The sequence below is a fragment of the Hyposmocoma kahamanoa genome, unplaced genomic scaffold, assembly GCF_003589595.1.
Source record: "Hyposmocoma kahamanoa isolate Upper Pololo Valley unplaced genomic scaffold, ASM358959v1 122, whole genome shotgun sequence".
NCBI lineage: Eukaryota > Metazoa > Arthropoda > Insecta > Lepidoptera > Cosmopterigidae > Hyposmocoma > Hyposmocoma kahamanoa.
The window spans coordinates 604,887-676,975 of record NW_020653424.1 but is presented as its reverse complement, the minus strand read 5'-3'; the positions used below and the strand labels follow the sequence as shown (position 1 = coordinate 676,975).

General features: G+C 36.3%; 2 protein-coding genes across 6 annotated transcripts; both read left to right on the top strand.

Moving 5' to 3' along the window:
* The first annotated feature begins 13,793 nt into the window (after positions 1–13,793).
* On the top strand, positions 13,794–39,478 carry LOC113240188 (peroxiredoxin 1). Of its 2 annotated transcripts, none has more exons than XM_026477431.1 (5): positions 13,794–13,910; positions 25,107–25,247; positions 33,300–33,439; positions 34,558–34,726; positions 38,437–39,478. In XM_026477431.1, the coding sequence occupies exons 2-5, from the start codon at positions 25,117–25,119 to the stop codon at positions 38,582–38,584; spliced, it is 588 nt and encodes a 195-aa protein (XP_026333216.1). In that variant the 5' UTR covers positions 13,794–13,910; positions 25,107–25,116; the 3' UTR covers positions 38,585–39,478. The 2 variants fall into 2 exon arrangements, with proteins under 2 accessions (XP_026333216.1, XP_026333215.1); XM_026477430.1 differs by lacking the exon at positions 13,794–13,910 and adding an exon at positions 21,866–21,977.
* Positions 39,479–41,262: 1,784 nt separating this feature from the next.
* LOC113240201 (protein nanos-like) lies at positions 41,263–51,158 on the top strand. Of its 4 annotated transcripts, none has more exons than XM_026477449.1 (7): positions 41,263–41,417; positions 42,178–42,262; positions 45,784–45,888; positions 46,901–47,107; positions 48,121–48,275; positions 49,873–50,050; positions 50,755–51,157. In XM_026477449.1, the coding sequence occupies exons 1-7, from the start codon at positions 41,367–41,369 to the stop codon at positions 50,886–50,888; spliced, it is 915 nt and encodes a 304-aa protein (XP_026333234.1). In that variant the 5' UTR covers positions 41,263–41,366; the 3' UTR covers positions 50,889–51,157. The 4 variants fall into 4 exon arrangements, with proteins under 4 accessions (XP_026333234.1, XP_026333236.1, XP_026333237.1 ...); XM_026477451.1 differs by lacking the exon at positions 50,755–51,157 and adding an exon at positions 50,643–50,680; XM_026477450.1 differs by having other exon boundaries at positions 41,265–41,417; positions 42,187–42,262; positions 50,755–51,158.
* Positions 51,159–72,089: the final 20,931 nt, after the last annotated feature.

The window sequence follows — 72,089 nt, the reverse complement described above, 5'->3', positions numbered from 1 at the left end:
CCCTTAAACTAAGAATAGGTACCAAGGTAAGTACATTTTGAAAGTAATAGTAAATTTTATCATACATATAAATAAGTACCTGACGAAAAGAACGTTGTTATACCAACGCTTATTCTCAACACCAGCACCAGAAACTACACTTTTGTTAACTAAGTACTTAGCTTATTAACGAAAACAACAATAATAATAAGGAAACGCAACAAAGATGCTTGCCAAGCGCGAAACGTGACGTGAGCCGGCATTTATCTTAATTATCATAACATAGTTAATTTGTGATTTCTGTGTGAGAAGGAATCTTTATTATTTTACTCTGTCTACTGGAAATAATAATAGATCCCTTTCGTTTATGCATTTCGTTAGTGCCGTCGTTATCATCTCGAGCAATTATGTTTAGTACCAAACATAGTCATAATAGAATGAGACCAACTTGCGTACAGTTCTACTCAACAACTCGCCTTGTACGGATGCGGGTTTGCACCGGCAGGAAACTATCGATTAATATGCATCATAATGTATGTTTATAGGGATTATTCCATTGAATCCACGCGTACTTTTACGTAATGAATTATATTAGAACTGTTAAGATACATAGGCTTTTGAAAAATATATACGGAAACAATGAATGCACTCGAAAGTGTTCGGATGACAAGTGAAGTAGCTGTTTTGAGAGGTCCATCGCCGCCTGGAGCCGGTTTCACTTCGCACCACATACGTTTCGTGTTTGCTCGAATCTTACGAGTAGGCGCTCACACAATGTATAATATAAGCCAAGAGACAAATCTAAGACTTACTTAAAGAAACGGTAATTAACGGTGTATTATATACAATCCTAATTAATTTCATAGTAAGATATCAAACTGTTTTGGACAGGCGTATCGCTTACCACCAGGCACAATACTTTTTCGTCCCGTTCCTGGGTAACAAAAAAAACATTTTGATGATACAGTGACAAATCTATTTCTTCACTCAGCCATGTACCTTTGTCACAGATGCCACTACGGCAAAAAAGTAGCTAAAAATCCAAAACAAAGATCTACAACAAGCACATAGAACAATTCGTAAGGTCCGCTAGTTCGTTCCATGGCTTAGTTAGCACAGCGTCTGCCACGATTTGCTAGAAAACGTTTGTTCGAATCCAGCTAGATCGAAGGAATTATTTCTAAGTTTTCGATCTTTATATTCATAATTTGATTATATTATAATATATTTAGTATTTGTTAGAGCATTGATGGCTCATTGGGAGAACGGTTCTCCTTTCTATAGCGCACGTGAGAGAACTCAGTGTTGTTTTCTATAATGGCCATTATTACATTCAGTGCGTGTAATTAGCCGCTAAGAGTATAATAAATTTTGCCGCCATAACTTGAAAATGTAAATGGCATGATTTGTAATACAGTTTATTATCTTTAATTAAAAGTCTGTGGTATCCTAATGGTTTGATCTACCGCCTCTCAAGCAGAGGGTCGTAGGTTCGAAACCGGACTATTAGCACCTTTGAGTTTTTCGGAATTTCTGTGCGAAATTCAATTGAAATTTGCCGTGAGCTATTCGGTAAAGGAAAACATGGTAAGGAAACCGGTAGACATCTGCAAAACGATTTTATGATGTGTGGGAAGTCTCCAATCGACATTGGACTCGCGTGAGAACTACAACACAAAAGCCTATTGTGAGAGAAGGCCTGTGCCTAGCGGTGGGACCATATTTGGCTAATTATTATTATTAGCCGTAAATCAGATTTAGCGTAGGTTTTCCACAGAATACAATAAGAATGCCTATACAATTTCTAACAAAGGTAAAGTATATTCCATGTATAGCTGATGAAATAACAGACACATGGGACTTGTCAACTTAGTTTGTCTCAGAGTGACGGGCGCAGTGGGAGTGCCCCTCAGTTCTTTGCAATTTAAAGCTCTTGAGTGGCACGGCAACTGATATGGATGCGTGTAACTTACCGTCAGGCGTACGACTTGTTCGTCCCGTAACATGATATTATAAAAAAACGTGCGCTCAAAAAAACGCTATAGACATTTTGAACAACCAGAATACAAGATGCGCACTACAGTGTAGTCTAGGGAATCTGCCATGCCATAACCTAGCTAAAACACCGTAACGTAGCTAAAACAAACAACGCCTCTAGATGTCAAGCATGTGACGGCCTTTGTCGCAACATCGTCATGCAAGCATGCCTTGCATGCGACGCTAGTCTTGTTAACACGCATACCTTTTAGCTTATAAGATGCTACGTTAAGGTAGTTGGATAAGGATTACATGCCTCAAACTACGCCTTACTTACAGTGGGGTACGATATTGTCAGAAATTTGGTCGCCACTTAGGAAGATCAATCATTTGGAGAAGGTCTTCAATCGTATACAGACGGCACAGGATTGATTGGTGGTGCAGTGCTTCAAAGAGGCCTACGCAACAGTGGATGTCATATAATAATAAAAATTAAGTTTGAGATTTATGAAAAGAACGCTGACTTCGACTTTTTCTTATCGTATCGATGGTGTCAATACAATGCTTGCCATCGTGATGGAAGGATTTGTCAATTGGCGTAAGGTACTCATCACTCAAAGAAATGGTACGTTCGTACAGAGACGCTCCTTTCATGCACTCTATTAACTTCAACTACGCAAAAATGGCGTCCTAAGCAAGTTTTTTGCGTTTGCAACACAACCTTTGCCTAAGTTTGAGCAAGAATTTAAAATAAATTTCGAGTTCACTTCATAATTCCGTAATTCGTAATTTAATTTCAAAAATTTGCTTAAGTCTTTCGCTAAAATCTTTGCTTCGATTTAGTGACTTAACTTTGTGATTAAAATTTGTACAAGCACCCTTGTCTATTTCTTTAGCTATTTTTTTATTATTGCTTATAATTCAATATAGTACAACTATGTACGCATAAAAATATGACTCAAAAATCTAAGACATAACTTATCCAAGTCTCGGTTTCACTAAGCGTGTCCGTTACACGGAAAATCCATTTGCCAAGCCGTTAGTGCTCACACTTGTTATGGTAACCGCCGTATTACCTATTATAACGCATGTCTGGAGTTGATGGACCTATGTACATATCTAATCTTGATGCATAATTGGTAGGAGTGCTTATGTAAATAGCTAAGCACTTTCTATGTGTATTAGTCTGAGTGCTCGTTGAAATATCTATATATTTCATTACACTAGCAATGGATGGTCGTTATAAATAAACAGAAACCAGAAAACAGTATCATATCCATCTGCACCGTTCCTAAATCCGAATGGATCCACTATGGTACCACTTTTTTCACTAGGTGTAACAGAAATAGGAACGTGCTCATCTACGCTGAAACAATGGCTCAATGAATTTGATTCTTTGCAATAAATTAAACGATAACGTACTGGAAAGCTCATTGATCACGCTGTTGAAGTTTTCCCGCAATCACTTTGCAAACAACAAGCTTTTAACGAATTAACCATGAAACGAACGGTCACCTGTCACCCACCATCATCTATCATGGCGGCGCACGCTTTGTCTGCAAAATGGCGGCTAAACATGTGAGCGCTCGAAATACGTGTACTTGTTCAGATAAGCGGCGTATTTAGTCTTGTTATGTAGTGAAGTTATGACAAAAAAATCTGCGCGCTTTCAGAGAATTAACAATGAAACGTTCTCCTGTCATTACGTCGTCATTTATCACGCCAACGAATGCATTGTGCTGGGAAAAATGAAGAGGATATGAAACACCTTTCGCATTGTCGACTTGATTGTTTAATAAACGTGAAAGTATAGGGTGTCTATACATGCAGTATTTCAGTTATGTCACCTTATGCTTTAGACTGTTAATGGCGTTATTGTAAATATTTCTTTATTTAGTACTACGTGAAACATACCTAAACATTCGTAGATAGACTCAGTTATCTCTTACCTTTTGCATATATGACACTTGCCCACTCAAACTCAACAAAAAGGTATACTAATGAGGAGCAGTATGTGTGCCGTATGTTCTATCTGCGAAAAGCATTAAAATGCAAGCTGACGAAATTGTTGATATCTGATTCAATTTAAGAAAATGCTGACATAGTTTTGTTTGCAAAGTGTCGCCGCCAAACAGCGAAAGGACCGTCCTTTATTTGTAGACAGATAGTCCGCAAACTGATCTAGCGAATGTCAAATAAGCACAAATTATTGTCAGGCATGGTCGGCACAAAAGAACCACATACTTGACCTTTGGGACAAGTGACAGACTTTAAGGCAGATTTTATTTAGAGATAATTTAATTAAGCACAATATTTGAATACTTCAATATTAATATAATAAATAAATATATTAGACAACATCACATATGTTGCTTTGATCCCAAAGTAAGTAGCTAAAGCATTTGTGTTATGGAAATCGGAAACAACGACGGTACCACAAGCACTCAGACCTGAGATATTATAGACAAGCTAGTTTATACACTGACCCGGCCGGGGATCGAACCCGGGACCTCAGAGATGGCGACACCATCAAAACCGGTGCGCAAGCTACTCGACCACAGACGCCGTCATATTTTTAGCTAACACGGTGAAATTTCAATTTTGTCTAACATTTGTTCGGTTTTTCGAACACAAATCACTTCTTAAGATGTTCAGGGTCGAGAAATGTCGAGCTCGTCACTTAAGATTTAAATTCAACTCTACGCCACTTACAACTTACTACGTTACTACAATGAAAATTTCCAAAATTACTGCCTTGTAAACAATATCATACACTCCATGAAGATACCTACAGGTATTACTAGGATAAAGAAGTTAGTTTCATAGGACCATCACAACCATCTTATACTTAGGTACTCTTAGCATTAAATGCCCATTATCTGAAAATTATCCATATCCATATTTGACCTCACCTCATTACCTGTAGCCTGCTGCTCATAACTAAGCCCAATAGTCAGAAGAGGCAGCTGCAGGCGGCATATGAAGAAAGTTTCTGAACTTCCAAAGTTGGCCCCTAGCGAGTAGGTACGTCGGATGTTTGTAGGAGATTCTTTGCATTTCTTAACTGCGTTGGCTAGGTCTTGTACGTTAGTTTCAACTTACTCTGTAATATGTTAGAATGCTATGTTACTACGTTGAACATGTGGAAGTTTTCCACAAAGGAGTCATTGAGTTACTGTAGAAAACGTCTGTTTGATATGTTGCACTTTTTTTCATTTATTTAGGTATAAAAAGGTTAGCACAGAAAACATTTATACGGTCTATACGTCATAAGGTATATACCATTCTTATACAGCATTCTTGTTACTTGTACTTAGTTAGTGGTTGAGTAAACATTTTCTGATTTTTCTATTATATGACAGATATTAATTATTAAAAGAAATTATTATTATTAAAATTATTATTAACTCATTCACAGACAAGCACGCAGAAGTAAGTTAATTTTCAATTATTTTAGAAGTAATGTTAATTAGATTTTAGGAATATTCTGGTCTTTATCAACTTTTCGCGTAATTGTTAACTCTTCCTTGAATTGGTTACCAACGAGACAGGCTATGCCTAGTGTAGGAGCCAGTGTAACCGGTTTTGAACATTGCTTCAATATAAGTCTTAAACTTACATGTTCCATAACGTGTAAAATAATATATTTCCCTTCCATGTCTCTTAACTGAAATTGAAATGTATTTGATTTTTGGTACAAATAAAATTACTTATATTCTTACTCATTAAAATCGCCTTAAACTTCGGACAAATTTTAAATGATTTTTGTCAAAGAACCCAAAAACTGTCTACAAAAAGGTTTTTGCCACAATTTATAAAGTAAAAAGACCAGACGTTGACTTTTGTGTTTTCAAGAGGGCTCGTAGCCAGCGCACGCAGCGTACGTGATATAAGCAAATTGGACTTATTGCTACCGCGGTTCCACGTAATTCCGAAGATCCCGCATTAAAAATGGAACAATATACTTTTTAAATCCGTTTCAAGCAGCTTTTTAGGCTGTGATCGAAAAGACGGCTAAAAAGTAATCAGAGCTTTGAATTATACAGCTATTTATTTTGTATATAGTCTATATTTTACGAGCATTCTAAGAGTCGTATTCCAGAACTCTACTCAATACTCAAGTCAGGACTTGAGTATTGCAGTGAACACTGAAAATCATACTCAAGGCCTTGCCCTTAGGGTCGTATTTCCAGTGCTTGATATCATACTCAAGTCTGCTCAAATCCTGACTTTTTCTACTCAATGCTCAAGTCAGGATTTGAGTATGGTTTAAAGCACTCGAAATCATACTCAAGTCCCTGCCATTAGGGTCGTATTTCCAGTGCTTGTGTTTCCAGTGCAATCCTGACTTGAGCATTGAGTAGAGTTTTATTATTGAGTAGAGGTTTATTAAATTATTCTACTATAGTTCGTAATAATTATTAATACAAAAATCAAACACTAAGAAAAAATCCTACAATCCGTCTGAATTCGAACCAACAGCATCTTCCAGCAAACCGTAGGAGACGCGATGCCAACTAACCCACGGAACGCACTAGCGGACCTTACGAAATTTTTTATGTTTTTATTTACTTTTTATTCAAATGTAAGTGTATAAGTTTTTGTGTAAGTTTTTATTCAAGTGCAATTTAATCTCCATCTCACCTGATGGAAAGTGCGATGAGGTCGACGATGGAGCATACATATAACTTATTTTTATTTTTTATTTTTTTTTTAATTTGATAGATATATTGTCCTGTGTGTGCACACACAATATATAGTTCGTGGTCACCCTCCCAGATGAACAAGAACTGTCTGCATCCGGGGAAAATTATTTTAAATATTTATTTATTAACTAAATGAAAACACTCTTGAGATTTCTCTTTAATGAAATATACATTTATAAAATGATTTTTGTCTTGCCTTCAAATACAAAATACAAACACTTAGCTTCACATGAAATTGTGTAAGTACCTATTTTTATACCTATTAATTTGTGAAGCATGTTTCAATAAAAAGATGTATCAAGATTGTTAACATTTAGTTAAGTACTGCAGACTAGGCTGTACTCTATGAGTAGAATCACTGGCTGAGTGAATAGATTCATAATTAGAATGCTTTGAAAAAGAACTAAGAGAAAAGAATGGAAGATCTTGACATTAAGATTATTGATTTGTAACCCAAAACATATAAAAAAGTGAAATAAAGTATATTTTTAAGGATTATTCCAGTTTATATTCATAAAGGTACCTCTCGCAATGCATTAGAGCTATACCCCTCGTGACAGTACCTAAACAAATGGACTATAGCCTGCTAATTTTTTTTTAAACCGCTGGTCATAGTGATTCCATGAGACTCCACTGAGGTTATATCCCAATTATAATCATATTTGTTATTCTGCTAAAATCTAGTTGCAAAATATCAGTTGAGACTCAATAGAGTGTCAGTGGAATGACAATGATGGCATTCATTCATTCAATCACTAACGATCGATGGAAATTAAAATGCTCATATCTTATTTTTTGTCTCCTTTAATCAGTAATTTAGTCGAGTTCTTAAGTTTTCGCGATTGTTACACATAACAAACAAACCAAATTTCTTACAGTAATTTAGTCTTCAAATATATATATATATATAAATATATATATATATATACAAATTTGGTCAGCTAAAAAAAAGCTCATCAGTCATCAAAAAACAGGTCAACCATTTGTATTTTTGTCAGTACACTGAGGTGGCACTTTCGATTCTCTACTACTCCATATAGAACCTTTTGTGATTCTCGAAAGCCTGGCCCACGGCACCCCATTCTTGCGTCGTAAGTAAATAGGTACATAATTGTGTGCCATAATAATAAATTTACCATACCATCCCTGAAACTATCTACTACCCATTTTAAAAGTAGGTGAGCGCAATATCCAGGAATTTTAATGTTAACGGCCTGCCGAACTGGCAATAACATTTTTAATGGTCGCCGACTGAAGTTCATTTCTGTGTTCAAGTTACGATAAGTCGTTTAGTATAAAGGTCTGAAAATAAAAAAAAATAGATGGAATTTTCACGTTAAAGTGATTGCTACAAATTGGAAATTAAAGAATTGTAGTGTTTATAGTCTACAATTCCATTCAGTTGTACAGTGTTGTACAACTGAGTGGAACAACGTTGGTTTGTTTGACAAAAAACAAATATACTCGATTGTATATCAGAAAATAAAATTGTTGCATTTTCAGTGACATGTTCAGTTAACAAATCTTTTTAAGGCTTTACGGGCTAAGCAACAGACTGTACTAACAACGAAGTCTATATACTAGCTTTCAAGTAAGTCTTTGGTAAAATTATGCATTTAGTATTGGTAAAATTATGCATGTAGTTTAAACAGCCAGTGCCACGATAAACAAGATCTATGTATAAACAAGATTAGTTGGAAGTTACTACAATTGGTAAGTTACCCAGTTACATTACTGCAGACGGTAATATACGACGTCATCCATCATAAAGGACAAATGGCACGATCCGCAGCGTGCACTTCACTCGTCAACGCAGTCTGTTACACAGCTTATTACACTCATGGATTAAAAAAAACTATTAACATTTTTTAATCCACTATAAATAAAAGACAATTTTAGAAATTAGAAATGCCTTATAGGCATTGCAACAACACATTATACAACTGTAATAAATTTAGTTTTACTTTACACAGGCGAATTGCCGAATGCAGTTAAGCTGCAAGCAAAACAGGTAGATTTTGTTTTAAATATTTACTCTTTGGTCGATTTTACCTTGATAAGTTGCAGGTTTACGAATAAATTGAACTCGCTATTTTTCCCGCTTAAAATGTCCTATTTCTTTCCAAAGAGATAGTTCCGAAGAGTTAGTTTCCAAAGAGTACATATTATTTTTTTTATATCAAGTGACTGGAAGAACAAGCCGTGCACCTGGTAGTGAATAACACGTCTGTCTCTATAGACAGTTGCAGAGCCACTCAAAGCTTGAAATCGCAAAGATCTAAGGGGCAAAGTTTCAAAGTCGTATAAGGTACGTTTCCCCCGTATGTACATACCACGCGAAAATGATAATAGAAATAGTTGAAAATAATCAGTATGTGCTTTTTTTAGTATTCAATTATTTATGTTTTATAAATACATTAACCACCCGACCGGCAGCTCAATGTACACCGAACTGTTCATGTATAATGTAGAGTAGGTTCACCATTTATTGTGTGACATTTAGTTCACAGTTCTACTCCCAAGGTTTGTATTTCGGTAGCATGAATCATCGCTTAAATCGGCGATGTTCGTAGTAATAGCCAAAGCGTACCTAATAGTGCAAACTGCAGTTTACTTAATACATCTGTGCTTCTCCAAAGCAATAGTTCCGACTATCGAATTTCTCATAGTGCAAAGTCGGCCCGTTTGTGCATGTATTCAACCGATTAAGTGTGAATATTTAACCATTATAAGTTTCCGGAACTGGCCACTTATACATTATTATTTATAGTATTTTATTCTTATTCATTCCGGAACGTTGAGTGTGCGCGTCATTAATAAAATAAATGCCTATTAGAACTTTTCACGTCTTCAAGAACTGTAACATTTTTTATTTGCGCCTGGTTGTAGTGTGAAACTACGGACCCCTATCTCTCTCATTATATGTTTTCTAGCAAACGCCCTTACTTTTCCTGTTTTCTGAAAGAGTTCCAACTAATAGTTACTATAACATTAGTGTCTAAATTACTTAAACTTGCTATTATAAGCTATTTCTCGCACTTTGAAAGTTTACTCACTTTTCATGTCTGATCTCGAGGTCTTGGTATATTCTATCGTACTGATACTATCTCCGAATTTTGCTATTCGTTTTTCCAACGCTAATTACGTACTATTTCATCAATTTCATTGCAGGCATCTGGTCTTCACCAGATCTAGTACCAAATATACGAAGTCTCACCTTTAGCTCTCACCGAAGCTCTACACCTGGCCTTACTCCTACCGCGCTTACGCGCCTATCTGATGACCAGTTCCTCGATTGCCTCACGCTAAACTTGGTCTTCACGTTTACGCTCCTACCTGGACTGTGTGCCTCACCTTCACCAAGCGAGTTTGGAGCGGCAGGAGTACGAAGCCGATGCTCAAGATGAAGTAGAACTCCACCTCAAGTACAAAGTGATATAATCCACTGCGGCTCTACCACTGCCGTCTTGTCGTCATTCCTCGCTGCCCTCTGGTTCCACTCTACAGCCGCTTACCTCCTGCTTACAACCTCGCTGCTCTTTGGTTCTGCACCTCTATCCTCAGTCACCAAGTGTCGAGGGCAGAGGCCTCCAACTCCGTGTCTCCATCGTCTTATATCTTCACCTTCACACTACACTTACATTGCTCACTCTACCACGTCCTAACACTCTAAGTTTCTTTCCATCCCGACCTTCTAGCTCCCCACATGGTGTTAAGCGATACACCGTGTCCATAGCATTTCCACTCAAAGCTTTAGTTCGCAAGACGCTGAGTGGCACTGCCACTGTGCTTGTCGCCCTGAGACATAAGTTGACAAGTCCAGCAGGCTATTTCACCAAAATTTATTTTATTAATATATTTTCCTTATTATTGAAATAAATAACGAACCATTTCCTGATCTGTAAAGAGCCGGAAAAGTTTGGTTAGTTAGAAAAAACGAGTATATACGCGATTTTATGTCCGAAAACAATGTTCCATTTCCCAATGCGTAGCAAACTCGAAAATCTAAGAACTCACGAACTACCAAAGAAGTAACAAAATAATAAGATATTCGATCTTTGTGTTAATAAATTAATTATAACAAATTCACAAAAAATAACCGAATATCATAACATTACATAGCTGTAAAGATACCTGGCTGAATGAAGAAAAACGTTCATAAGTTTTTCACAGATGGCACTATGGCAAAAGTCATACCTCTCATACCTCCAACTTTTGGGATCAGAGTGTGGAATTTCCTCACTAGATGTGTTCGACGATCCCCTTCTCTTGATTCTTTCAAAACAATGTGTCAAGTATCACTTCTACTCCTAAGTTTCGTTTTCTTTTCAGTCGCCTGTTGCACATTACCTTACAATTATTGTAATTAACTTACTGTTCTTCATATCAACGAACTGTAAAAATAAAAATTTCAAATTAAAACCTAACTACGACAACAAAGCACGTACGTACAAGCAAGTATATTCTAAAAAAATTAAAACAAAAGCTAAACAGTATTTTAAATTTTCAGTTATATAAGTACACGGGCTTTGAAACAAGATTTAAAACAAGACAATCTCTGAGCAAGTCGAATACAGATTATTTCGCTCTTGATTTAAACTTTTTAATTTCAGTACAGAGTCAAGCTTGTCATGAACTTAAGGTTTGAATTCAACTCAAAGTCACTTGTTGTAAGAACTGTCCAAAGTGTCATGCTTCACGGATTAATATACATAAGTAGTTTGTCTCAATTGGGTTTAAGTTTTACCGTATTTTTCAAAGTCAAAGTCAATAAATCATTTGTTCCAGTTAAATAAAGTTACACTTGAAAACGTCATTTTTAAACAACTGCTCATTCACTGTGCTGACTTCCCTAAGAAGGACGAGCATAATAATAAACTAGGGGTTGCTCTTTTCAAATAAAGTTAAATGCTATGGAATACACTTTGAATATTTGTGTGGAATCTAGAGCCATGTCGTCTTTCCACACATCTATAAATAACACGTAGTCTTCAATTTTGTAATATGACTTTTCAATTAAAATACCTACTTTTAATAAATAAAATAACAAAATAAAATAAAAAGACTTTATTCTTCAACACTACAACGATACATAAAAAACTTAAAATAAATGGCTGTGTTGAAGAAAATGTAACAACCTCAGCAATTTGCTGGTTTTCAGGCTTCACTTTGTGTTACAATGTACAACTACAAGTGAAGTATATTCGGCGCTGTAGACACTGCAGTACGCAGTTTCTAATTAAATATATAATTAAGAAAGCGCCTCACTCGCTGTTATATAGTATAGAAACCAAACTACAAATGTAGTCGCAAAAAAGCACCATGCAGCAAAAAGTGTAAAAAACGTTTTAATTTTATTAAGTATAATTATATCTATATATTTTATTTATTATATTAACCTAGCAGAACCCACTACCCTTTAACTAACAGGACGAAGTCTTCCGTTGTTTCAGCAGCCGTACTTTATACATATATTTGAATGTATATAATGATTTGCATGTTTTAATTGGCGGTAGAAAATCGTTCCGACATTTAGAATAGTGAGTTTTAAACCTAAGAAATGATAATCTCAATGTAATATGCTCCGCAATCTTATGGAAAAAACGTAAGTAGGTACATGTACACTTCCCCTTAAAAGAATCATTTAATAATCATCTTTACATTAGATAAATGAAATCGTAGAAGGTGCCGTGAGTTGGGATTTTTTCTTTCTAGTTTGGATTTTGTTTTCGTCAAGTAACCTGCCATCGTAATATAGCCACTAAATAGGTAGGTACTTTACGGTAAGTAGTACCATCGTCTACGTAAAGTATAGCAGGCCTAAGAAACGCTAGCATAACGCGTCCGTAAACCGTTCTGCTCCAAATCAGTTAGCGGTCAAGCGGTCACATTAGTCTGAGATTTACGGCCACCCTACTAAGGCATTGTGGTACTATCAACTCAAATCAGAGAACTATAGCTTTCGAATGAGTCTAATCATCATCACAAAATCTATACTGTTCTATCCTTTGAACATGGGCATAATACCATCTCACCCTGATCTCGCAACTGAGAGTCATCCCACCAATTTAATGAGTTTATTATTCATTAGGGTTTTATTTTTCCGCATTATATTTCAATTCAAAGAAAGTAAGTATTTTTCAGTGAATTTTAATAAATAATAATAAATAACACATACCCTCATAACCCACACACACATAGACAACCACAAATTACACCCAAAGTCACGAGAAAAATAAATGAAGGACCTTGCGTGGCAAACCAGTATGGTGGACGAACGACCACGGAAGCAGTTAAAAAATAAACACTATAGAAAAGTTATATAGTGGTGCACTAATGTACCGAGTACCTTACACTTGCAATTGATATTATTTCCTAATTAGGTAAGTATGTCTCTACTCCACTCATTGTTGGATTTATTTTGTATGTAGAATGTTTTCGAGAAACAATCGTGCAATGTCACAACGGTAGCTGTTTTGCTTACTCGTGAGCTCTCTGGGATTAACATGATCATTAAATATCTGCGTAACAAGAAAGCCTTTAATCCAGGGGAACATTAGACTTTGTTTTACACTGCCTTACAGTTTTTTTTATATCATTTATGTAAGGTATCATAAGTTTAGTAATTTGTTCACTTGTGTTTGGTTGTTAAGCGTTGATTATTTTAAGGTTCTGGTTTCTTTGTCCTCAATTTAAAATGAAAATAATGATAATAAACAAAAACACAATTGTTTTGGTTCTACACGATATATTAATTAGAGCGTGCCGCTGTTGGACAATGTTAATAAATTTTAGCGCCATCTATTCGAAATCTAAGAAACTATCACAAACTGTAGCTAACGAAAGAACCATTCTGTTTAGGCAACATGGTATATTTACGTATCTTTTATTTGTTTGTGAATATGGCAACAACCTATAAGCAATGAAATTGTGCAGAATAACGACATCTCGTGCAATGTTTTTGAAACTTTGACTGAAGTTGAAACAAGCGAATAATTTGCTAATATTATTTGCGCTAAATATTATTCGCTAGAAGTTTCCTTTATAAAAAATTATCTATTTTTTTTTTTTGTGTTCATTAAATTTTTTGGTGTTCATGTTTATAATTTACATTGGCAACTCCAGTGCCGGCCGGCGCGCGGGGCCACCTTCCGGCTGTCATTCTCGTTATTTTTCATTTCGCGGTGACGTCTGTGAGGCGTGAAAAGCGTTCCATCGGTTCCTCTTTGTGCAACGCCGATTTTAATTGTAAGTTAACCAATTTATTAACAAATATTTCATACTCAACAACCATGCAAGTGTAGTGATTAATTATTTGTATGCAATTGTTTAATTATCTGCATGGTATATAATATCTAACACGTTTCCGGTACCAACCTTTGTCGTCGGTGAATGGGAAGATTCATCTAGAGAAATCCGACCAAGCACTGCTTGTATTGAACCTTGACATTCTTCAAGCATAGCTTAACGGTGAACCCGTCGAAGCACAACTACTTAATTATTTTCCTTGAAATTAGTTCGCCAACTTGTGATGGATGAGAGTAATGTGGTGATGAAACATTTGCGAAACGACGTTGAAACTGTTTGAAATTAATAGGTACAGAGTACTTATTAAAATGCTTAGTGGGTACGTACGGTATTTGTAAATAATGTTACTGAGTAAAATGTTGAATTTCGCAAGGATTTCCGTGATGGAACCAGAGTTGTACAGTAGGAAAAGACTGCGCGTGTCTGATGGTGGAATGAATGGCAACTTAGCTAAGAAGTTACTACCGGAAAGGTACGGCTCCTTGATTTTTGTGGTGTAGGGCTCTGCATGTTGCAGAAATAGGGAAAATGCATATTTCATTAGGTCTTTTATGTTATTTATTTAAATACCTACCTTCAATATTTTGTATCACGTTTCCCACTGTGCAGGAAGAAGTTTGGGATTGCTCAGATAAAAGAAGTATTTTACTAAAAATAATCTTTAAAATTTTGAACTTAGTCACAAAAATTTATCATGAAACTTTTTTTTAATAATAATGATGCACACACTCAACAGTTTATTGTATTTTAGAAATTTTGGCAACATTTATTCCTACTTAAAATTAACTGAGTTCTAATTGATTAATCACATGTTGCTAATTGTTTTTCAACGCTTGCTTGGTTTGTTTGTTTATGCATGACAAAATTGGACGATTTGCATGATAGTTCAGTCTAAATAAGGTTGCATGAGAAACCTGAAACATTTTTTCCTTGATCATAATATATGTACCTACTGTTATTTTTTATGACTCTTTTTTAATTTGAGAGCTCTAGGAACCTGGTACCCTAAGTAATACCAGAATTTAAATTTTATCCTAACAAAAGGGATTGCACCAGCAGTGTAATAGCACTGAAATATGAAGATGATGAGTACAATACAGTGTACTATGCAGACTATTGGAGGTTTTACGAAGTGAAACAAAACAATGACACTTATTTTTCAATACTTAATTGCTTTTAGAATCGCAATGCAAAGTCGTAAACCACCACAACAGCATATCTAATTATTCCTACAACTTAATAATTAAAGCAATACAACCTGAATTTCACTGATCCAACCAGGTCAAGTTATTTTTACAATGCTGTACTGCGCACTGTTACTCTGTCTGCCTTCCAAAAACCATCTGTTATCTCACGAGCACCATTATAAATCGAATGAAGTGGTGCATTGCCGCCTTCACAAATTGAGGGACTTATTATTTCTATATTTATTGACTAGGTATAATCAGGAATTGACTAATAAATGTTAATATCTAGTTAATCATGGCTAACAGCAATAATCATAAAAATATAATTCATAATAGTCTTAATTATATTGTTCATAATCGCATTCTAAACATTGCCAAAACAAAAACTAAAACTTGAATCTTTAACTAAAAACTTTAGTCATTAAATTATATTGATCAATTATTGAAGGTAACTGAAATATCTGTAACACAGGTAATAATGTGCTCTTTCCTCTTGGCTCAATTTTAATTTGGAGGCTCTTGGAGGAAAAGTAAAGACCAGATATAATTTACGTACAAAGTAATTGAGTATATAATGAAACTGCATCGGAACTCAAATGTCCAGTGGCAAAAATCTCGTGTGTTGTCTACAGTCAAAAGCATATTAGGTTTATTAATATTTACGGGTAATGCTTTTTCGACACGTGACTATTCTCTAATTTTGTTTGGAATGTTACATGAAAACTGGTCTTTTGAAAATTTCAATCCCCTCAATGTTATTAATTCATGAATATTATTGTATATCTTTCTAATCGGTATTAAAAATATATGATAGATGGCGATTATTGTGGCTGTTCATTACGCCTATATTGATCTGTAATAAATAATATAAAAGAAACAACTAAGTTTGAATTAATGCAAACTTCTAATATAAGTAGGGTTGGAGGACTAAAGCACATGAGTCAAAACCAACATCATTCCTTTAAATAAATACATCTACTGACTAAAGCACATAAATCAAATTCATTTGTTACTTCCTTAATTTGTAACTTAAATTCCAGTGTCGTCTTTTTCAAATTTATTATTCTCTTCACATCTTCCTACACAAAAATATGTAATAATTATATATTGAAAAAGAAACACTTTTTTTTACTTATGTGCTGTTGTCCGCCGACCCTAGATTTATTAATGAACAGGTTATTTTTCCTTTACAATGTTTTACAAGAATTCTTTCATAAAACAATTTAAATATTTTTAGGCACATTTTAATTACTCGTTTAGCATTCATAGATCGAAAACTATTATACGTTATAAATATTAATGATACAGAAAAGGTGGTGTATATGTTTCTTTTGTTTATTAATACATACACACCATTCATTGTTAAAGAGCCAAATTAAGTGTCGAATTGAAATTGCATTTGTTCAAATATAAATAAGAATTGACATTGAAATAGTTTACGGAATGAAATGAGGAACCTATCATATTACAGCTAAGTTTATTTATATTAATCACAGTGACAAGTTGGAAATACATTACAAGTTATGCAAAAGAGTTGGAAATGAAAATTTTGTAATGGTAGTATAATATTAATGTTTGCTTTATGTGTTATGAAATGATAAGCATAATAGTTGTGGCTGATTATCTTGGTAATTTACTGGGATTAGAATGAAAGCTGTACATAACGATAAGTCGTAGAAAGTCTGCGTGCAGATTAGGGTTTATAATATATTACAACACTGTGGTTTTATTATTTTAGTTGTGTAATCTGATGTCTATTTAGAACAAATGATAAGCTCACTGCTTTGAATCTAAAATTAATTCATCTACAGCCTTGATGAAGCAATAAACTAATTAAATGTCATGCCTCAACTGTTGGCCATGTAAAGAATAGTGTAAAGTAAAAGAAACATAATGACTGAACTCTTAACAACATTGATCCTCCATACAATTGTCAAGTTGGAGACTCAAAATGACTCTGACAAATGAAGGTAATTACCAAAAGTAGAATACATATAACGCCACAAGACTAAAGACGAATTAAGGGCTATCTTATGTCTAGCACGTTAATAACAGTGAAAATTTCTGAGTATATCTTTCTCATGTGCTCTAGTTATACCCAGTGAGTTATTTCATCTGTCCAGTCAGTACAAATTGCCAAGTGTCAACTGCAGTCATGACGATGGAACACAAGTGCTACTGCCGCGGCGACGAGGTAGCCAGCTTGGATCTCACCAAGCCGGAACACCTCTTGCCTATGATGCGACCTTTCTCTATGAGGTTTACTTCAATGATTTTTGTAGTTACAATTGAGACTTATGGTAGAAGTTGAATGATAAGTAATTGTTGTTTCATTGAAAAAATATTACTTAGTACAGTGTTTCTTCGAATTAATAAAATTTATTGCCAATCACACATAAGACCTTAACATACATTGTGAGAGACTGAAACCTGTACTAAGATACTCTAATTTTCAGTATTTTGAAGTTGATTATTTAATTAATTGTTTAATATGGTGCAGAGTTCTATTACTGCTTTCCTGTTATTTGTCTATGACGAAAGCAGCACTTAATGTTTATAGCTTAGTAATTCATAGCGGGTTTATTTAATTCAATAGTAATTCTAGTTATCGCTTATATGTATACATTATTATGGTAGTGCTTCAAATTGTAGTGGTATTAAGATAAGTTTATATAGGTAATACTTTCAAGAATTTAAAGTGTTTTATCTATAAACTCACTCGGAAATATTAACTTTTCCTATCGATCAAGCGTTTTATATCTTGACAAGGCGAGGCTAACAATACGTTGTATTTTTATGAACTTATTAAATCATAAAACTTTCTATTGTTGAGGCATGATGTAGGTCATTTTGTTTCTTGCGGCATCCGTTCAAAGAGTTTATTAGTTTGTATGGTTTGATATTTGAGGTTTCTTGTTTACGTCATAAATTCGTGATTTTGGTTACGGGATAGTAAGGGCGCGTTCCCGTTATGTCTGACGTTTTATTTATCATTGGGACGACTGTCGCCTCTAGCCTGACACTCTGTCAACTAGCTGTTGTGATTGTGTCGATGTCGTGGACGTGTTTATTTTATCGCAGAAGTAAATTTTTATCGAAAATTAGTTGATGATTTTGGGTTAAATCGTCATGCACTTTCGATCTGTCTGAAGAGACGAAGTTTTGTTATTTGCCGAAAAAAAATTGTTTAATAAAATTTCTTGTTTTTCTTTTGTAAATTTAGTGGTTTGGCTTTTACACCCTTTCTTCCCGAAGTATCGAATTTTGTATTCTAGTTGCCTTCCATTAAAGTTCTATTGTAATACTTTGACGTAAGTATACTTTCACAAAATAATTGCAATGCTTGTTGTCAGTTACGGGGTCCTCGTCGGTTTCCACCTGGGACCACAATCTTTTCGAACGATTTACTGTTAAATTCACGAAATTATGACTTGCTTAAACGATGCAGAAAACCATGCTGATGGAACTTTTAGGGTCGTATTCTAGAACTCTACTCAATGCTCAAGTCAGGATTGCACTGGAAACACAAGCACTGGAAATCCGACCCTAATGGCAGGGACTTGAGTATGATTTCGAGTGCTTTAAACCATACTCAAATCCTGTCTTGAGCATTGCGTAGAGTTCTAGAATACGACCCTTAGAATACCTAGGTACTCTTGTATGACGTGTACAGTCCCAACCCTCATTGGCCCCAAAGTGGTTACCTATGACCTTAACTGTAGGTCGTTTATGTATTGGTGATGAATTAACTTCGCCTAATCCTGCTATTTCTTTTATATTTTCGTTTCGCCACATATGAATACTAACAAATAATATGTTATCGGATTTTGAACACTTGCATGAATCGATTGCATGTCGGTCCCTGTCTTATCCTTGACATACCTCGACCCGTCTGACCCCGCCATTAGCATTAGCCGTTTAGTTGTTCGATGTTGAAGGTTGCTGTCATCATCCTTTAACTTCGGTCACTTGTCAGTGAAGTAAACGGTATTCTGCGCCTCTACCGTGGGTTTACAGCAGGATTCGAAATTATAATAGTAGTTAGTCTATATATAGTCCCACTGCTGGGCACAGGTTTCCTCTCATAATGAGAGGGACTGGGCCGTAGTTTCCACGCGACTGCCAATGGGGATTGGGAACTTCCCGCACATTGCTTTGCAGATGTTTGTAGGTTTTATCGCCATGTTGTCCTTCACCGAAATGCTCGTGGTAAATTTGTAATTAAATTTAGCTCATAAAATCCGAAAACTCAGATGTGTAAGTCAGGAATCGAACCCACGTCCCTCTGCTTGAGAGGCGGTTCAAATTTATCAAGATATTTATTTTCTTTGATAATTAATATTAATTAATTTGAAAATTAATTTGATAATTCAATACTATTCCGATAGTTTTGATGATTCATAGTTTTGTCTCTAATTTTTTACTAAAAATGTCAAACATTGCGAAAAGTAGATATACACGTAGAAAAATCTTTGAAAAAAACGATCTGGTGTGTGACTTTTTTAACAAATGGTATTTTGACACGTTTGGACAAGTCTCGGATGCAAACACATGACACGACTGCTGGTGGTAAGTAAACGTTCTTTCGTAGAGGTACTATTCTTATCAAAGTTTTTTTCTTGAGCTTCCCTATACTATGTGGCATTCGTTTTCCTTGGAGTGGTGAACAAAATTACGACCAAGTCTTCTTTTCTCAATTTATCTTTGATCATATATCTTACTACTGTCACTTCAGTATCTGACGGAGTTTTTCATCACAATACAAACGGTGTATTGTGATGAGAAATTCTCTAAATTCCAATCGACGTTTTACCGTCGATAGCGTCGTTGTGGAATATGGACTTCTTGGAATAAACCTCGTCTCACTCGTGATTTGTGGTGACGATATGATTATTAGGTGTCGTAGACTAGTCAGAGATCGATTGTTTCTCGATTGAGAATTACGTACATTTGTAAATGTGTAGGAAAACGTCGTGATGAAACTTGCACATCGAAGAAGGTTCACAACTCTTGGCAACATTTCTATTTCTAGATTTTGTAATTTGTCAGTTGTTCGTTTCGTATAGATGTATCGTCCATTTTGTTTTACTATTTTCTAGTACAACAGAACTACTAGGCGTGGCCAAAAAAAATCGAATAACTCTTCTTTCTCCGTTATTAAAATTCCCTCTTGAACAATAAACTGAAAATTCGGTATTTTTCTAATTAATTAACTTCTAAATTCCGTGACCAGCTATCGTATTTGTCATCGAATCCTCGAAACAGTCATTAATTCTGTTAATTGTGTACGCGAGAACTCGTTGCTTACTTTTTCAATTTTATTTTAATACTGTTGGTAAATAGCAAAACGTTACGTGTCGCTCGGCCTGCGAGAAAATCCAATTGGCATTAAAACAACTCGATACTTCAGAGAAGATAGGGCGTAAAAGCCAAACACTATGTACGAGACGAATATAAACCGTAAATGATTGTCATTAGTTACAATAACCCGAGACTTAGCAACAGATACAGGCTTAATGGCCACTGGCTAAACAACCACACGAAAGTTTTAAATCCATTTGAACGAAAAGCAAAAAAGAAAACATTTGTTTACCACAAATGACAACATTATAACCGAAACGAACCATAATTAAAACGTTTAAAAGTAAAACAAATAAATAATTACAACAAAACCACAAGGAAAACAAAACACTAACTATTGTGTGGTACCGGGGGTAACGAACTCGGTATTTGCTGACATTGCAATTTGTTATTTTGTTCCCAGCGCTGATTTCCAGTTCGAACCTCTCAAGAATAAAAGATTTATGAACATTTTACCAAATAATTTCAATAATAAATTTTTAATACTTTATTCTTTTTATATTTTTACGCCATTTCTTTTCCTAAGTATCGAATTATTCTGCTGTATTCTTTATCCTCTACTCCATATTACAAAGTGTCAATCCCAATTTATTTATCAGTTTTTGTTTCGGAAAGGTGTCCTATAAGTTACCACGGTAATACATACTTACTTATAGTTTAGTTATAACCTTAAAGATATATGATCTTAATATATGTGTATAATCTTATTAAGATACACGAATTGATAAGTTTCGTATTAGTGTCAAGAAGACATAGCATAATCGAATGAACATATCAATTTTCAAGAATGCATACAATTTCGATTGCGATTTGATAAACCAAAATATATTTTCACGGAATTCTTTTTATCGTCAAAAACAATTGTTTCGTATCAGTTTCCACGCTTGCTTAAAAAGAAACTCGTATTTTAACTGCATTGTTTTACCATACCTAGTTCCCATGTTTTCTGTCGGTCATTTACCCAGACTTACCAAACGTTTTTAAAGGTTTAATTTTTATTTAGGTTGTGGGAAACGTTACATAATTAATTTTATTTATTTATTCAGTTGCTCCGTCGACTATCTAAAAAATGAAAAAACTTACCATTTTAAAATTTATTAGCTGCACGAATCTAACTAATGGACACTTTCTGTATTTGGTTGACAACAACTTATGTTTTACTGCAAGAATTCGTAATATCCTCATCTTGTTTCTAAATACCTTCCAACAGACTTCCATCCCATTTAATTGTCCTGTCCACAAATTCCTGATCCGCCTCCTCTCTTCCCAGGTTAGCAAACCTCCAGACGATCCTTACAAATATGCTGACTTCTGGGACCCTCACGAACTACATATACCACGGTGATGGCCAGGTCCTGGTCAAGTTGTGGCGTAAGACCGCTCATATGACAGGCCCGATGGTCTATGACATACCACCGGAGCATATGGCATGGTATTTAGAGGCTAAAGCGTTTAAGGGGTTCGTTCTCACTTGTTGCTACTTGAACTTGGTAGGTAGTTTGTGTTTACTTGATTGAAATTAGGCTTTTCTTTGGCATCGCGTAGCCTCTCATTTCATTCTTAAAGAGTAGTCAAAACAATGCATCTGTACGTGACGGCTACACATACTATGAGATAACTATGAGATTATCCAGATTGCGTGATTGACGCGGACATTGTCTCTGTCATGTGTTTACAGAGCCTTTAGATAAATACATATCTGTTGCTGATACTAATCTTCGTTCACCAGCGGATCATCCTCAATCCGCAGGTGAACGAAGATCTCGTTGGGCCACAACGTAACTCGTGTCCTCCGAACCCAGTCACTTCCGGCCAACATTCTAATATGTATATGTACTAAATTGTTTTTTTAACGCTTTACACTTCGATTTTCACCATGTCTTATTTATCCTATGCGATTTTGGATGGAATTGAGTGAGATTTGGTAATTAGATAATTGAATGTTAAAACTACAGGCACATGGCACATGACAACTTTATGTCTCAGTATGACGGGTGCAGTGACAGTGCATCTGTTATGGATAGGCATATCGCGTACCACCAGGCCTACGACTTGTTCTTCCTTCAGTCTACTTCCGTTCTCCGTCTGTCATCCGTCAGAAACAATTACTGTCAGATAAGTAATGCGCCACCAAATCAAAAGACAATATCGAGTATGAAGCTTCATTCAAGTTATACCTAGCTCAGGAACCACTTCATTATTATGTTGTAAACTATTTTGTGAAATAAACATTATTATTATGTTTATTTTAGACTCTCGCTTCTCTCAAGGCCTAAAAGATTAATATTGAATTTTTAAATGGGAGAGGCGGTATTTCCCGGCAATGGCATAGTCGGCCGGGGTGCCGGCGAACAATACGTGCCGTATCGAGCAGGACTGGCCTTCTGCATTTGTGCTGGAAGCGACAAGCCACAGAAATCCAACCGCCTCAAGCCGTTAGAAAGGCTGACTGGAATTAACCCATTTGCGCACAAAACAATTGGGATTATTTCAGTGGAGGCCACATCCCACATGTCGGTGATGTCATGCGGGATGGTAACGTCCACAAGAAATGTCCTCGGCTGCGATCGATCCAATATCACAATATCAGGCTTATTCGCAAGAATAGTCCTGTCCGTCATAATGGATCGATCCTAATAGATTTTGGTGCGGTCATCTTCGAGTATTTGCTCCGGTGAATACTGTAATATGGCAACCTCTGTTGCACGAGTCCGTATTTCAGAGCGAGCTCTTTCTGTTTCTTGGTGTACTATTTTGGCTGCCTGGTTGTGTCTGTACAAGTACTCAGTGTTATCAAGAACGGACAACCGGAAACAATATGCCACGTGACTCCGGGACGGCCACATGCCCGACAAATGTCTACTGTAGCGTCCTTTAAGATATATTATTATTCGCATCAGGCGTCGAGTATTACTTATTTGACGTACGGAGAATGGGAGTAGACCCCTCGGATCGGAAGAGGAAACTTCGCCCGCTCCGACCCATATTTGTGCCATCCGGCACCCTCCTCACCTCCCCTCTGTACTCCTTCCATTAATTATCATATTCTAACATGTCGTAAGTGACGGTATCAAATAGAATTTTATTATCTTATCTAGTTGTACTTTAAGTAGTAAACTTGAAACCAATTCTCGTATAGTCTTAGTTATCAGTAAATTTATGAATGCACTTCTTGTTTATACACTAATTAATCTTTGCACTTAACCTTCACCCGAGATAATAATGGTTTACATAACCACGACGTTGTCTTAAGTAGTATTTTGTAGTCGGACTAAGATAAAATGCTATTTCTAATGTTTCATCTTTGAACACGATCATTTATCTTCTTAACAACATGATCAACCCATTTTGCTGCCCACGGCTGGGCCGATCTGCCTGCAACACCGCTCATTGTCTTAGGGTCGTATTCCAGAACTACTCAATGCTCAAGTCAGGATTTGATCAGACTTGAGTATGATTTCAAGCACTGGAAATACGACCCTAATGGCAAGGACTTGAGTATGATTTTCAGTGCTCACTACAATACTCAAATCCTGACTTGAGCATTGAGTAGAGTTCTAGAATACAACCCTTAGCGTCGTCTTTAAGGGCACCTTCAAATTAGATGCTAATAGAAGTGCTGCTGTGGCGCGACTGTGGTGACGCGGCAGCCGCGTGTTACCAATCTGTTTCTTTATTAATTGTGACTGCAAAGGTGGCACGACAGTAGTGCTGCGACTGTTCTTCTAGATATTGTGTGAAAATAAGTAGTGACGCGGACGCAGCGCGCCTTTATTTTTACACCCTGTGTATGAGATTCTCGATAACCTACAAATATATTTTAGCGCATTTAAAAGTTTGAAACAGGGTTTTTAATAAATTAAATTTAAATTAAAATAAATTATCAAGATATATATATTTTCTTTGAAATAATTATTCGATAATTAGCCATGCTCACTCATAGTTTTTTTCTAAAATTAGCAAACGGAGAAAACTAAATAAACACGAAGAAAAATGTTTGGAGGAACGATTTGAATTGGGTCTTTTTTTTGAGAATGTCACTTGACACGTTTGGATCCATCTCTGATACAAACTCATGGTACGACATGGCTAGCGGTATTATTTTGTTGTTCCAATTAATTTTATAAATATTAAGATTATCGCTTTATTATTATCGCTTCGGACCCTGATTTAGAATAATGATAATCTCCCTTGTAAGGCTGCTAATAAATTGACGGCATATTTGCAGTTAATGCGTGAATTTGAAGCTAATTACTACAATTAGCTTCATGCAGTATCACGTTCACGAGGTATCGGATAACGACTTGACGCATTAACTGCAAACATGTAGTCAATCTAAGAAGTTAGCAGCTTAAGAAGAAAAGTAGAAGATTGTCCCAGTAAAAAGGAAAGGAGTATATTTACAACGAGATCGCTATTTGAACCCAAATTATAGTCTACATTTAAATGGAATTAATTAATCGCTATGCACTATCTGCAACATCTTGATAAGGCTGCCCATTGTGTACACTTTGTACTGTATCTATTGTATTTTGTTAGTGCATGCAATAAAATATACCGTACGTAATACTATTCGCATGAATTGCAGCTTCAACAAAATGCCCCTGCAGCTGACCAAGCCCGCGCCCCAGTGGAAGACCACAGCCGTTGTCAATGGCGAATTCAAGGATATTTCGCTCGCTGACTACAAAGGCAAATACGTAGTGCTGTTTTTCTACCCACTCGACTTGTAAGTAGTCACACGTTGTCTCGATTGTAATGTAACAAACAAACCTCTAGGCGTTTCTTTCCCTCAAGACAGAAAGACACTATTTCGCTTAGTTGGTATAATGAATCGAAGGAATTTTTTCTGAGGGTTCGTATTAATAATTTCTTAATTTAATCTTTGTATTAATAATTATAACAAACTAGTGGAATAATTTCACAAAAAATAATTGAATATCAATTCAATTAAAATTTAAAATACAGTGAATAGCGACATCTCTCGCCAGGGCTGGTAACTGTAAAGATATCTAACTGGGCGATAACACTTTCATAGATTTCTCATAGATGGCGCTACGACTAAAAAGTCGTCGAAAAAACCAAATACAAAGATACGACGCAAGCACATAGAAAAATTCGTGAGGTTCGCTGGTTCGTTCCGTTGCTTAGTTGGTATAGCGTCAGGCACGGTAAGCTAGAAGACGTCGGTTCGAGTCCGGCCGGATCGAAGGAATTTTTCAGTGTTCGATCTTTGTATTAATAATTACAACACTAATTCGTGTTACCCATTTGCTGAGTCCCTGCCTGTCATGCCCCTTTCGCTTCGTACATTACCTGACCAGTGTCAATTGTCTAAAAAGTAAGTCTTTGTTATCAAAAGACTGACACTGGAAGGGATTATTAAAGGCGGTTTACGGGTTCCCTCATTAGTGATATTTTCTTTATAAATATTGTATCGGATTCTTTTAGAAAATTATATGTATACAGTTTTATTTGTAAGTCAATGTATACAGTACTTTTATTCAGCCTTCGGAAGAAAGAAAGGCATAAGCAGCAAATTCTAAATTCACAGTTAAATGTGTTTAGATATTTTTAGGGTTTTCTGTTAAACAGAATGGTTAAAATTTATTTCTGTTATAATATATATCACATGTTTTATACAGAAACTCATTGTAGGTATTTCAATCAACCGTTTTTTGAAAATACATTAATTTTTCTCTTGTAGCTTAGTAGAAAAAAAATAAATGTATTATAACTGCATATAAACGACATACTAATTAAAATGTGACTCTCACCACTTGACTCATGAAAAGAACTAAAGGGCACAATTGTATTCAGTTGTGCGTTTTTTGTGTTATTATATTATAATTTAACTACATAATAAGAGCACATTTCCGTATATTGCTAAGTAAAATCCGTTGATATTAGTGTTTTTAACGTAACAAACGTCAATTAAGACTTTTTTATAGTAAAAAATCTTATTATTGTAGTCAGCTATACCCTTTGAGCTTGCTGTATATTCAACAATTATTGAGACAAAATTTAATTAGATTGGCCTTTATTACTGATCCTGAATATGGTATGTATGTACCTCTATTTTGATAAAAATGTTAGTTGTGTCTTTTTTCGTTCCGAGGGCAGTATTTTTCTAATAACTGAAGCCTATTTGTGTAACGTCATTCTTTGTCTCATTGGTTCAAATGTAATTTCTGTACATAGAATTTTGCAATCTCAACAGGTGTTGATGTTTGCAGTGCACTTACTTAAAACTAAGTACAAGTAACGACTGAATCTTTCTCAAGCCACGTGAGCGTTTATTCTATTTAAAATCGGGCAATTAACCACGTTAACATATGCTACCCTTTGAACCAAACACTTTTAAACCGGACCAAACCGGTCCCGGATTAATTAAATATACGACTAGCGTATTAATCAATTTGACATTTTAAAGTTGGGCCTCCACGGTCGAGTTTCACGCCGAGTAAACTTAACAAGCTTTTTACACGTTTGTATATTGTGAGTGTTAGCTGTTCAAATGCAACTCGTGACCCGTGCATAAGGTGCATTTTTGGTCATTTTGTTGTAACCGAGTGCACGTGTGAGTCTAGTCGGTTTTCAAAATCGAACGTTCTCCAACAATCGTCTAAAGTTATACCATACCCCGGACACTCCATACAACGGTCAAAAATTATTTACCTACTACTACTACTACATACAGTAAGGCGCCATCTGCACACGCGCAAATGTGTGCGTGAAGTGGCAGGGTTACCCAACACTATTACGTTACGTGATCAGAGCGGCAACATAGCGAAAATGCTCACGCGAATCTATTATCTATGTTTCTATTAATAGAATCCAGAATCGTAATAATTACACATGTCTATTATGTATTTACATCGATATAATATCATATTTTGCATTAACTCAGTAACTAGAGTAATATTGAAGATTTATTTAAAAAATATGTTAAAATCACTTAAAATGTTATATTTTGGACATGTACTTTTAAATAAGGTAATCAAGGTATTTGAAATTGCGTGTCCAAGTTGATCATCATTATTTAGTTAATAATTAGGTATATTCGCTACTTACGTAATATTTATCGGCAATATGAATTGAAAATTCGAGAACCCATGTCTACTAGCTCATGAAGTCATGGCGCCTAATTATATTGATATGATAAATCTGTATTTATTACTCTGCCGTAAACAAATGAAGAAAACAATAACTGAATGAGTCTCAGACATAAGTTTTTTTACTTACCTACTTCGTTTCATATTTTGGAAAATGATGATAAACAGCCCGTTTCACAACCATTATCAATAGTAACGTAAAATGATGTTTTATATTAACGTACAAGTTTCGTAATGAATAAATGAAAACTATATTCAAATATCAAAGCCGTCTAGGCGTGAAAACGACTCGCCGGCAACCTTGTTGTCGTTCAGTCAATGTGACCGCAATGTGCGGGGCGTGGTGCCGTATCTAAATCTAGGGAGGGGCGGAGAGTCTCCGTTCTCTTTAATTTTTGTTCTCTGGTTATACTGTTTCTATACGTGAATATAACTCATTGATAAATCTTTAAGTAGCAGTAGAGTTCCTTGTGAAAGAGTTGGTCCAGGGAAGTCCTGCCACCTTACCTATTTCTGCTGGCAAGCAGTAATGTCAGCATTACTGTGTTCCGGCTTTCACGTCACTTGATTTTATAAAAAAAATCAAGATTGACACGAGCATCTAAATAATAATAATAATAATAATAACGCACACACTCAACATAGCCCCGCACTAGGGAAACCCTGTGTCGCGGGTGCCATGGACACACACATTGACAACCACAAATTACACCCAAACTCACGAGAGAAATAAATGTAGGCCATACAAATATTTCTCCCGGCCCGGGAATCGAACCCGGGGACCTCTGCGTGGCAGTCCGGTATGGTAACCGTTCGGCCACGGAGGCAATTTAAATACCTAATACGCGTGCATGACTTGCGCATTACTCGCGGTAAACCTCGACAGTGTAGCCTAACCTTTAATTTATAGTTTTAACGTTTTGCCATTTAGTAATACAATTGTTTAATAGAATACATACAGTTGGTATAATTTTTATGATATATTACTTATAAATAATTATATTTGAAATAGTTTGATTAATTGAATACTATTACTCATTAACAAGGCAGAATCCTCTGAGACGAATGAGTAAGAATAAGTAGGGGTTGCACTATGTAAATGTACATTAGGTTGACATATCGTAGTAGTATAAAATATCATAGAGAGATGCAGTTTAAAAGACGTGGGTCCTAATTCTGCGAATTTTAAATCATCTCATTTGGGTCTCAATGGAGTTCCGATGGCGGGATTTTGTAGGTTTGGTATTCTGCTAAAAGCTCGGAGTAGTGGTTAGCCATCACGTTTCAGTCCTGCAAATGCTATGTCTATACGTATAGCCTATTGTACAACATTTTTGTTTCACGACTTTTTGAACCTCATAAATAGGAAACCTTGACTATGAACTGCTCTTTTATTGTAGATAATGAATTTGCAGCTTTATGAAGGCAACCGCCAATTTGTTTTTATTCCTCGTATTTTTCTTATCGTATATTATTAACCAACACGTCATTGGCGGTCGTGATTCACATTACACCATGATTATTTGCGGCGGGAATCGTATCTATAGTTTCTCACATATGGTTCAAAGTACCTAAGCAACTGGGATAGTTCATTTGGTTGTATTTTGAGAGAATAAAATTCACAGCGATGACGACTCGTCGACGACTGTAGAAACCATCAAAAACGAAAGGAAACAAATGAGGCTATGCCCCTGCATCGGGAGGAGTAAAGAGGCCCCACGACACGATCAAAAAATCTCCGTGTAAGGAAGGTTCTTTTTCCGTGAATTTTGTGTCGTCTTTGTAATTTTTAATGGTTTTTTAATGTCGTTTACGCTGTATATATTTTGCTTTTGGGTTTTAATTCTGCTTTCTGGCCGTGCCGCGTCTAAATCTAGATATGAAAGTGAATTGTGTAACTATTTAGTTAATTCAATCTTGAAGTATTTTTATATGAATAGGATTTTTTAAATATTCACCTCGCACTGTCGATCATTTGTTTCCTTTTCTATTACACAATTAAGCGAACAACCATGTTGCAGTCCAATAGAACGTCTGCCTGCAACCTAATCACCTTCGTCAGCGCATTCCAATGAAAGACTAGGTAATTGTTCATTAGTAACGCAAGTAATTATATAATCAAGTAAACGTCACATAACATAAACCCTCCGTGGTAGGAATCCAATCACAGACATGCGACATAGTTGGCAGATGTTTTATAAAACCCAATTTTTCCTTCTGGGTGCTTATAGTTTAAACTAATACAAATGCCAGAGTAGGACACCGGTGTGACAAATATGCATAGTTTCACATTTTCAAACAATTTTTGAAAATTATGTTCGTCCGCTTAAACATAAAAAAAATCATAAATTATAATGTTTGAAAATTATTAGCCAACCGACTGAGTCATTCGATAAAAACATAAATGACATACATTATACGTAAAGTGCACAGCGACACGGCTTCCATTCGTTATGAAGTTACCTATATGATTTTAGTTTTTTCCATTTTATTCTTTTTACGTAATAATCCACTGTATTGTTGCTTTTGCAGCCTTCCTAAAATTATCACAAAAAATTAAAAATTATCCATGGTATATCTGATTCATCAGCCAAAATATAAATATCCGAATTTTTAGACGCAAGGGTTGTCGCTTAATGAAAATGTTTTTAACCGACTAGGTAAAGGTTTTTTAATTCGACTGCTTAAATGCTGTAAATGCAAATTTATTAGGGTTTAAATCAAGGGATATTTAGATTAAGACTGTTGACAACGAAATAAGTTCATTTAAAATTGCTGTTTACTTTAAAATGTGTATCATTTGTGGACTTATTATAAATCGGTATGAATATATTTTTTTACGTTTAGCCACACCAAAATACTCCATTTTCAAAAAAATGAAATTGTACAAATATTTATCACATCATCGGTGTTCTATATTACTGTTCTACTATACTATAAGACTATGGAAGAAAAAAGGCATATCACAAAATTGGGGTTCATAAAGCAGCAGTGCTTTCTCTTAACAAGGTTATCACTGCTACTATTATTACTTACTGAAGTAACATTCTACAATTTAACACCATGTCATTTAACTACTAGAAATAGACCCTATCACCAATAGTTGTTTGATAACACTTTTATGTTAAAGGTTATAATAGATAGATTGATTACGTTTCAATAATATCGATATTTAATTAAAATTAGTGACTTTTTCTTAGCAGTAAAATTCAGATTTCGTAAAATTGTTAATTCAAATTTCCCAAATTGCCAAGGGCCTTGTGCTTTTCTAACTGAGTGTATTTAACCGACTAGGCACACTATTTGCTCACCGTTGTCTATTGTCGACTTATCTGTCATATAAAAGCTGACAAGTTCTGGACTCTGAAACGGTGGCGGTGGTTTGGGTGGAATGGTGGTGAATGGTAAATGGTTCGTGTTACCGTCCAAATCAAGTTTATTGGCAGCATTAGGGCCGCAGAAAAGTGCGTATGACACAGGGAATCAGGGTTGGGAAAAATCATGATTTTTTGAAAAAATCGAATAAATCACGATATTTTTAAATTTTTAATTAATCACGATTTGTTTGATTTTTTCATTTTATCATACAGTTTAACTACATTTTTGCGTAAAACGTAGTAATGTAAAAGTTTAATTAACCGGCAAGCTAGTTTTTTGTTTAAGTATTATAATAATTATATTGATTTCTCAGATCTAAAAGACTTTAGTCTTTAAAATATAATTGTTTGATTTTATGTTGATGTCTTTGAAAGAAAATAAAATTAAACACATTTGATTTAATCACTGTTTTTAATGAAAAAATCATTTGGTTTAAATCAAAATTATTTAATCGTGCCAACCTTGACAGGGATGAATGAGTGCGAGCGAGAGAGTTACGCAGCGTTATCTGGCGCTTGGTGTTACGTCAATACTACCACGTGGTATTTTTGATTATCTAAAGCTGTATAAAGAAGAATTTCTTTATTTTACTTCTCAAGAAAAATAAAATACTGCCCGAGAAAATCAGTTACCAATAAATACATCATATGGAGTTTTAAAAAACAATTCTAAGGTCAACAGACTAAAGACCATGAGTCAGAAAAATGTTTAATTTTTTTTTAATATACGAACAAAGTTAGTTGTTCTTAATTACGAAATATGTGAGGAGAATGATGAGGTTGAAAAAGACGCCACTTGAATTTAAATTGGAACAAATGAATTTGACTTATCGCACATGATAACTAATATAGTATTATCTCAAAAATTGCGTTATTCTCGTATATGTCATTCCTGTACGATTTCAAAGTGACAGTGTTGTCCTGTAACTTTGAAATTAAATCGTATACTAATGACATACATGTAACGCAATTTTTGACATAAAATGCAATATAACGCAATTTTTAAAATAATATTGTGAGAGTTGTCATGTGCGTGATGTGCTTTAGTCTGCCGACCATAGAATTGCTTTTCCCCTTCGCAAATATAAAAAATAACAGACGTGGTACAGTCAAGAGCACGTCATTTTCGCTTGATACTTTGTACTTTGGACCGTTCTTATCGTAAGCGGCATAGAGTTGGATTTAAATCTTAAGTGTCAAGCTGGACCTACTCTTGACCATGTGCCATCCATGTATCATCGGTGTTTTGTAGCAAGGGCGAAAACGAGATTTCGAAAAATTTTTAGTGGAGCGTGTTTTAGGTTTTCACGCCAGGATTAAAATATTATTAACGTCCTGCTTCAAATTCATTTTTGAAATTGAAACCTAATTAAAAATTTTAAAATGGAATTAAATATTTTAAAATAGTCGTTAAAACCTAAAACAGGGGTAACCCTGAAAATTTTTTCCAAATGTCATTTACGCCCTTTTCAACAAAACACCGATGATATAACTTTTGACTGATGCTAGATATGACAAAATTCTTTTGGTATGATAAACGATACATTATTGGCTTTATATCGTACTGAATTTTTATTTAATTTATATAATAAGGGCGCATTTATTCGACAAGAATTTCATCGCGCTCACCGCGCGGCCGCCGCGCGCTCGAAGAGCGGAGTCCGCGTTGCCGCCGCACAGCGACCGCGTGCTTCTGTCATGGCAAAATATGCTCTATTTGTTTACTTTAACGTTTCAATTTAAATGACTGTTCCGGGCACGCGGGCTAGACTGGCTTGAATTTGGTCTACGCGGCGACACGCGTGACAACCGGGCGGTGATTTTATTGAGAGGAATTTAAGTGTTGCATAATAAATAGAATTCAGATTCGCCATTAATGTACCTGAAGGCGTGGTAATTGGACGGTCGCCGCGCTGCGGCCGCGCGAAAACTTTCTTGTGTAACTGGGGGTTTAAGGGTCTTACAATAAGAGGTTTCTAATGGCCCACAATTGATTCAACACCTCAAAGACGGAATTCGTGAAGAATCGAGGATGTACAGCCGCAAATGTGCGAATTGGTTATGGAAACTTTCATGAAAAGAATATGATCCTGCAAGAGAAGCCGTGGCGGCCATTTGACTGATATTGTTTTCCATTAGATTCAGATACAGATTTTTTTTTTCAAAACAAAGTGAAACCTCTTATTGGAAGACCCTTTATTTTGTCAGTTTCCGAAGTTACTTTTTGAAAGCACCTCTACGCACGCCGCAATGTTCAAAATTTGAATTACCATTACTGTCCCTTTGCAGCACGTTCGTGTGCCCGACGGAGATAATCGCGTTCTCTGAGCGCGCCGACGACTTCCGCAAGATCGGCTGCGAGGTGATCGCGGCCTCCACCGACTCGCACTTCACGCACCTCGCCTGGATCAACACGCCGCGCAAGCAGGGTGAGATGCCGTGCCTTTGTACTACCAGTTCTCTTCCCGGTAGGATGAATTTGGGAGACGAACTTCTCTGAGATTAAATCACGAGACTGACCTAATTATCGACTGCTTGAAGGATATCACGATGTCGCGCTCGTCGGTACACTCGATCGCAGTAGAAATAATGCGTTATCCTCAACTTTGTGGCTTTTTGTACCTAACTCTGGATTGTCAATGCTTATTCCTTACTATCCTCTAAATTGAAATAAATAATAAAAGAAATAAAGAGCACGAGGAATTCTGTAGTTAGGGATCAGATAAATGGCGTGATTGTCTGATACATTGTTATTGTTAAATGTGTTCATTTTTATGCTAGACGTAGATCCGTCCGATAAAGGTTTGTAATAGTGATATCATCCTTGGTAGGGTTGGCGATCGCGACGAAACTCTTCTGCCTTTATATTTTATAGTACACAAATAGCTTGCTCCCAAACTAGGGAATCTTTTACTATAAACACATTGACTTACAAATAAATGGACGACGGGTCTAATACAAAAACCACGAAAAAAATGTCCCAAGTCAACCTATTCGAAAATTAAATTGTTATGTCATCGCAGTATCGCGCTGTCAGTTGAACAAATGAAGACTAAAGCGGAGTTTGGCGCTCTGTATACGATTTTAGCGCCTTACAAGTGCGGACACTTTTTAGCGCGGACCCGACGTCCATATAATTGTAAGTCAATGTATAAACACAAAAAAGATACTGAAATGAACTACAAACCATTAATGAAAACACTCGGATCATAACCAATTCTGAAAAGTTCCGTTTTTAAAAAACAACTGCCTGAGTGGCCGAAAGCTTGCCATGCTGGTCTGCCACGCAGAGGTCCCGGGTTTAGATTTCCGGGTCGGGAGAAAAATTTTGTGTGGCCTACACTTATTTGCCTCATGAGTTTGGGCGTCATTTGTGGTTGTCTTTGAGTGTTTTGGCATAGGGTTTTCCTAGTGCGGGGCTATGCATGTGTGCGTTATTGTTATTACTATATTGGTCACACCCACCGAACTTTCCTCATAAAACGCTCCCAGCATAAACAGCTGGACCCTTGATGTGTTGAAATACTGAAAATAATGTATGTGGCAGGCGGCCTGGGCCCCATGAACATCCCGATTATCAGCGACAAGTCCCAACGCATCTCGCGCGACTACGGCGTGCTGAACGAGGAGACCGGCATCCCCTTCCGCGGCCTCTTCATCGTGGACGAGCGCCAGAACCTGCGCCAGATCACCGTCAACGACCTGCCCGTTGGAAGGTCAGGCAGTTCCCTTCAACTTTCAAAACTAGGCCTAAAAATAATTTGACTGCTTCTATACACATATTGTTATTATCGTAACTTTTTAATTTATAAAAAGGTAATGGACCTTTTGAAATTTAATAATAACAATTTTTAACAATTGAAAGAACAAGTTCTATACAGTACTGGACCAACTAAAAAAAACTGACGACCTTCAATCACAGATAGAGGGTTCGATTGGTATTTCCATGTATAGTTTCTAATTATACAGGATTTATATGATTTAACCAACATTTTCTTTTTGAGGTTAAGATAATCAACATTAACATGTTACTTTGTAGTATAAAGTTAAATATTTATATTCCAAGACGAGTATAGTTGGGTCCACATTAAAAGCAACACTTAGATTCACTACGACAGACCAATGAGGTAAAAATAGTACACGGCACACAGTTGAGGTAGACTTACGTATGTAGGATCATTGCTTTTCGCTATCGCAATTACTGTAACATTCGTTCATAATTATCTCAAAGTTGAAGAAATCATGGCAAGTGTAAACAAGGCTTAAAAATAAAATGTCAAAATGTAAGTCGTGTTACGTTCAAAAATAAATATTTACGTGTTTATAAATATTCATATCATTATATCTTTTTTTCTCCAACTTATTCCAAAGTTTTATAATATATATTATTTAGATAAATTTATACTTTCTACCGGTCGCGACTAACAAATTTGCTAGTCCAAAAAGTGGCATTGTTCTTTAACCATATAGCCAATAAAATTATAAGATAAGGTTACTAGACGTGACCAAAAACACATAATTCTATGCAAGTAGATAACACTTATCGGATCCTTCCTCGCACATTGATACCCAAATCCGCAGCCGCGGATTAATTTCACAATCACTAAAAGCGCATTAGACGAAATGGCATTGTCGTTTTATCAACGTGCACAGTTTACTGCGGATTACTCGGTCAGCGATAAGCAACTAGAGACGGCCTTGCGGCGCTCGTTTTTGATAAACTGATATGTTATTGTGCAATTTAATTCTGTTTATAGATAACAAAATTCAAATTCTAAAATATCTTTATTTCGTAGGTAAGCGAATTAATTTGAAAACGTCATCTTGATTAACACAATAGATTATTATTCGTAGGGTAAGTTCCCCTTAGAAGAATAAGCCTTACTTACTTAACTCTGAGGGTTGCTCCTTGTAAACAAACATTTGTACGCATTTATCATTTACAATATTTATTTCAAGTATCGTAGTGATACCTCCAATAAACACTACGCCTACTTTATTTTTGGACCTGTTCTGTTTTTAATTCGTTTTTTTTTATTTTTTCCGAATTTTGTTTCTTTATTTTTACTCGCAAAGAACATAATTTTAGTAAAAAATATGGCTGTTTACAAAAATAATAGAAAATGACCAAAAAAATAAAGTTGGCATAGTGTTCGGTGGAGGTATCGATAAATGGAAATAACTTGAAAAATCTAAACTTTTCAAGTTAGTGTAATAGTCACATAGTAGTAGTTTATGTAACTGTTACATCATGAAAGGCATTAAAATACGAGTGTGGGTTTAAAAACATCTCACGATTGGTTCAATGCCTCATTATCTAGAGTTCCATACACTGCTTTATGCATACACATATTATAAGCTCTCCATGATGTGACTGACAACGAAACAAACTAAATGGCGGCAAATAAAAACTTTTCTCGCGCATCTCACGCAACCGTAGTTTTTATTTAACTCATAGACAAACTAGAGTCAGTCTCAACTATCATATCGTTCGATAACGAGTAACGTGTTTGTCAAAATTGTTTGCTATTGACATTTCGAATAAAACTTCGTCTCGACCATAGATATAGGAAAAAAGAGGAGATATGTAATTACGCTATGTAAGATCGGGTACCGATGTCGCCACTTTTTAGCTTGTGTACAATTCAAACTTTACGCTCTATTTATTATCTTTATTATCTACTACCATGACTTAAAGATTTTGATTGGGTAAAGGTTTAAAACGTGAAAACGACGTAACACAATTTTAAATTTAACAAAATTAAATTTACAGTCACTTGAGTAAGAGTTATATTACATATTTCAGTATTTTTTTCATCCTGGTTTAGCCATTCACCATCAGGAGGTGTTTTAGTAAAAGTGCTACTAGTATATAATAGCTAACTATTACACGTTAGATGGCGCTGAAACACATTTTTCGTTATACTAAGAACTCATGGAGCGGGGGACCGCGGCATCTGTAGAATGTAATAGTTACGTATGTAAAATTAGTAATACATTTCACGGCGTGTTTTACGCCTGTAGTGGTGACGGTTGCTCGCAGTTGCCGCGGCGGGGTACTAGTACAACCGCGCAGGACGCGATCATCTGCGGCTTGGTGGTCATCGTCGCCCGCGCACTTTGGCGGTCGGTTCAGGCGCAATGTGGTGCCCTGCACCATCCTGAACCAGCAACGAATTCAATAAATTAAATTGTTGTTTTTTTTTTGAAGTATTTATGTAGTTTTCTATAGTTTTTTTTTTTATTAAGAATTTATCTTGTTTCTAATTTATTTTGCATGCAACACATGTAAAATAAAGCCGAATTAATTTTATTTATTTTTTAAATGCATTTGCTATGGAAATTTAAACAAAGTCAGAAATAATAATAAGAAAACCAAACTTTCGATTTTCCTGCAGCTTCAATCCAACCTCTCTTTCTTTTATTTTGAACTCATTGGAAATACTTAAAAATAAAAAATACTCGTAAATTTAATCCACGAGTATAATGGAATTTAAATATCTAAAACAATAATACACATACATTTTTCTTCAAGCAACAGCAACAAATTGACATGAAATTGAAACGGTTGTCCGAAATATGAGTCGTGTTAAACTTTAATTTCGACATAAAATGTTTAGTAATAATAAATAATAATAAAGTAAAAGAAATCATACCTATAAGAAATTCAAACATTTCAGTAAAAATTTATTGTCGATAAACATCAGTCATCGTAAATGAACATCACTATATTTGAGCCTAGAAATTTCTACGGAGACAAAAAGAAAATGAATTATAATAGAAATAGTAATTAAAATTCCAAATAGCTGGTGAAATGTTATCTCACTGGTTTTAAAATTTTTACAAGGTGTATCGCTACAACTTTGCATTTTCTCGTTTTACGAGAGATCTTTTATGTACAACGATCGACATGTCACTGTGGCGATGTTTGTAGGCGTGTCACCTCGATATCACGATCGAGGCGCGCCCCCATACCAAATCTCCCCTTTTTTCTATATCTATGATCTCGACTAATATTAGAATTGAGGTTCAATCAAATTGTTTTGTTTTTCAGAGATGTTCGAAATTTGAATATAATAATAACATCGAATTTCGATGTTACCATAAAGCAATAATAACATTTTCACAGATAAGAAAATTGCACTAAGAAAACGTTTTTCCTTTATGCTGGTCGTAATTTGCGGTTTTTGAACACATTATAGAGTTTATGATATGTGTGTAGTTAAACTACTACTATTATAATTAGCAAAAAAAACAACGTTCTTTTTTTGAAATAAAATTTTCAGTTCAGTAACGCACCTTAGGCAACAGAATTTTGATTCAGAACTAAAGAGAGCGCCTTTGTGATATAGTTTGTGAAGTCTTATTTGACCGATTGAAGTACATACGTAGTAGCGGTTTAATGGTACGTCCGTGACCCCCGCAGGTCGGTGGAGGAGACGCTCCGGCTGGTGCAGGCCTTCCAGTACACGGACAAGTACGGCGAGGTGTGCCCCGCCAACTGGACGCCGGGCGCCAAGACCATCAAGCCCGACACCAAGGCGGCGCAGGAGTACTTCGTCGACGCCAACTAAGCGGCGGCGCACGGCGGTGGAAGCGGGTGGCGCCGAACATCCGACTTCGCTTTAAAAATAAGCACCTGCATTGGAGATACCATTTAGAGTTATCGAAAGTAAGCAATAGATCATTTTGAACAGTCAGATAATGCCTTCGTAGGCTTAAAGTTTGAATTGTTTTCAAAGCGCTGTCTGACAGTCGGCGAAAATCTTAATTGTGATATGAAGTACAAGGCGGGACCTGTACATATCGTAAAAACAAACAATTTATATTATAAAACCTAATACTCTACACGAGTTTCTACAATTATCCTCGTCAAGGAGGTCCCACTCAAGTTCTTGTGCAAATAACGCGTGTTGGGACTACTTACTAACCGATATCAGTCTCCTAAAGTTGAAGTTAACTTACTAACTTATAAAGTTCTCAGTAAAACCAAAAATAACTCCAGTCTACCGAACACGGAGATTTTTCATAACCTCAAGCTGACCCTGTTTACTATAAAGGCAAGTTAATTACGCCTAGCAAGTGGAGTGGTAGACAAAAATCGTAATTGTGCTACACTAAAAACAAGCCAGGACTTCTACATATCTTTTTCTGTAAAAGAAGAGCAAATAACTTTAAATATTGTAAAATATAATGTTCTATAAGATCCTAGAGATAACTCGAATATGACACTCGCTTCCACCTTAACTTTAGTAACTGGACCTTAACGAGGTGATTAAGTTTTTTTATTCATTGTTCATTAAAGTTCTATGGTTTGAACGGCATTGAACAGGCGCGCGTGAATCTCAGGGCAAGCGAACCATTTTTCTTCGTACTCCTTGAATTATTAATGACAATAACTTGTGATTTAGCTCTGTAGCAGGAATAGGGAACACGATCAGTATTCACAGAAATCCTATGTTAGCAATTGAGGCTGTAATAAAAGCATATACATATTGTAATTTGGTGTTTTATTTTACTAAACTAATCAAAAGTCGCTACCGCCAACATTGTAACAGGATAATGGAATGTTCGAGGAAATGACTCTCAGGCTCGTATTCCAGAACTCTACTCAATGCTCAAGTCGGGACTTGAGTAGTGCAGTGAACACTGAAAATCATACTCAAGTCCTTGCCATTAGGGTCGTATTTACAGTGCTTGTGTTTCCAGTGCAATCCTGGCTTGACGATTGAGTGAGTTCTAGAATACGACCCTAATGCTCAAGTCAGGATTTGAGTATGGTTTAAAGCACTCGAAATCATACTCAAGTCCCTGCCATTACGGTCGTATTTCCAGTGCTTGAAATCATACTCAGATCCTGACTTGAGCATTGAGTAGAGTTCGGAATACGGTCCTGAGAGAATTAATGAAACTGGCTATTCGAAGAAAAATTTATAAGCGCCACCTATTGACATTTTAAATTACCTGCTCGTAAAAAGCAATTTCCAAATTATTAGACTCTATTGGAACCGGATAATGCCGCTAGGTGGCGACATATTAAACAAGTTTTGAGCCGCCCTTCATGAAATAAAATCAATTTTACACTTTGTACGTTGTAACGTTTATGTATAACCGTTTGTCGGGTAGGTATAAAGTAAATAGATACAGGGACACAATTGTATATTATGTAGGCTTAAATAGTAGGTAATAAAAACAGAGTTAAATAATAGAATAAGTGCAGGCTTCGATATAATTTTACTTTAAATTAGGTCGGTTATTAGTCTTTTTAGCCAGTTTTCATTGAAAATTTACTTTAAGGGTCGTATTCCAGAACACTACTCAATGCTCAAGTCAGGACTTGAGTATGATTTCACACTGGAAATACGACCCTAATGGCAAGAACTTGAGTATGATTTCTAGGGTTTAATCTGAAAATGACATTTAAAAGGTGTTAATTTTTTACCCAAATTGTGTACCGAGGTACATCATGTAGGAAGCACGTAGGTAAGTACAACATAAGTCAAATTTGCACATGTATTGTAACCACAAAATATAATGTGCACTAAGTAGGTATTGTAAAGAATTGTATTATAACCACCAATGGTCTGCAGTATCCTAGGTCATTTTTTTTAACGCAACATGCTCATAGCCCGCTCTATGGAAACCCTGTGTCGCGAGTGCCATGGACACACACAAACACACAAATTACATCCAAACCCACGAGAGATAAAAATGTAGGCCATGCACATATTTTCCCCGGCGGCGGCGTGGGAATCGAACCCAGGACCTCTGCGTAGCAGTCTTACATGGTAACTGTTCGGCCACGGAGTCATCGTTTTTGAAATTATAATTAGGTATCAACATCGGTATTGGCAGTACTTACTATAATAAATGTTTAGTATAAATCGATGTTTAAAAAATATTGGTAGAATTATGCCCATAGTAAAACTAAAACATAAAAATTGAAACTTAAAACCCGACCACAACAAATAAGAATGCGTGTACTCATCAAAATATTCGAAAAAGCAATGACCTGCGTTTGCAAATTATTATCGCTGAAAATAAAAAATGTCTCAATGAAACTTGGTTTCGCGCTCATTTTAAGTTTGGCTTTCAACTTTTAATTCATATTAATTTTAATGAGTGTTTGTTCCACAATATACAATATCTTCGTTCACTGCGTAGGCATTATATCTATCTATATCTTTGTTTACAAAAAAACTTGTTGCTTCGTGCTCCCGAGCTAGCGCGTGCAGAAAAAAAATACACCAATCAGGAGATCACATTCCTGCTTGACCCGCGTGCGCGGTGGACGCGTGTTGTGCCTTCGAAATTCAATTTCAAAATTGCGAATTAAAGTTCGAATTCAAAATAGAAATGGGATTGAACACGTACAGTGATTATGGAAGTGGCAGTTCAATGAACTCGGTAAGCATTTTTCTTTTTAATTTTTTATTATTATACAGTTGAGAATTTTTTCCATGAAGTACCGTCTTTGAACATAAAAAAACAATTTATGTAGGTAGGTAATGTAACGTGATTGTGTACGTATTTATTATAAGCACAATTTAAATTTGGCTTGGTCTAAGTAGGCCGAAAATTCAATGATGGATTTCCTTTTATGCTTTACAATGCAACTGGACACAGCGTGTAATTTTCATAGGTTAACGCAATTGAACGCTAAATATTTCAATTAATAAAAATTTGCTACCGGTCAAGGTCACGACATGAGCGACCAACAGCAAAATGTCCTCCAATAAAAAAATTGAAAACAAATTGGTTATATTTTTGTGGATGTAGACAATCTTCTTGGCGTATTTTTTAGAGGTAATGAACAATATATTTTGCCATATATAGGAAAATAGTTAGCTTACTTCTTTAAGACCGGTGGTGGTTTGGTTCGAATTCCTGTGGCGACAAGTTAATTACGTTTGAAAATGTTTAGTAGCATGACCTCCCGCTAACGGTGAACAAAAACACTACATGTGGTGGGCTAGGAACTTAACCTTGTACTTTAAGGTGAGGACGGATGATGATGTCCTTTTTATGTTAATTGATACGTGAAGTCCATTCAGGAAGACCGTCTGGGAACCTCGTTTGAAGTTTGTAGCAAATAACATAAGCCTCCTGAACAGTTGTAAGACGTGCATCGGTTTAGGAGCTGAATTAAATTTATCCTTGAGTGCAGGATTTCCAGGACCTGGAGAGCTGGTTGCCGCTGGCCACGCGCGCTGTGGAGCGACCTCGGCAGAAGTCTGCCAGCTATGTGGACCGTGAGTTTATGTCTATTTTACAATCGCTTAACAACCCAATAATAAAAACTTAAACCATTTATTTCTAGATTATCTAGACTATGGGAGATGTTGTCTTTTGAAAATAATGTCTGTATAGCATTCTGCCCACAGTCTAAAGGTAAATAAGTAATTATGTGCCCAGTGTGATCAAAAAGTGGGGCAGAAGCTTGTGAAGCAAAACTTTTTTAACATTTTATAAGTAATATTTAGAACAAACTATCAAAAGCAACGAAAAAATCAAATTGTTAGGTCTGCCCTTATACTTAGGACCCGTCGACATGCCGTCACGTCTGTTTTCTTCTGGAGTAGTAGTGGGATCCCTACCATGAACCTCCACTATGCTCCTAAACAACCTGTTTTGCCTTCTCTGCTGGCGTCAGTGTCTTTATACATTGGTTTATTCTTGATAGAAACCAACGAGAACGTAATATTACCTTTTATAAGGACGTCCCCAATTAATGATACTTTTCTATTCACATTCGCTATAATTATTTCATAAAATTTTCGAGCAATATTGATGTTTTTCTAACTGGTTTGGAAAGTTTGTTTTAATGATAGGTGTTCGATGGTGTCGTCTTACAAATGAATACATACCTGTACATACTTACATTATGTAATTCACAACTCCGAACATATCTAAGTTATTTGCGGAAACACATGTTATTGACACAAACAAAATAATAGTTTCACAGTAACTGTACCCGACCAAAAATTAAGCATGCAGAGACATTGAAGGCATGTTTTCTATTTGTTAACATACATAAATAATTACTAGCAGAAAACAAATCCAAATATCGCACCCAGAATTATAAAGTGACTTAATTCTAAAACTTAAAAAAAAAACTGAAAAAAAAATACGTACACATTTGATACTTAAGATTTAAGTTCAACGCTATGCCACTTACGATAAGAACAGTCGGAAGTGTTTTCGACTGTACCTACGTGGAACCAGCCACAATTATGTGCTATTTAGCTAATGTCACATTCTCGTATTATACTAAATTCTACTTGACATGAAGAACGATGTTTTAGTTTTATTTCGTGTGTAATATTTTTTTAAATAGATTTTATCATAGGAATGAATGAAACTATTTTATGTATCGAAATCGCGAATATTTGTTTTTTCAAACAAACCAAACTTCCGGGTCCTTTACAGGTACCATGGTCACGGGTGACTGAAAAGTAAATGTAATTAGGTATTTGTATACTCATTATTGTTTGTGTACTTTTACTTACAATTACTAAACTTTTATTCTAAATACACTACCATAGTACAGTAATTCTGCCGCCGTTATTCGAAAGGGCGTATGCTGTGACCAGTAAAAAAAAGACTCGAGAGACGAAGAGATCTGTTACTATTTTCATTATTTCGTAGGTCGATAAGATATTAAGTTACCGCACGAGAAAAGTAAATTTTTAAAAGTTCAATTTCTTTAAACAATATTTTCTCGGTTTTGAGTTTTTGTCACAAGCACCATTTCAACTAACGGCGGCAGAATTTATAGTTACACATTAAATATTATACAACAAACTATAATACAATGATTCCGATAATGTTGAAGAATACGTCACTTTATGCTGAGGCAAATCGTACCATAAGCGCAGTAGACGCGCTACCACCTTAAGGGTTATTTTTGCATGCAAGCACTAGCGGTCAATAGCGGCCACCTGCAGCCTGCTTGTTCTAGTCAATGGCGTTTAAAGGCGACATCAAAAGTTTTGTCATAAACGAAAAGTTTTCACAAAAAAAAGAGTCAACAAAATAAGCTACAAGCGCCCGTCACCCTGAGACATCAGTTGACAAGTCACATGTGCCTGTACTTTCATCACCACCCTTACCCTTCCAAACCGGAACGTAGTAATACTCATATTGCTGTTTGGCGGCAGAAATAAGTAAGGTGGCAGTTATTCCCTGGACGAACTCTTTCACAAGGAGATCAGAGCTCGTACTAAAACCTGTTTTAGAACTGGGAAGGCTTCAACTTTGCGGATAGTACGTGAGTTGAAAGTTACTGACGACCGGCACATCAAAGGCTTAGCAACCATGAAAGTAAACACATCAGCTTAATTTATTGTTTCGCGACACAATCGCCTTTGTACGAATAGGACTTGTGATCTTGTAACATGAGTTAACTGTTGACAAGCGATAAGCTCGTGTGTCGGGGTTTTTAAGTGGTAGCTTTTGCATTTTGATTTGACTGTGGCACAGTGGTAAGTTTCTGACTTCAAAAAAGGAGCAGGTTCTCGATTAGACTATACATATATAACGTTGGTTTGTTTGGAAAAACAAATATACGAGATTTCAATCCGGAAGAATAGTTTCATTTCCTATATGTAACAATCGCGAAAACCCAAGAACTCGATATATATACATATATTTTTGTGTGTGTATGTTACGCAATTACTCCGGCATTTGTGAACCGATTTTGATGATTCTTATTTTGTAGGAAAGAGGGTCGAGTGTCGAGTACCTCAGTATTAGTCCATTTGAAATTGAAGAAAATATTCCACCTCTAAGGGTGGCAAACTAGAGGATTTTTTTTATGGTACAGAGTGATGGGACGAACAAGTCGTGCGCCTGATGGTAAACGACACGCGTTGAGTGTGAATTTCACCTGCACCATTACCCTTTAAAACCGGAACGCAGTAATGGTCACATTATTGCTTGGCGGCAGAAATAGATAAGGTGGCAGTACTTCCCTGGACGAACTCTTTCACAAGGTGCTCCACTGGTACTGAATCCAGTTTTGCGCACTTTCCGGTAACCGATTTCTGTAAATAAAACTTGGCAATTAGATGTAATTCCAGGAACTTTTGAGATCAGATTCGTTTTTTAACCGACTTCAAAAAAGGAAGAGGTTCACAATTCGACTGTATGTTCTTTTTTGTTTTTTTTTTTTTGTATGTATGTTACGCGATAACTCCGGTATTTGTGAACCGATTTTCATGATTCTTTTTTTGTTGGAAAGGGGGTATTTCCATAGTGGTCCCATTTCATTTTGAAGAAAATCATCCACCTCAAAGGGTGGCTGTTCACGCATGAAGATTCATTTTTATAAATAGCGCCTAACTTTAATTTAGGAGCAATTACTTTTAGCAATTATTTAGTTGATTTTGCTATTTCTCCAATTTTAAAAAAAGGCGTTTTTCTCTCGATATACTTTGAGTAGTGTCGTAGTGAGAACCTATTTTTATTATCTCCAGTATCAAGTCCTGTATAGTGGCGAACTAGGGGATATCTCAATGAAACTTAGCAATTAGACGTAATTCCACGTACTTTTGAGGTCGGCTTTTTTAGTACTCTGTACTGAGATTATTTAAGTTATAGTTATATAATTAGTTATACTATAGGTAGTTCTAAATTTATCTGAGTGGTGGACCTATGTCAATTTCGTTGCTCTGGAACTCCTAGTACAGGGAATTCACACGTCAAAGAAGGTTCTTTGAAGGACCCGTGTCACGAAGTGGAACATTTATTTATCGCGCTCTGTTTGTTGCAGTGGTGCTCGGCCGGTGCACGCTCGAGGATGTGATGAATGAGTTCCGCATGAACGGCTCCGACACACCGTACAATCCTGACGACGAGCTCTGGGCACCGAGGACGGGTAATCTTTTAAGCATAACCGGCCTAGATTTCACTCGAAAAGAGTGCATGTGCAGAGGTACTGATTCGTAAATGTAATGTTATATAATTATGTTATAGTATAATGTTTGTTACCACTTAAGACATGTTTCGATGAATACCTGCAGTGTTGGACGCTAAAGGGTTTGTTCTCTATCTGTAAAGATCTGAGGGGCACTACCGTTACGCCCGTCACCCTGAGACATGAGTAGACAAATCACATGTGCCTGTAATTTCACCAGCACCCTTCTTACCCGTCTGAACCGGCACGCAGTAATGCTCACATTACTTCTTGGCGGCAGAAATAGGTGAGGTGACAGTACTTCCCTGGATAAACTCTTTCACAAGGAGGTCTTTCTGCTAATAAATTAATTTGATGAATAAATTGGTTGCTTTATGGATTTTATTATCTATTCAAGCTTTATCGAGTTCTTAAGTTTTCGCGATTGTTACACATAGGAAATGAAACTATTTTTCCGGATTTAAATCGCGTATATTTGTTTTTTTCCAAAAACAAACCCACGTTTCGGGCCCTTTACAGGTCCCATGGACACCGTGACCATGGGACCCGTAAGTGTAAATATACGCGATTTAAATCCAGAAAAATAGTTTCATTTCCTATATTCAAGCTTTGTTATTCGATAAAAATGTTTTTCTACTCGAAAGTATCGAAACTAATTTGTATCTCTGTCCAGTCTCATTGTTTCCATTAATCAATTTCTACATAAAAGTTACACAGCCTGCATACAGAAATCTAAATAAGTAATATTTAGATTTCTGTGGCCGAAAAGTAAAGAATCGAGACCAAAACGCCAAATTCAAATTTAAACAAACTGATCGGGTAGGTACTGAATCTTTCGTCTTCGTATACATAGATCAATGATGCTAAAATTATTACAATAATTACCTGCGATTACCAGACGAATGGGGACGATCTAAAGAAATGCATTGTACAGTGCAATTTATTGATCAAAGAATCGAAATGATTATTCCAGATATTTTAGAAGCGAACTCCTCGGTAACCTACCTTCGTCAGTCGTCGTGGCCCGCGCCGGAGCTAACTCCCGCGCAGGCACTGCCCCGCCCCCGCCCCGCAGCCGCACGCGCCCCGGCGGCCGCCCCCAAACTCGCCCCCACCGCTGTCGCGTGGAATGCTGACTTCTTGTCGTTCGCTCAGAACGTTCCTTCTACTTCTACGCCAAGTAAGTGATATAGAGATATGTATATCTCTATCAGGTTGCCGATATTGTTAAAAAAGGGCTAGGTAAAACTACCAACAATAAACAGACAGGATGCTTAATCAATGTATCAGGACCGTAGCGAGAGAAGGCTTAGTCTCTGCCTACCCCTGTGGGAGATAGGAGTACATAAATTGTAGACGCTTTTGAAAATTGGATAAAGAAACTCAACAAACTTAATTAATACATTTAATTTCGCAGGATTTTTATCCCAAACTTACTTTATTGAGTAATGTAGGTAGAGTTAAGATGAGGTCGAACTTGTCTACTCTTTTCCTGACTTTGCCCTAACTAATGTGGCAACTCAAACTGACTTGAAACTCGCATTGGCATAACTTTATTCAAAACTCTTTTATTCGTACTATGGACACTAAACCACTACATAGAGCGACCTGCCCAAACTTCTACCTAGAAGAAGGTTCCGAATTATTTAATCATGGACTTCATGGTATAAATTGACAAAACAAATCCGACGTAGCGTAATGCTCTACAAATATTGGCTTTATCCTCAATGTTATAAAATTGTGGATCATTTAAAGGTAAACTAAAGTCAAAATTATAAATATTTACTAATACTCGTTATATAAGATTAGAATAACTGCTTCAACATGTGTATAAGAATTTTAATTAAGAATTACAACTGACAAAATAGCTTTTGACATAATATGAAATAAATAAATAAACAAACAACCACGAATTAGACCATACAAATATAGGAACCGAACCAGGGCCTCTGTGTGGCAAACCAGCGTAGTAACCGGAGGCAGTTTAATTTCAAATTATTAACTGCTTTCAGCTTGTATAACCACCATGTACCTAGTTTTATTTAAAGATCTGTATAATTACTGAATTTTAGCAAATAAACATATTCTATTAGTTTGGATATACAAATGTAGATTAAGCTGATAGTAAGCAACCATTCTCTTAACAATCGATGGTTACAGACGTTAAAGTGTTTGCCTTTCTTTTATTTCCAGTTAACGACGACACTCCACCAAGCCAGCTAGATCTTTTAACAGAAGAACAGAAACAAGTCCTGACATCGCTCTCTGATGACACTATTTATACCTTGCTGAGGCAAATTGAGGTGACTCGTGGGGACGTTGTCAAACGCAATAAGAAAAAGCTTGATGTAAGTCAATAAGAAGGTGGTCCTTCCACCCCGCTGGTCCTGACAGTGCAGGCTAGCGATGCGCGATTGGACTATTTTCGATTAGCAGAAATGCTCGTGATCACCTAGCCCTCTCTGACATATGGTAAATACTGTAAATGTAATGGGAAAAGGGATATTTCGATATGGACATGGCGAATGATCGGTGGAGTTTCAAATAGTTCCGATATGATAATCATTCGATTCACCCGACCGAATGGCAGGGGCATTCAGTATATCATTCGACTCGGAATCATTAAATTCCTCTCCTGTTGCTTTTGATCTCCTAGAGAAAAATGGTAATGTTGTTCCACAAGACATCATCAAAGCTTTTAAATCTATACATTTTGAAAAACTGAAGATCTCTGGGGCATATCGACTAAAGTTATAGACTTAGTAATTTATCCAATTTCCCCACATTTAGCTGATGCATTGAATAGGTGCGTTGACAAAGGTATTTTTCCCGATTTAATGAAAGACAGCAAAGTTATTCTTTTATGCAAAAGCGGTAGGAAAGTTGATCCTAGCAACTATAGGCCTATTTCAATTCTACCAGCTTTAAGTAAAATATTCGAAAAGGTTATTTTGATTCAAGTGCTGTCCTATTTCGGTAAGAATTACATTTTTTATAGTAAATAATATGGGTTTACTAGTGGTAGATCGACTAGTGATGATGGGGTAGCACTACTAAAATATATATTTGGTGCTTGGGAAAGGTTCCAGAACGCTATTGGGGTTTTCTGTGACCTCTCGAAAGACATTTGATTGACTATATTACTCATGTTAGGAAGCTGGAATATTACGGAGTAAATGGCAAGGCGTTGTAATTCGTTATGTCTTAAAGGTAGAATTCAGAAAGTATACATAAATGGAGTGACTTCTTTGACTTATCCGGTAAAAATGGGTGTTCCGCAGGGCTCAATACTTGGACCTTTTTTATTTCTGATTTATATGAATGATTTGCTGTTCTTTGTTAAGGGCCATTGCGAAATAATATTTTTTGCTGACGACACATCCTTGATTTTTAAAACAGACAGACATGACATTAACTTTAACCATATTAATGATATCTTGTCTAAGGTAGTTTATGCTAACAATTTATTGCTCAATGCCAAGAAGACAAAGTGTGTTAAATTTGAATTACGTAATGTAAAATCGATTAGTTTAATCATAAAAATAGATGGAGAAAAGTTGGACCTTGTTAATAAAGCTGTTCTTTTTGGTAGTGACTTTAGATAGTGAACTTCAATGGTTTCCGCATATATTTTCTTTAGCCAGCTGATTAAGCTCTGTTGCACACGCAGTCCGTAGAATACGTGAGCTTACTGATGTTGTTACTGCTAGTTTACTTTAGTTACTTCCATGATAGGTACAACGTCCTACAGGATTCTCGTGTGGGGTAAAGCGGCAGATATACAAACCATATTTGTATTGCAAAAACGAGCGATGCGTTTTTCTACCGTTCAGGTTCTCTCAGGTATTAAGAATAAAGATATCCGTAGTATTGTGCGGCTACCTGCGAGAAGCGCGGGCTTCGTACTGGTAAAGAGTTGGCATGAGATCAGTCGGGCTGGCGCAGGAGTGCCGCTTCTGCAAGAACAACGGCGAGCGCGAGGCCTTCTTCCGCTCGCACGCGCTCAAGGACGCGGCGGGGCGCGTGGAGTGCCCCGTGCTGCGCGCCTTCCAGTGCCGCCGCTGCGGGGCGCGGGGGGACGCGGCGCACACCGCCAAGTACTGCCCGCTGGCCACCGCCGAGGGTACGTCAGACAAGTGGGAGCGGCGGTCGCTGTCGTCACATTTTCGACGCGGCGTCTTGTTTGTCGCCGGACGCCTGTCGTTCCAGCTCTTCAAGGCTGCACAGTCTGTCGTCGTTACGTCAAAAACTTGTTAATCGTATATAAAGTTCAATTGAATATACAAGCCACGACACTTTAAAGTGCACGACTGTCTATCATCTGTAAGGTTTTGACCTTAGAATAATAACGCATAGAAACCTAGTCCGCACACGCTAAGTGAGGCAAATTGAAGCGCTCCCAAAGGGCCTATACGAGCAGGCGTGCCTTCAGTGCTCAAGGTCAACTTGCACCGCGAACAGATCAAGAATTTTAGCTAAAAATGACGAAATGTGCGGTAAATGAGTGTAAAAATACGTCAGACAAACATAAAATAGGTACTAACATCACATTCCGTAAGGAAGTAACGCGTTTCAACTTGTATTTTTATATAAACATTCACTAAAACCGTGCCAAAACTAGCCTACACGAATTTGATTTTTGCCTCACTCGTGACAGTTCGTGAAACTATCATTCTATGCGTTATTATTCTAAGGTTTTGACGTTCCGACGACAGACTGGCGACGACGGGAAGGTAAAATGTGACGACACAATCGCAGCCGCCCAGAGCCGTCGCGCCAGCAGGGCCGGACTCGGCAGGGCTAAGGGCGAAGGGCGGTCTGTCGCAGAGCGGCTGCAGTCGGCGGCCGTCATGCACAGCGTGCGCCTGGCGTCGGGCCGGCGCCGCGCGGGGCCCGAGGCGCGCGCGCGGCCGGCGCTGGACCCGCGCTGGGCCGCGCTCGAGCGCAAGCTGCTGCTGTAGCGCCTCCCGCGCGACGCGCCCGCCGCGACGCCGCCGGCGCCGTTCAGCGATCGTCTGTTCGTTCCTTTCATTCCTTCCTCCAAAGAATCGGCAGTCGTAAGCTCCTAGACGCGTTCCTGGCGGCGCGGAACCACTCGGGAATTTAGATTTAAGCTTTTTATCATTTCTACGAGTCCGGTAGACGTATATAAAATTTGTTATTGAGTATCTCTCAAATATTGACGTGTTTGTTCAATAAGACAATCGATATTGAACCGTGTTGCGTATTTTTTACTTTAAACGGTAAAAAATTGTTTTCGAAATACTTCCTACGTATTTGTTAATTTTCTTTCAACTTTTGTAATTCAAAAATCGAGAAATTAATACGTTCTCGTAATTTTCTGCTAGAAAATTAACGAGTACTCAAATATTTATAATTGTTTTATATTTTATTGACAATAAGTTTCATCAATTTATTATGAACGACACATTATTATCGGCAAAACCTAATACGTTTGTTGTCCAACCGCGGGCTGTCTGCACAATTTGTAACATTTGCAGTTATGCCTGTTTTTTTTTGTTAAATTTCCATTAATAATTAATTTGCAATAAAATAAGAATAATAAAATCTATAAAAGTTTTGATCTAACTTTAAAGCTAGAATCAGAACTTTTCATTCTAATTCTCACGAACATACCTAACGGCGCTATTTGTGTAGTATTTGCTGATTTCAAAATTATATTTTCTCCAAATTTTCAAATAGAATGGAATGTTTTTAAAATAGGCACGAAAAATATTAAATATTTTTCAGCTTATTTACTTCAATGCAATTCCTCAATACAGCTTTCTAAAAATTAAATAATTCTCTATACCATAAATCAAATTTGTTTTTCCGCATGTTACGCAAAGTACTATACAGTTAAATAATGCCATGTATTGTCATACAAATCCATTTTACTACTTGTATACAATTTAATTCCGTCATATCCAATAAATAAACATAAACAAAATAGTCTTATTTTGCCACCATTTAATTTGTGTCGACTTCGCTTTATTGTCAACATGTAAAAAAAATGTCAACCATAACTGATTAACAAAATAATATTTTAGGTTAGGATAGAATTACATATTTCTGCTGTTGATTAATTTGTATTGATATCTATTTTGTTTTTGTTGATTTGTTCATCATTTTTTGACGTTTGACTCGTCGACGTCGGTTTATTAAGACGAATAAACGCAAGTCGATCGAAATTTATTTTATTTATTCGAAATCAGATGCAGCGTAAAACCTTTACAATAGAAATACGTATAATTTTCTATTTCTCTTACTGCTTACACTATATACGCTCGACGGTTTACACATAAAATATTAGTAACGTAAGGCATAAGAAAACATCCTTTTTTAATGTAAGGGAGATGTTATATTTTAAACCACTGGGCATTCCTAAATCTTTCGTTCGTAGCATGAAGGAAGAAAAAAATTAAGAAACTTTGCTCTAGAGACAATCAAAGTTGGAGCAGACAGTAAAAAGTTATAGACATGTTTAAAAAAATAAAATCGGCTTTTCTGAAAAATCGTGGTTTGTCCCTTACATCATTAATTGATACTTTATCTTTCGCCTCATCAACACGCGTCAACCTTTCTTTAGATCATGGACCAATACATAGATGAGTATAAGTACTAACCAATGCCTCAAGAGGTCTGCTGACCATGATACTAGACAACGCAGTCAGGTATTTAGTACCTATTCGTACACCAGATGTCGCGACGAGTACCAAACAGCTACTTTGTAACTGATTTCTTTTACATTGACAAGTTGTAATTTATCAAAGCTGCTTCAACTTCTAGTGATAACAAAGACATCCACTAGATGGCGCTTACTACACGGATTTAGTGTCGGCTATTCTTTTATTTTGTTTATGATTACTGATTAGCGCCATCTACCCATAATCGTAAGCGTAATTTATTAATTTCTTTGCAACACGTTTGTGAGGTAAAAAAATAATTTTAGTTCATGGCCACGGCCATTTACATAATATAAAGTACTTCCAAAGTATTGACCAACACGATTTATATAGAAGACGAAATTTTGACCGACGAATTACGATCTGTACTATGGAGATTAGCCGTCTTCTTACCCATGCTTTAGATGATATAGCTGACCGAATCCATATACCTAATCATATCAGGTAATTTTTTTGTTAGTACGTTAGAGGCCATAATAATTTAAAATTTTTAAGACAAGCAAATTATCAAAAATTTGCCAAAGCTTTTGCATAGTGATGTGTAGACACACATACATAATCACTTCAACTTTATTATATATTATTATACTTAACTATATTGAACATTTTTCAGTATTTAAAGTTGTTTCTCATTGTTGTGTACCAATAACGGAGGATGAGTGCCCTCAGTTTTATACGGATTTTTTCTAGTATGGGAGGTCAGTGCTAAATAGGTTTCTACAAACTTGCAGCCTTGTCTTATTGTACCACGTTTAGTTTCAGTGAGCAGTTTTATTATTAGGTTGTCCTCAATAAATTTATTTATTTCGTATTATTACTAAGAATGTGCCGTTTGATATGACGTTTATTAGTGGCTGAAAGTCGTGTGTGGCCCGGCCTACCTTCCCGAGACAAGCAATCCGCGTGGAGTAGGGTCGTGCATGACTACACGACACAACACAGTATTCGCAAATCATTATCAATGCTATCCGTGACGTCAACTTCAGACCATAAACGTCCCAGAATACTCGTATTATAATGTCACCATGAATAAAAACAATTACCGGCCGCCTGCAACTCACGGCTCCTTACCACTTAGAAGATATTCGATGTTGCCATTTCCGTTCTACTCTGTCTTCCAACACGTAATCGCCACTCGAGAATTTCATATCAGGTTTCAGTTCTGCAAGTTATTCACAAAACGCCTAACATTAATTAACATTAATTTGTTTATCTAATTAGAATAGAATCCGTCCTATTAACCCGCGCGGCGGCTGCGCAGGCTCGCCGCAAGCGCTATAGTATGGCGTGACTAACGAGACCGCGCATGCGTGGGCGTAAGCAGATTAATTGCTGAAGGCACACTTTGGCTTGCAACGTTGAAGGCATGTATTGAAGTGAATTTGCTGTCAAGTATACAAGATGTTAGTGAGGCAAGGGGTTAACCAGTCCCATCCGAGTCTCCAAATCAGATGGGTTTCCGAGCGTGAAGATGAACCTGATTCCTACTATATCTTTCTAATTTGTAACTTAAACCAACTATTGTTCCGATTTGAAATGTCAAATGTTTCCGATCGGCCAGCTGTGAATCGCAAATAAGGGCCTCGAGTCGGAAGAGACGCGCTTTCCGATTGGGAGAGGCAATCAAAATCAAGCTGCAGATGACGTCTGCGAGTGATTCGGAATCCTAACTGCCGAAAATCATTATTGCGTTTCGGAACTTCATTCCAAATCACGACTCAAGACAAACAACATGACTCCAGCTATCTGAAAACGTACGAGGCACTAACATGCATAAGGTAATGGTGGCAATAGGCCTCCTTGTGAATCGATCGTCCAAGAAAGCACATATCTACCTATTACCACAATACCAAGCAGTACCAGATCTTTGCGATTTAAGGTCTGATTGACATTGAAACTGTTAGGGATAGGCATGTCGCTTACCACAAGGCGCACGGCTTGTTCGTCCTGTCACTAGTCATCAGAAAAAAGTTGCAGTATCACTTTTACACTGTATTTAACGGCCTCCGAGGCCGAACGGTTAACATGCCGCTGCTATGCAGAGATCTTCGGTTCGACTCCCAGGCCGAGAGAAATACGTGTATGGCTTATATTTATTTATCTAGTGAGTTTGGGTGTAATTTGTGGTTGTCTATATGTGGTCCATAGCACCCGCGACACAGGTTTTCCCTAGTGCGGAGCTATGAGTGTGTTGCGCTATTGTAAGTAATAATATTAAGTACCTAATAATATAAGTAATAATATTATTATTTAAAGCCAGTTTTGTACAAAGTGTCCTCTAATCTAAAACCAAAGTAACATGTAGATACGTACTTCAAATATATAGGTATACGGTACTCCATGCGGATTTGAACAGAAGTGGGTCATCGCATTCACATGTAAAGTAACTAGGTATATAATGTCCAAGTAAAGGTAAACAAAAGCTAGGATTTGGGTCTATTGTCAGAGGCTATTGTCAAAGTTGTTGAATAACAGTCGAGGCGGTATTAAGATATACGAATTATTTGTGTGATAGCAAAAGTTTTGCGCTTCTTTGTTAAGATGTATTGGTATATTCGTGAGGTGTAAAAGAGGGACCGGTTGGAAGCACGATTTTTAAAAGTTTGATGGAATGAAACAGCGCTCTTGTTTTATTAGCTCACTCGATCTCAAGTTAGTCTTTTGTTAAAATTTTGTTATCAGGCTAATTTTCAATTTGATATCTTTGTTTTTGACCGATTTTTAAAAAAAGGAGATGGATCTCAATTCGACCGTATTTTTTGTGTAGGTACGTATGTTACACGATTACTCCGGCAGCCGTGAACCGATTGTAATGATTCTTTTTTGTTGGAAACAGTGTACCTCAATATTGGTGTCGTTTAAGTCTGAAGTACATGTTCCACCTCTAAGGGTGGCAAATTAGGGGATGGATCCGGTTTCGCGCGCCTTCCGTTAACCGATTCCTATAAAACTTGGCAAATAGACGTAACTCCAATAAAAAAGCCGATAAGCAAATTTTTCACTTTGAGTTCAGTTTTTTTTTTTAATAAAAAAGTTATAATATAAATAAATACATTCATACACGGACCTCCTCTAAGTATTGGGTTTAGTCCATAGTACAGTACACAACGTTAGCCCAATGAGAGTCGTTCCACTAATCAGAGTAGTTCCCACTTTTCCGTGTGTTGTCTTCTTCTTATATTTAGTATTTGTGGCATATCTAAATTAACTTACTATTGTGGCCCAAAACTCAGCCACGCCGACTGAGTCACCACTAACCGATCGTTTGAATCGCATCTGAAAATCCCCACCTGGACAAATTGTCCTGAGTCCGAAGCCTATTTAAAGACGTCCAGATCGGCCATGGTGATTCCCGATCGCCCATAGCAATGTAAATTTAAAAATAACGAGTGTTGTGAACCGTACTCGAGACTACCTTACCTATTTCTACCGCCAAGCAGTAATGTCAGCATTACTGTGTTCCGGTTTTGAAGGGTACCTAAGGGTGCTGGTGAAGTTACAGGCACATGGGACTTGTTAACTTATGTCTCTGGGTGACAGGCGCAGTTGCAGGGCTCTTCAGATCTTTGTGATTTCAAACACTGAGTAGCACTGGAACTGTTACGGACAGGCGTGTAGCTTAACATCCGGCGCACGACTTGTTTGTCACGTCACTTGATATTATAAAAAAAAAATCACGATATTTTCTATCACCGCTAGCGAGAGATATTACCTGTAAACAAGATATGTACACTATATACATACCCAGACTTGCCGTCACAGGGAATAGAACCGTCGACCTCTCAGTTGGAAAGCAATAGTTCCCAACTGGACTACTACTGCTGCATTGAATTTTGTAAAGCGATGTTTTAAATATATACTTATACGTAGTTATAGATAACAATGATTGAATTTTCTTTCATTTAAGTTTTTTAGTAACAATTTTTTTTTTGTTCATCTAATCTGACGTATATTTATAATTTATGATAGGTAACATATGGATAACAAACAATAGGTACTTGTGTTATCAACGTAAATTGTTTAAATTTTACCATAGCATGTTTCTTTGTCACAAAACTGCACCCTAATAACATCTCGTCAATATGCGAAGTCAGCTGTGACATACTACTGCAAAACCTAAAAACAACAACGCACCAAAACACGCCTTCGCGCTTATAAAACTAAGTTGAAAATACCATGACCAAATTTTTAAGAAGCCTTTTTAAAAATCGTCCGAATTTGAACTCACGCTCCGAGCCGCATACCGTTTTGAATCCATTTAATCACTTGCTTTTACGAACTATTATCAACCTTCACACTACATAATTAAGTTTCAATTCAGAAAGCACAGTGACTTGAAAGAAAGTTCATGGCAATTTCTACCTTAACTTTGAAGACATACAATATAAAATGATCGCAATTAACAAAGTCCGAAATAAGTAGGCCCGAATCCGGTAGATTTGGGAATGTGTGCCACGGAAGTAGGCCCGGGGGGACGAGAGGGGGTATGAAGAAGTCGTTAAGATTATGCAGATCTCCGTAATGGCTAACGAAGTTCCAGGTTGGCGTGCGAGATGGAGGATCTTGGTAAAGGTCACGGAAAAAGAAAGAGAGGTAACGCTACGACAATTTATTGTTTAACTGTACATCATCAATCCATTATACAGCCCACTGCTGCACACGGGTCTCTCTAACAAAATTCAATGCAGATAGGAACCCTTGACTTGACTTCCAAGGGTTGGAATTCTTCGACGTGAAGGTTTCATTGCGGTGTTTTTCGTCACCGCTAGCGAGAAATATTATTACTGAACGTTATATGGCGCCAATGAAATTCGAATTGTCGGCTTCTTATTTATTTATTTATATTAAAAAGAATAGAATTCCAAATCGAATTACGATATGTCTGTATCGTTCAAAGATTCTAGGGCGGAAACTGAGGGTCAGTCTGTTGCCCATTCATATAGTACCTCTCCTCTCTAAATGAAGCGGGTGTCTGACACGTTTATCGTAACTGCGATGAAAGTGCTCAGCTTTCAAAAGCCGACATTCCCCACGAGTATCTCCTACTTTACACATGAATATTATAATAGCAGTAGAGCTTCCTGTGAAAAGGTTACTGCGTTTCGGTTTTGAAAGGTAAGGGTGCTGGTGAAATTACAGGCACATGGGACTTGTCAACTTATGTCTCAGGGTGACGGGCGTAGTGGCAGTGCCCCTCAGATCTTTGTGATTTGACAACTGTCATGGACAGGCGTGTCGCTTACAATCAAGCAAACGGCTTGTTCGTTCCGTCATTTGGCATTATATAAAAAAATTATATGATGGTACATTTTGTTGACATGTACTGCTTCATAGCATAGACATGATTTGACTAGGTACTATAGATACAGCATGTTGCATGTGCTCTTTCCATATTGCATGTCAGAAATGGCTAAATATGTGAAACAGCTTTCTGTAATATTACGGTTAAGTATTACTTATCACGTAAAGTAATTTATGAATTTGAATTTGTCAGGAACTTCTAATGCAAAATCTGGAGTGCTAAATCAAACTCGTAATAACTGCGGTTGGCGAAGGAACGACTTTGAATTGTACTTATGCAGGATTAAACTTCTGCTTATGTACTTAAAAGTGGACACACCACGTTTTCGCCTAAATTGTTTCACAACATTATTCCTTATTAGGGTGCATTACTTATAGTAGCATTGTCTCAGTATGAAGTTGTGCCATGGATTTCAAAAAGAGACCTGTATTCAGCAGCAGAATTAACATTTTAAGCTTCAAAAGAACTAAAAAATTGTTATATTTCTAACAAATACATAGGTACCATAATAACATACATAAATCATTTTGATATTTTTTCAATTATAAAATAAGTTTAAGAGTATTTTATTCTTTCCTGTATAAACTAAACTACTAAAGAGCTGCAAAAAAAAAGGTGTTGACAGGGAAAAAGAATGATAAACCCAATTAAAAATAACTTACATTTTCACAATTTACATTGTTTTAACTTTACAGTTTTACAGCCTGTATTAACACTAGAGCCAGAAGAAGAATTTGCTAAATCATGTTGTAGTGAGGTCAAAATGTCTCCTTCAGTTGACAAGAAACCTTCAACCATTGTCTATAGTCTACATCCTATTCTTAAAGGCTATAAGTATTACTATATGACATGACTGTACGACATTAATATCCAGGTCAATTGCTTAATTACCGCCCACCGCAGCGCACAGAATTCATCTGCATTTTATTAAAATGAGCACAATCTGTATAGACACCTACTTTTTATTGTATATGAACTTAGACACAATTGTGTTTCTAAGAGTACTTAGAGTGTTTATTTCATTATGCAGTATTTTCTTCATCAGAATATAAATGTCCATCAAAATTGTACCTTACAGATTTGTAATTAGATCCATATTAATCTGCATAAGGGGGTATTTTTAAATTTTGCCGGAAAACAAATTTCTTGAGTAACTTTGTATATAGTAGAATAAGTTCAATACACTAATTTTAAGGTAATATCTTAGGCTTTTACTTGCTATTTTAACTAAACCAAACTAAACAGTACATTAATCCATAACATTACTGAATAGAACATACCGTGAGAAAACTTCCAACTTCATCATACTAAACTTTGACTCTATTAAAGCTAGACACTAAAGCTGTCGCAGCACTATAAACCTGCCGCATCCAAACTACTCCAGATAGCTAAAGTGGCTATAGCCGCTGCCTACGCGCAGCCCTTCCCCCGCCCCCGGCCGCCGCCGCGCGCGCAAGAGAAATGGCGTGACCTTGTTTCTTGACCCACTGCCGACGTCGCGGCCGCGCACCGCACGCACACTCCCGCGCATACACGAGAGCTAGACGCGGTCGGAAGCGGATGGGGATTCTTCCCATAACAATTTGCAAAGCTCTTCGGGGATATGTAAAATGTCGCTTGAAAACCCGGCACTTTAATTCAAATGTCAGCTTATCCTAAATCGTTTTACATAGTGGAGAGTACAACGTTGTCCAAGGATAAACATAACGAGTTCATCATTATAACTCGTTAGGTACTAATTTATATATAGGTTCTAAATTTTCCTGTCGTGGTAGCCTATGAGTTGATCTACGTCCTCTCGAGTAGAGGGTCGTATGTTCGAAATTTATTTTTAAATTTATCATGAGCTTTCGGTGATAGAAAACATTCTGAGGAAACCTGCAATTAATGATGCGATCCACATTTGGACACACATTCCGCTATTGTAAGACGAGGTGTGGGCCCAGCAGTGGGACTATATAGGTTAACTATCAATTTTTCAGCAATCGTTAGGGAGATTACTGTTGGCTAGCCCGATTGGATACTTTACATTTGTCTTGGAAGAGTTCTTTCTACATGTAGGCTTTTTTTTGCACACACTTATAGTCCCGCATTACGGAAACCCTGTGTCGTGGTTGTTATGGATACATACATAGACAATCACAAGTTACACCCATTACTTACGAGAGAAGTACATGTAGGCCATACAAATATTTCTCTCGGCCTGGGAATCGAACTCGGGATCTCTGCGTGGCACTCTAACTTAATAACCGTTCAGTACCGTAAAATTAGGCTATAACACGTAATAAAAATATTATTTGACAATCTCCTGGTCGAGAGGATTATTTTCATAGTGTCGTCATCTTTCAGGTTCCGGGTTACTAACGTATCTTTATTGTCTCGGGCCTAAGTGTTTGTGGTAGGCACCGTCGTTGTTTCCGACTTCCATAGCACTTGTTCTTGAATAACTTACTTTGGAATCAGAACAACATATGTGATGTTATCTAATACTTATTATTATTTATTTATTTTGTCTCGCAGACCGCTTTAAGCCACTGTGATAGTTTTTATATTTCAATCAAAATCCGTTCGATCGCATCGACCATTTTCCTCAAATACTGAACAGAGTTAAGTTTTTCCGTTGAATGGTGAATATTCCCCCGAATATGGATTATGTGAAAAAAAAGCCGTTTACTCTGAGCTGAGTCTTTGGGGAATGGTTACAGCTACAGGAACCTCGAAATTACCTATCATCTGATAGTTATAAAATAACTATAAAAATTTCGAACTTTTGTATCTTCCCGGTATTGCATTTGCCATTCTAGTTCTAAGGAGTATGTGTGTGTAGGGCATTACTTAGTGCCTTGAATACAAGGTGCCAAATCAATCACTTTCAAATACATAAGATTAACAACGATTTTATTAATTAAGTTTAACCATAACGTAACTATTATTAGTCGGCGATTCGAGATCCGTGCTACATTATCACGCTATACAATAGACATCAACGGCGTCGTGTCCTCGGTTCTGTCGCGCTGAGTACCAAAACGCGCAATAGCAATAATAGTAGTTCAACTTTATTAGCTTCTTAAAGCCTGTTTAAAAATATTATCATTGTAGTCATGGGTCACGGTAATTATTGTATTTCTGCGAAGTTTACTTACAAAAAGTAACATTAAAATTTTTTTTGTAAAAATTTTTGTAATTGGTTTCTTGTTGACATTTAATTTCTTTTTATCATTTGCTTTATATAAAGATTAGATAAATATTACTTTATTAGTTAATCTACATAACAATTATGAAAACTTATAAATTCAACATTTATTCTTGTAACGCTTCTCTGTCGCAAGGAAATATTTTTTCTCAAACATGCTCGGAAATGATTGCATTACCGTGCGCCTTCTTTCCGGCCAAGGCCTGCAAAGTAAATATGAAAATCCATTACTGTCCACTTCTCTAAACTTATAAAACTATCTACTAACAATTAACTATGTAAATAGGCGAAATCCAGCAATCCCTTGCTTCTCGGCCTCTGCAATAATGTACTAAATTTGAAAATAAAATTGTATTTGAATTTACATGGTACAATTTAATTTGTACGATAAAAAAAATATTTTCTAAAAATATACATATTCGCAACAATTCAACGTTGTCGGCCCCAAGTGCTAGGACCTCATTCCATCTATTTAATTTAGCTGTAGCCATAAAGCTAGTTTATTATTGCGGGTGACTACTACCACCCAATAAAGTGGCATATTTGATCATATTTAAAAACTTTTAGGAAACTGACTAAATTATTTAAAAATAATTTATGTACGTGGCTGATGTTAAATACAACTAACGTTACGAAAAATGGTACATTATAATAATAATAATATGTGCCAGACAGCCACACCAATTGTTTGGCCTCAAACTAGGGAATCAAGCTAGGAAGGGAATTCACTCTGGGGCACTTCCCAGAACAATCAGACCAGAACCAAAATTAAAAAAAAGTCATTTCCCAAATTGGTCCTACTGGGAATCGAACTCGAGACCTCCGCATCCAGCGCCCACGCTATAAGCCGTTAGGCCGCCGAGGTCATCAAAATTTATTTTATTCCGTACGTTTCTTTGTTAATTTTATCAGTAGCTGAAAATATATATATTTTTTAATTTCGTCACTTTATTATTGGGCGCGATTTGTTATTCTTTTGTTGTTTTCTTTATTGAAGGCAAAAATAATTTATTCTAAAATCGCATCTGGCAAGAGATTCGATTCTAGCCTAGGCTAATGTCGAGTATAGTTTTAAAAGCACGTGTGCTTCTAGGAGTAACAGATTGATATATTCGTAGCACGTAGCGTGTGCGCATAAGCGTTTGATGTGTGCGTGAGGAAAGCTGTTCGTTGCGTTGTCACATGGGATATACTACTGCAGATGTTCTTGAACCTAAGATGTACTTTTATAGAATAGTGGGATGCGAAAACTCCAGTCATCAATTTAACTGAATCTTTAATGTTACTTTTAACCGACTTCAAAAAAGAGGAGGTTCACAATTCGACTGTATTTTTTTGTACGTATGTTACGTGTTTACTCCGGCATTTGTAAACCGATTTGGATGATTCTTTTTTGTTGGAAAGAGAATACTTCAATATTGCTCCCATCTAAATTTGAAGAAAATTCCACGTCTAAAGGTGGCAGTTTTCGGTAACCGATTTCAATCAAACTTGACAAATCGATGTAATTCCAAGAACATTTGAGGTCGGTTTTTTTTTATAAAAAAGTTACAAATACTGTGCAATTTCTATTGGATATATTTTTATGATCTATTTAGTAGCCTTAAAAATAAGTAAAACTACTTTTAGAACCTACGTAAATCCAAATTCGGCAAAGAAAAGACGTTGTCATTTCATCTGAACCAAAATACCTTCTACCACGTATTTACCTGTGTCTACAATATAAAGTAGCAATGGATCTTAAATATATAGATTATCGTTCTTTGTTATCGTTTGCGTTTGAGCTCTTTTACATCGACATTGAGTAGTTATTCCATTATCAATCTTTTATATGTCCACAACAAGGAATCAAATTTTTACACAGTTTTATGAACGTTTTGATCACTATCAGACCTAATGGCTTGCAGTTATTTTCCATCGTATTGATTGGCCTCTGGTATCAGCCAATGACAGCTATTAATTGGGTCTCTTCTTTTAACAAGGTTTTTTTATCTAGCTTCATCTCGAGATTATACCGACTTAAGTGGATTTGATAATTTTGTGCTTATCTATCGTTCTAATGATGAAATTGTATTTTTAATCGACTTCAAAAAAAGGAGGAAGTTTACGTACGTTTATCTGTATGTATGTTTTGTGTTCGTTCACCGATTGCTACGTTAATTGTGGACCGATTTTGAAAATTCTTCTTTCGATTTTGAAAAAGGGTGCACTCTTGTGGTGATCCCATTGTCACCAAGTCAGAATTTGATGAGGGGATCCCATGAAAATCGAGGAAAATCCTCAAATTTTATAGGCATGTCAGGGTACTTACCGATTTCTCCATCAATTGTGGACCGATTTTGAAAATACTTTTTTGGTTTGAAAGGGTACACTCTCGAGGTGGACGCTGATGCCGACGAACCTGCTCCGGGTTTATTTCGGCTATCACAAATTACTAAAAAGTAAAAGTCAACTTTTCGCTTGACGCAATACGTGTAACTAATTAACAAATCGCCATCACCATGACAACCAGAACAAAGTATAAAATGTACAAAGGAGTTCATAACAGTCCCATTGTCACCAAGAAGTCAGAATCGGATGAGTAAATCGATAAAAGCCTATAAACAAACTTTTCAATGAAAAAGTTACAATTATTAGTGTATATGGAATAAGTATAATCATTTTAAATTTTTTGACATAAAATACTTTCGTGGCATTGAGCAAAAAAAAAATTATAATTATAATAGTACCAAACAATCACACCAAATACTTGGTCTCAGACTAGGATATTCCCTGGACTATGAGTAACGGCATAACGAAATTAACTCTGAAGTATTACCTAGAAAAGTCAAACCAATTTATGTACAGAAAAGAAAAAATCTATTTTAAACTAGAAGTCAAAACAGAAAATTTAATATTAGCTATTTAAGGATACCTTTTTCGATCGCAGGTTATGACGTAGTGTAGATATGTATTAACTTACTAAGTGAATGAGAAAAAAACTGAAGATTAATTCTTCACCATCATAAGTTCACTGCTGGGTACGGGTCTCCTATCAGGCGAGGGTTTAGGCCATAATGCGCCACGCTGGGTTCATGCCCGTCGGGGACATTACACGGTTTCCGAGGGTTGTGAACGGTCTTCGACCTGCAGGTTTCATTTTCCTTCACCGGCTGTATTTTTTACCATTGGTGTAATAAGGTCACATCTGCAAAATGACAACTGTTCATGAGAGAGGTTTAAAGATACTCCGAACGAATTGAATTGGTAAATTGTAATGTTTACATAGGAGAGTTTTACAATTATATTTCGTTCGTTTCGTGTCTTTTTAAGACTTTTATGTAATAAAAGCACTTTTGACCTATGGTCACATGTAGTTCACTACACCAGCTCGTTGATAATACCTACTACAGGGAGACGCTGCCATCGCGCATCTCCAATAAACGTTATGAATGGAAAGGAACCTCAACATATACAAATTATTTCCCATATTCGTTACGCACTTGATATGCAATGTCAGTAGTAATAATAATCGCTTGATGTTTGCGCGGGCGCAGGCGGGCCCTGTCTAGTCGGTAAGTGTGCCAGAGTCGAGAGCGAATGCGGGTACCGTTATGCGCCATGACTTTTACTTTTGCGGCCCCCCGCGCACTGCCCGCGTACCGCTGATGACGCTCCGAGGCACCTGTGAGGTTTTGCGAATTTCTTCGTGTTCAACTGCAGCAGAAGCAACCGTGAAATATGATTTAAAACGTAGAATAGAGTAGGTAGTTTTTTAAGAGGATTTTTATTTATATCAAATTTCTTCGTTTCTTTTTTTGGATATCGCGTAATCTCAAAGATTATTGTTTGTCAATAAACAAATCCAAGTCATAGATACATTGATATGTGTTGAAAATAATTTCTATATTTTTTTCTCGTATACTTATAGTCTTGTCTATAATTTCGATAAGTTTAAAAGAATTATTAAGTAAACCCTGTGCCATAAAAAAATATTAATGAAGACTAAATTTAAAATAATAGAAACCATCCACGTTTAACTCATACTGTTCTAAAACCCAACAGTACACTTCATTTCCATCTTATATTTCTCGTATATCTAAGACACGGCCGATTTTCCACCCTCGATCACATGTATCAACATTTGCAATTTATCCAAACGTATTCAAACCAACGCCATGGTAAATAATATATAAACAATGCCTAAAAAGGAGTCTGCCATTCCCAAGCTGTCATAGTTCAAAATAGGGCTGACGCAAATAGAAAGACTTTAATAAATAAAAATAAAAATAAGGTTTTATTCCGATTAACACAGAGCTAAGTAATAAAAACATTTTTTTATTTCAAGAAAATACATTTCTGAAGTTATACTTTCTATTGTTTTCTTTTTATCGTCTAGGATGACCTTTACTACAAATAAAGCAATATTTTACAAATCTAATGCTTAATGTATTATTATTTGAGGTTTCTATTTTAGATTCTCGCGTCTTCATGGCTTGTTGTTATTACTTATCGAATTTTATCCTTTATGGCTGTCAAACATAAGATCTAACAATATCTGTTGTTAATGGTGTTCAACCATTATTTGGTATATGGAAATATCATGGGAGGTTTTCGCCTGTCATTGGGACTACACATACTAATTAAAATATCTACAGAAGTAAAACTTAAAACATAGCAACAAAATTTCTCCATGTGCCATCCCTGCTCGCAAGTGGCGCGTGCGTTGCGAACTGTGTCACCGGCACACTTTCCTCTCTCTCCCCGCACCGCACCGCGCCGCACCCCTCTCCGGTGTCTGCGTCCGCGCAGCTTCCGCGGAAGCGAACATCACCAGTGTCAAGGTTAGAGTGCACATTTTTGATACGCTGCTTTGCTTCCACAATAGTAGTAGCGTTATTTTTGGATTCAGTTTTTAAAGTCTTATCGTGTAGGTATTAACAATATTGTTAGTATCTTTTATTCATGGCATAGCACATATGTAGGTTTGTCTTGACCGTACGTGGAGCATAACAAAGTGATTTCACCTGCTAACGTGCTGAGTTGGTTAGCTCATTGTATACATTCATATTTAACAGCATCCAATTTTTACTTTCAGTCTTAGAGTTTTCGTCAGGAAGTAAATAGCTTGTATTTTTTTAGATCTTGCACTTAGCGCAGTACTTGCATTAAATGTTGTTGTCATACATAGACGCAAGTATATTGCAGTAAATATCTTATTTATTTAAGCATAACATACACACGTCCCTAACTAGCTTTATAGATGTTTTTCTTTGCAGGTTTTCCTTCACTGAAAAGCCCTTGGTAAACTTCGTATTAAATTATGCACACATAAATTCCGAAAAATTCTGAAGTGCAAGCCCGGTGTCGAACCCATGACCCTTGCTAGAGAGGCGGTGTTAAGTATCATGGAAACATGCTATAAAAAAATTTAACACAATTTTAAAGTTACTTCAAATCACACACAGCGCGCCTTCACCAACCCGTAGTCTCAGAGACTTTGACAATGTCGTCTACCCATCTCGCTGTAGAACGACGGCGTTTTTGTATCCACTTCTTTGCCGCCATTCGGTTGTCGCTTTGCTTCATCTTTCATCGCCTTGCTACAAATAATAATTTTATAACTAATTTAACTATGCTTTCAAGAAAAGCTGACGATAATTAAGTAAAGTATGACACTGAGTAATCTTAACCTAATATTACACCTTAAGGTTAAACTGTTGACATAACATATAACTTGATCCAGGGCGTATTTTGCGAAATCTTTTACAATATATTTGTACTTTATCTAATTCACAAACCCACATCTCGAGTTCTGAATTTATTTATTTATTTATTTATTTCTTGGCACAGCTACAGAATACAAATTAATATAAATACTGATAATATTAGATATGATAATATACAATAGAAAGTAAATTTGCACTCCTATAACAGCTGTGCACAGCTCTATCATATAGTCTACATAGTGGCACACTTTAAGGTAAAAAGAAAATAAAAAGACTAAATAAAATTACATGATTGGCAGCGACTATGTCATGAGTCATCAAACATGAATTAAATGAATTAATGTACTTACATTAACTACTTAGTTAAATTACATCCGAACCGCAATTTCTACCGCATTCATATGGAATAGAAACATAACAAGCCGCGGGAGGCGCCTGCGCACTCTTCGCTTAATAAATCATCTTAACCCGAAACTGTTCGCGGAAAGGTCGCTACGGTGCAAGACATCGCAGGAGGGCGAAATGCGTCTTAGCATGCACAGAGTTTTTTGTAAAAGAGTTCCTCCAGGGAAGTGTTGCCATTATACCTATTTCTGTGAGCATTACTGCGTTCCGCTCCGGCTATGAAGAGTACTGGTAAAATTACAGGCACGTGAGACTTGTAAACTATATGTTTCAGGGCGACAGGAAACTGCAACTGTTATGGGTAGGCGTATCGCTTACCACCAGGCGCACAGACTTTATCATCCCGTCTTTTGATATCACAAAAAAAACGTTTTCAGAAATTTTACGTACACAAAATGATATGATGTTCATTAGTGCAGTGTTTAGAGCTATAGACCGCTGTAAAGCTCTAATTCTAAAAACGACATGTTCTGTTTGGTAATAACGTCAATAAATTCGAGTAATTATAAAAGTAAGACTTTTAAATTTATATATTTATGTTACAAAGAACTTAATAAGGCGTCATTAAAATCACAATAAACGACTGTTTAATACTATTTTTTAAACAATTCTAATCCAATAGTAATTGAACTAGGATTGTATTACAAATTAAAGGAAAAACATTACATTTACGCAAAACACAGATTTAGAAATAAAAAATGTTTAATTGGTAATTTTTTATATTATTAACTTCCTTTTAAAATTTTAAGCACAAGATCCCAATTTAAGGTATGCAAGTGTATAACATTATGATAAATTGATGAGTTCTATCCTATTAATAATACAGTAACATATCACTGCCTGTAGAGACAATGATGTATGTCATAATCATATTTACTCCACTTTGAAACAGGCTATACACGGTTTGTTTAAAAAATTATTATACCTCCTGATTATTCTGCTTGCACATACTTTTAAAGTGTTTTCTGTTATGATTTTCTTCTTGTGATTTTCTGTCTGTTTGTATTATATTTTATGTGCAATAAGTTTTTTTATAACAGACAACCATGAAAATGAAATGGTTTCAAATTAAGTAGCCCCTGTGCTATGAATACCAACGCAATGAAATTAACTTCGAGATGATACCTACAATAATATTATCTTGTTATTTAAACCGAAACACTGTAAGGCTCTGTAATTTTGGTAATTTCATTACAACAAGAATCTGCCGGTAGTTATCAAGGAAAAATAAATTTATTAGTTTATTTTTCGAAGTACAATTATAATGGCCCGGTATGATTCTTCGATATCTAATGGAAAAAATTAGTTAAATGTATCTTTTGTGTCTTTAAACTCAAAAATTACAAAAAACCGAATAATCCTTTTTGCATTTTGATATAACAGTGTTTTATTTTGTTTGATAAAGTGGAATACCAAACCAAAGTAAAGTTCCTAGTTCCAAATTGATTCCACCGGAAATAATCTCTACGACTTCGTTACCTACCACCCAGAATCTTCGTCATCGAAGTCAGAGTCATCGTTTATTTTTGCTTTGTAGTTTAATAACATAATGTTTTCCGATACACCTAAACGCCAGTTCCATCTTTTAACTTGTGCCGCTAAAAGGCCATACAGCAAGTTCAAGTATGAAGGGCGCTCGCGCATGTTGGTTTGCTACGGCGCAGAGCATTTCACTTGCCACGCCGCCACGATCTTTCAGCTGATAGCTTCTTTCCATGTATTCATCTGTCAGCATTTACTACATGTAATTGAAGTAGATTTTGCCTTCGCTGTTCTAATTTATTGAGAATTATAAATAACTTCTTTTAAATATCTATGTTTCATAATACACTTAAAATGGTTAATCTGTAAAATATAAAAATCCAAGAAGCGTGTATAGATTTTTCTTGACTTTCTTGTTACAATTGCTCCTGTCTCCCAACGGGATACGCACACTTAAAACCTGCCCTCCATTTTTACTACATCGCACTACTCGCTTTGGTTGTTTGATACAATCTACATTATTTATTTATTTTATCAGAGATAGCAACATCAGAACAAAGTTCTCCGCAAATTACTTACGAGAGCAAGATGTGCTCATGAAATACTGTGAACTGTGAATGTGCTAATACACTAGATAATAAATAAGACAAGAGTGGATATATGTTAACAATTTATTCGATCACAGCTTGCAATATTTTAATAAAATTCGCCAGTACCTAAGTCCCTTCCGCGCTCTGCAGAGACCACGAAGCAGCCTTAAATATATTATTAAACCTAATAGACCAGATGTCATTTTTTAATTATATGCTCCGGTTGTTTTACCTTGATTAATTTCTTTATCAGCATTAAAGCTTCCTCACTGTTGGGTACGAGTCTCTTCTAAGGAGAGTGCGAGGTAGAGACTTTACATGTTTTCCAAGGATTGTGAACCTTTTTGTTTATGATATCAAGCGACGCCACGAACGAGACATGCGCCTGGTGATGAGCGACACGCTTATTCAAGACTGTTGCAGCGCCACTAGAGCTCCCTGCGATACACACTAAGTTCGTAACAAAATACCTGTGATTTCATCAGTGCCCGTACCTTTGAAATTGCGCAGTAATGCTCTCATTACTACTTAACGACGGAAATAATTAAGGCGGCAGTAATTCTCTGGACGAACTCTTTCACGGGGAGCTCTACTACAACCTTTTTCGATATGCAGGCTTCATTAAAGTTGTCTTTCCCTCGCTGTTAGCGAGAGTTACCATTGCTAAATACTGACAGATGTTGATGTCTCAGAGACAAGCACATGGCGCCGCAGAATCCGCACTGTAACTTCCACGAAACACCATTGTAGTATTTTTTTTTATAGAGGGACTAAAACAGACCAACATATTCCAGTGGTAGTTAGCCACCCGAGCTTTAGCGAGGTTGTCTATTACTCCGAGAGTTTATATCGCCTTCTTAGTGTAAAAACCTCGCGTTTTCACATAGAACATTACTGTTTTTTGTTGGAGAAAAAGTTATAAACTTCTTGCTAAAATATTATTAAAATTATTAGACCAGATGTCATTTTTTAATTGTATGAGTAATTTAGTATCTGAAAGAGGTATAATTTAGCTAATTAAAATGCTAACTACAAACGATATTGCGTTTACCACATTATACACCACATTTTTATCTTCGGTTTGAAAAATTACACAGAAATCACATGCGAGGTATTCACTGTAACACGACGATATTGACTTTTAGTCCTGAGGTGAAAACTTTACTTTTTACTTTGATTGTGAGAAAAAAATAGTCAATTAAGTACGAAAAACGATTAAAGTGCTACGGCGCATCACTAAAATGATCAATACACAAACGCACTAACGCGGGAAAATAACATTGCGCCAATGTCTATGACGAAAAGGCATAGAACTAAAACTGGGCGTAGTGTTCTTGGCATAAATTAGAGCAAGTACTGACTGTTTGATTTCGTATAGGTCACTCGAAGTAAATTAAAAAACTAGGTACTTTTTACTCGTCAGGGATTAAATGATGCACTTTACTCGCTACGTAAGACTATATTGACGTACTTTAAGGGCGTTTTTAATTTTGCTATACGCTTTTGCTATGTTTGTCATACTTACGAATTTATTATAACGTACATGCACACCTTCGTCGCACACGTAGACACATAATGTGCTCATACGTCTCACGTAGTCGCCAACGTCGACGACTCGGTGAAATCAAGCCTCACTATGTAAGTGGGTTGGTGAAAGAATCTCTCCGACAACCGCGCAGGCGCAGCCGGGCTGTTTATGTTGCTTTAAGTGTAGTATATATAGTGTGCTTGAGCTACTGGATTTAAAGATAAGAGTTGAATTGACTTGAGAATCTGTCTGTACAGAGTGTTGATATCTAATTAACGTGAGATGCCGATAAGAATGAGATGAAGAATCAAATTATGAACCTATGCCTGATAGATACATGTATTTGATTTATGCGACTATTTAATATTATATTTTCAACTGCATCCGTGGCCGAAGGGTTGCCATTCTGGTCTGCCAAGCAGAGGTTCGATTCCTGAAATATTTGTATGGCCTACATTTATTTATCTCGTTAGTTTAGGTGTAATTTGGAGTTGTCTAAGTATGTGTCCGTGGCACCCGCAATATAGAATTTCATTAGAAGTGAGCGCCTAAAAAAATTGTGTATGTCTAAGTTACGTTCTTTCGGGATCACTCTATATGCATATAGTAATTATTCCTGCATTTATTTTTTATTAATAGAATTAATAATTTTGTATCCATAATTTTATATCTTTTTATACTTACCATGGTATACAAGGGATAACAGAGCAATGGTTTAAGTTGCATATCTCAAACAAGTGATCGGTGTCAGTTCTTTTTTAACTGCAGGTCTCTATTATATAAACTGGGTATATTAACTGTACTAAGTGTAAAGTCGAATTAAGTAACGCAGGAATACGAGGAAAATTTATGATGATTGGTTGGCTAGACATTTCAAAGAAATTGTTGCAATATGGAAATGGAAATATTTAAAAAAAAAGCAAATAATTTGAAAGAATTGCTGATGAATCTAATATGTAAAATATAGGGAAATGGATATTGGAAAATCCGTACTACAGCATCATAGAAATTTTGTAATAAGTTTAATTTATTTATAATATTGTAGTCAGCACATTAAGAATTAATATTTCGTTGAAAAAAATGCATTTTTCATACCGACTACTTTTTATTAGCTGCACTTACTTATTGCCAACTTGTTTATAAACTATTATTAAAATTTAACCATGTCTTAAAATGCAAGTACAAGAATAATAATAATGTGACAGAGAACTTTATTAGTTACCTGGTCTCAAACTAGGGCATTCCCTGTACTATGGGTACCAGGGCAA

Coding starts and splice junctions, on each gene's coding strand:
- LOC113240201 (XM_026477449.1), top strand. CDS start 41,367: ATGGGATTGAACACGTACAGTGATTATGGAAGTGGCAGTTCAATGAAC. Junction 47,108..48,120: donor TCCTTCTACTTCTACGCCAA/GTAAGTGATATA, acceptor TTTTATTTCCAG/TTAACGACGACACTCCACCA. Junction 50,051..50,754: donor CCCGCTGGCCACCGCCGAGG/GTACGTCAGACA, acceptor GGTCTGTCGCAG/AGCGGCTGCAGTCGGCGGCC.
- LOC113240188 (XM_026477430.1), top strand. CDS start 21,904: ATGACAGGCCCGATGGTCTATGACATACCACCGGAGCATATGGCATGG. Junction 25,248..33,299: donor TTTTTCTACCCACTCGACTT/GTAAGTAGTCAC, acceptor GTCCCTTTGCAG/CACGTTCGTGTGCCCGACGG. Junction 33,440..34,557: donor CAACACGCCGCGCAAGCAGG/GTGAGATGCCGT, acceptor TGTATGTGGCAG/GCGGCCTGGGCCCCATGAAC.